The 65,515-nt window shown below is 35.7% G+C and overlaps 6 protein-coding genes across 6 annotated transcripts; 3 read left to right on the forward strand and 3 right to left on the reverse strand.

The window, feature by feature from the left end:
* Nucleotides 1-4,966: 4,966 nt before the first annotated feature.
* On the reverse strand, nt 4,967-8,573 carry LOC123865524 (sorting nexin-20). Its single transcript, XM_045906596.1, has 4 exons — nt 8,145-8,573; nt 7,594-7,815; nt 6,732-6,925; nt 4,967-5,455 (listed from the first exon to the last, which is right to left on the reverse strand). The coding sequence occupies exons 1-4, from the start codon at nt 8,367-8,369 to the stop codon at nt 5,329-5,331; spliced, it is 768 nt and encodes a 255-aa protein (XP_045762552.1). The 5' UTR covers nt 8,370-8,573; the 3' UTR covers nt 4,967-5,328.
* Nucleotides 8,574-10,105: 1,532 nt separating this feature from the next.
* LOC123869473 (large neutral amino acids transporter small subunit 2) lies at nt 10,106-33,484 on the reverse strand. Its single transcript, XM_045912400.1, has 7 exons — nt 32,842-33,484; nt 27,281-27,579; nt 22,533-22,658; nt 20,224-20,365; nt 15,342-15,465; nt 14,663-14,863; nt 10,106-13,342 (listed from the first exon to the last, which is right to left on the reverse strand). Exons 1-7 carry the CDS (start codon nt 32,979-32,981, stop codon nt 12,935-12,937), a joined length of 1,440 nt encoding a protein of 479 aa, XP_045768356.1. The 5' UTR covers nt 32,982-33,484; the 3' UTR covers nt 10,106-12,934.
* A 1,534-nt stretch (nt 33,485-35,018) lies between these two features.
* On the forward strand, nt 35,019-37,591 carry LOC123869492 (iroquois-class homeodomain protein IRX-2). The gene is made up of 4 exons (XM_045912422.1): nt 35,019-35,241; nt 35,701-35,965; nt 36,160-36,319; nt 36,671-37,591. Exons 2-4 carry the CDS (start codon nt 35,859-35,861, stop codon nt 37,241-37,243), a joined length of 840 nt encoding a protein of 279 aa, XP_045768378.1. The 5' UTR covers nt 35,019-35,241; nt 35,701-35,858; the 3' UTR covers nt 37,244-37,591.
* Nucleotides 37,592-39,152: 1,561 nt separating this feature from the next.
* Nucleotides 39,153-40,620, reverse strand: LOC123869493 (39S ribosomal protein L10, mitochondrial). Its single transcript, XM_045912438.1, has 3 exons — nt 40,420-40,620; nt 39,819-40,328; nt 39,153-39,451 (listed from the first exon to the last, which is right to left on the reverse strand). The coding sequence occupies exons 1-3, from the start codon at nt 40,436-40,438 to the stop codon at nt 39,213-39,215; spliced, it is 768 nt and encodes a 255-aa protein (XP_045768394.1). The 5' UTR covers nt 40,439-40,620; the 3' UTR covers nt 39,153-39,212.
* A 1,092-nt stretch (nt 40,621-41,712) lies between these two features.
* On the forward strand, nt 41,713-45,804 carry LOC123869484 (angio-associated migratory cell protein). Its single transcript, XM_045912408.1, has 4 exons — nt 41,713-42,570; nt 42,838-43,012; nt 43,433-43,549; nt 45,118-45,804. The coding sequence occupies exons 1-4, from the start codon at nt 41,953-41,955 to the stop codon at nt 45,432-45,434; spliced, it is 1,227 nt and encodes a 408-aa protein (XP_045768364.1). The 5' UTR covers nt 41,713-41,952; the 3' UTR covers nt 45,435-45,804.
* Nucleotides 45,805-46,789: 985 nt separating this feature from the next.
* On the forward strand, nt 46,790-60,713 carry LOC123869463 (large neutral amino acids transporter small subunit 1). The gene is made up of 5 exons (XM_045912389.1): nt 46,790-48,021; nt 50,602-50,820; nt 57,630-57,900; nt 58,725-59,049; nt 60,134-60,713. Exons 1-5 carry the CDS (start codon nt 47,739-47,741, stop codon nt 60,524-60,526), a joined length of 1,491 nt encoding a protein of 496 aa, XP_045768345.1. The 5' UTR covers nt 46,790-47,738; the 3' UTR covers nt 60,527-60,713.
* Nucleotides 60,714-65,515: the final 4,802 nt, after the last annotated feature.

Consider the following 65,515-nt stretch of genomic DNA (forward strand, 5'->3'; position numbering starts at 1 on the left):
TCACCTTATACCTAATGATTAATAGTAATAATAATTAATAATATCAATAAAATGATTAGCGATTCAAAAATAAAATGTTATTATTTACATCAACATCTAAAGTTATTTTTTCTTATTAATAAGCGTTACTGAGTGACTACAATGTGGGTTATTTAGGGGCAAAGCACACACGATACTTTTAATACTAGAAATTGACTATTTGCTTGCTTTTCAGAAGCCAGAAGCTGCGATTGAACTTCTAACAAAGCACTATAATTATTGGTCTTTAGTATCGAAACTATGCAGAGTGCAGACTGCACGTTTCACTCCACCAGTCGCAGCGAGATTTTGGTATACAACGCTCAAACGCAAACTTATTACGCCCGTAACTCATCAGGTTTCCCTAGTACGGGTGTCAAAGCACACCATCGGGTATCATAGTTATTGTGTTTACCTTTACGGTCTGCTATTTTTTAAGGAGTTCGTTTGCTGTTAAAACTGTTTTTTGCTTAATAAATATATTTATTACTATCCACAAAACAGTATCGAAGCTGTCGCTAAAATAAAACGTGCGATTTTGAAGCCGGAATCGATCACAGTTAGTTGCCAATATAATATACACTACAGCATTAATGCAGCCGCAAAATCGAAACTGACCAATACTAAAAATATCGTGTACTTTTGGCCCTTAATAATACAATACCATTTAATTTAAGTGTAAATTGTGAAAGTCTAGTTAGGTACTAAAGCTTAGCTGTGATATAATGATTTTTTGAAGAAAATTAATCACGCAACATACAGTGAGTAAAGAAAAAGGACCCGGCATATTTGCTGTGTCAACTGTTTTGTCAAAAGTACGATACAGTGCCACCAACTTATACGTTCAGATGGGCAAAATTGGAATTATAGTACGCGTCAGGTCCAGATGGCAATCGAGGTATGAGGCGGGGGTAAAGAGCCTTGAGATCCAAAATCCACACGGACGAAGTCGCGGGTAATGCAGTAATTAACCTATATATATTAAATCTTCGATATGCTGACATTATTTATTCCCATTTTTCTCGGTGAATTTAATAAAATAGCAATACAAAATTCTGCACTAGCAACTCTGTAACCTGTAGCTCGGTTCCGTAATTTAGCCAATAACAACAATTGCGTTTGAAGTAATTCAAACGCAACTGTTGTTATTGGCTTTTATGGTATTCTTGTTGCAACAATGCATTGTAACCAATAGTGAGCGAGCGTCAACCAATCACAGGTGATTGTGATCGTGACATTATAACTGTCATTCTATCGCAATCGAGCTGCATTGCATAACAGTGTAATACGCCGTATTTTTGACATGACAATTGACTTCCCTATATCTACATAGTACATTTACTTTTTGCAGTTGACACAAGACCAATATGGCGAGCCTTTTCTCAAAATTTACGCATAATAATTAATCGTTCTTTATAACAGCTCGTCGTACACTATAACTATAAGTTCATTATTATATCTTTTTAAATACTCAAAGTAATTAACATAGGTAAACAATATTGAAAACATTCATAAAATTTTTACTTTTACGGGTAGTTTGTTTAACACATTATAAAAAATACTTGATTGAGTAAACAATAATTAAAGCATAATATCATAATTAATATCTAATAATAATTTTACATTCCTCACATAAGAATGTATGTATGTTTTTATGGAATGCCATTTTAGTGTAATAATATTTCGTGTGATTTTGCCGAATAAAAGACGTGTATTATTATTAGGATTAATTACTATTTGGTCATTATTTATGAACAAAATATCACATGAGTCGCAAAAAAATATTTTTATAGACTCATTTCCTCTGAATTGATTTTATTTTTCATTCGACAACTAAACAATTTAAACCTGGGGCAATTTAAGTTCTTAATCAACCTTCGATTATTATTCATTACACATCATACAATCTCTAAACTAAAACGAAAGGTCTATATCGATTGCTATCACTTTCAAAATACTCTCTGCAGAAAGGGATAGCACTAGGTTTAGAGTAGACCTATCAATTTAGTTTAGTTTACAGATTGTGTACAGCGGAATTAGCCACTATGGTCACTATCAATCAACACGGATAAAAATAATAATTTCATCACTATGTCACGTTGTTATCTTCACATGATTTTAAACTATTTCACTATCTTCTTGCGACACTGACAAGTACCCGATAATGATAATTTTATAATCAATCTGTTTTTTGTTAGTTTTAAAACAATAATAACATTTGATATCTTTTCCTAAACATAAAATGTGTCTATGAAGGTACATATTCTGTTTCATTTTTATAAAAAAAATGTATATTTGTTATTCTAGAAAAATTAAAAAGATTTTCAGTAAAAATCAGATATTATACCGTGAAGTATTGCGAATATATAGCTGATGTTTCTTATAAAAACTATATAGTTTAATAAAAATAACTTTAAATAAATTCATACTTATAATATTTAGTTTTTAGTTAAATTTTATACTTAATTGACAAATAAAGTTTATGAAAATTATATTATGACGATTTGTTATTCAAATTGACGAATTTAGTCACAGAACAATATATTTGCTATATAATAATAATGATTTTGGCTTTTATATGTAACCATTTATTTTGCACGCACAGACTAAAAATATAGGCAATGCTTCAATTATAATATCATAGTTAACCATCAATAAGCTATAGTATTTTTGTATTGTATAATTTATACATTTAAATATAATATATTTAAAATAATAAATTATACAATTGGAATTCAGAGCATTTCAATCGACACTAGTGTTAATATCTATCACAATGTGTTATTCATTCAATGTAATTCATTAATACTATATTAGGCACACTTATTATGACATTCACGAGTCCAGTGCATCAAATCATTTGTTGCTATTTTAGGCAAATTACATTATGATATTGTTTCTATTAAAACTTTTTATTTATTATGTAAGACGTAGACTAGTTAAAATGTTATGTTATGTTATGTTATGTTAAAATAATGATGAAAAATCTTCCAAAAAGTTTAGAAGTTATAGTCATAGCTATAGCACGCGACAGGTTGAGATGGCAATCGTGGTATGAGTCAGGGGACGCTCCGCACACACGCACGATACCCGCACTAACCCGCAGCGGGTTAGCGCGAGGGGCTGTGCGAGTGTGCGGGACGTCCCCACCCCGGTTGCCATCTCAGCCTGTCGCGTACCATACCTATGATTATAACTTCTAAACTTTTTAGAAGCTTACATACAGATAGATACAGACAGTCAAATGCTGATAGCGAAATTGGTTTAATACTATTTTGAGTTTATGACGTGTAACCAGTTACATCTTTCATAATAAACTGACTGTTTGTATCAACCGTGAGTTTACTTACACTAAAAACATCTGAACGGTTGACGTGAACTTGTTTGTTGAATACGTTTGCACTGCAGAATATTGTGTGAATTCCTTGTCAAATATTTTAAAATTCTTACAAAGATTATCAATTGTCAATCAAGTTCTTCTCCAACAAATCATACGATAATAAACCAACTCGATACATTAGCAGAACACCAAGTTTTCAACATGTTCTTATGTGAATGTTCCATCAGTGCAAACTCATTTTTTTTCTTTTTATAAAAAGAATATTAGCCATGTTAAATGACTAATATTCCCCTTTCCTCTCCAAATAAGCGTCAGGCTTGTGCTAGGAGTAGGTACGACAATAGTGCAACGGGCGGGGTTTGAACCGTCGACCTTTCGGTTTTCAGTCCACTCCTTTTCCGGTTGAGCTATTGAGGCTCTGAATGTATTTTAGAGGTCTTTTAAATATTTCTATTATATTTAATAGCTACAATATTGACAAGAATTAACATTGTTACTTTACCGTTAACTACCCACATTTAGCAAATACATTTCATTTCATTTTTATAAATCGGAGCATCAATAAATCTTAATATTAATACATAATACTAATTAAATCCATTTCTAAAGCTGTCTACTTAAAACTAGTGAGAGATTGATTTAATGATTTAAAACAATGTGAAATACAAAATAAAATGATAAATCATAAAATCAATAAAATTGTACTAACATTAATTGAATATCTCATAGAAGACAGTAATAGATTCAATATCATCAGTTTAGCATAAATAATAATACTCAATAGCATAAATGCAAAAATAATATTTTGGTTTGAAAATAATAAGTAAATATATGTAGCTTGCAAAAGTGTAAAAGTTTTTTCTAAATCCCTAACAGAATATTGAATTGCTGCACTTTTTTAAAATCAAAGTCACCAAGGAGTTTTCGATTGCAAGGCAACATAAAAATATAGCAACCCATGTAAATCCATAAATTAATATAGAGCTTGTTTGTAAATACTAAAATTCGAGAAAATAGGTCCGATTTTATTTATTTGCCTATTAAAAGATTGCCTATTATAAGGAAGAGGTTCTACAAGATTCATAACATATAGTTGAAACATGATTTCCATAAAGTAAAGCTATGAATGAAACAGTAAAGATAACAAAGTAAAGAAGTAAAGGTAAAAGGTAAGTATTTTAAAAATAGAACAGCTACTTAGCTTCGTGTCACTACTTATACCTTTTTCTTAAAAAAATAATAGATACTGGTGTAACAACCTCTATATAAACACACTAGAATGGAAATTCCAAGGAAAAAAAATTTGTGTGGTGCAACTCGCTTTTGCTTAAAAATTGTTGACCAGTATCAAACTGATTTTAACAGATTCGTAGAACACTATTTTTTATAATTTTTGCTTTAGTATTTTACCCACAAGCTAATCCATACTAATATTATAAATACGAAAGTGTGTCTGTCTGTCTGTCTGCTACCTTTTCACGGCCCAACAGTTTAACCAATTCTGACGAAATTTGGTACAGGGTTAGCTTATATCCCGGGGACGGATATAGGCTACTTTTATCCCGGAAAATCAAAGAGTTCCCACGGGATTCCTAAAAACCCATCCGCTTAATCGATTTCTATAAAAGGTACCGAGGTAGCTTGCGTCCCTGTAATTGACATATCCTCTAGTATTTAAATAACTTTAAATACAATTATCAAAAACGATATATACAATTTTTGTTCGGAATAACCTATTCTAGTGTGTAGTACATAGAGGTTGTTGTATTCGTGCCTATTTTGTTAAACACATATCTCTGAACCAAATTGACAGTTCCTGGGTCCATTTAACAGAACTTGAGATAAAAGATAATATACTTTTGAACTGGTTAATTTAGTTAAAAGATTTGTTTACAGTAAAATACGCACCAGTGAGATGTTGTCTAAAAACCTCATGAATTAAAGCATGTTTCCTTTAAAAAGGAACAATATTAAATGCTTGTGTCCAATTCGTCCACGGCATCCATAAGACTAGGTACTGAGTCCACTTTCATTCCTCTTTTGCGAAGGGAGTTCAATTCCTCAACCAACCTCGACTTGTCACGACCCAATGTTTCCCTGAAATTGAGAAGACAAAAAATATAAGTTAGTAAGATAATAGAGAAAGTCTAAATATTTATACATGGCTTAGGGTCGGTATCCACTCAAGCGGAGCAGAGAGATGTGCTCCGATTAAAAAAATCAGGTTTTTAAAATATGTTGTGTCAATTTTTCACGTCATCTATTAATAAATAATCTGATTGCTCTGCTAAACACATTTCCTTTCCACTCCGCTTTGGTTGGTACTGGGCCTATCAATTTTTTTTAAAGCTGTGTCAAATTTTTTTAAACATATAAACAGCAAAAAAGACAAAAAGTAGCCGAAGTGTTAATTGTTCAGACAAGGTATAAACAATTTTTATTCCCAGCCAAATCGATTCAGTCATTACGGTGTGATGAAGTAACAAACATACACATTTACATAATTTTGCCTTCATAATATTCCTGTGATACTTTAAATATTTATAAAACTGTGAGTCAATGTATACATAAAGTGATGACTGCACTGGTGTGTAGAATAAATTGAGATAACAACCCAGATTACTCCAAAAAACCCACAGTAGGACACCCCATAACATATTTTAAAAAATATATCAATACAAAATCTTTGCATTTATCAACAATTAATAATGTACAAGATTTTGATAAAACAATATCTATCTATAATCTTATTATTTTATGTAATAAACAACAAATCAGCTGATGACTAACATAGTATGAATAATACAGTAGTAATATCAGTAGCATCAATTTCGATAAGTACCAATTTTTTATTTTTTATTTGATGTTGATGAACTACACATGGACATTTTTAAATGAAAACTTTTCGCTACTTTTACAGTATACTAAACACCAGGTAACAATAAAAATGGTCTTAGAAAATACTACATACAGTAATTGGATTTGACTACATACACATGTGAAGATGGTCAGCTGAGTTACTGTTATATAAAAAGATCTAGGGTGTTAGGTAATTTAACTAGTAATCAAATTATGTATAATAAAAAAGTGGCAATAGCCTAGTGGTTAAAACATTGGCCTCCTATTTGGGGATTCGAAACTTTAAGCCATGAAATATAATTTGCTTTAATCTGGATGGAAAACATCTTGAATAAACCTGCATGCTGAGAGCAATCTGCCTCCATAATGCTCTCAAAGGTGTACAAAGTCTGGCAATCCTCACTTAGCCAATGTGTTGGACTTGGCTTAAACCCTTCTCATTCAAAGAGGAGACCTCTACTCAATAATGGACCGACAATGGGTTGATAATGATGATTGATTGTTGTTTACTTACCATATAGAAATGCATGTGTGCAAAAGTGGTGCATAAATGATTAAAAGATCAGAGTCACTGACTGCTTCGTATCTCCTCAGTGCTAGCTGAGCCCACTTTTCCACCGGTCCGGCCAGTGCCCCACCGCTGGCGCCAGCACATGCCACTATCCTACATAGAACACTCAACACAACCCGAGATCTGTCTGTGTATACCTTCAAAAAATAACATTCATTATTATTATTGTACCTTTATAAAAATAACATCCATACTATACTAATATTATAAATGCGAAAGTGTGTCTGTCTGTCTGCTACCTTTTCACGGCCTAACAGTTTAACCGATTCTGACGAAATTTGGTACAGGGTTAGCTTATATCCGGGGACGGACATAGGCTCCTTTTTATCCTGGAAAATCAAAAAGTTCCCACAGGATTCTTAAAAACTCATCTGCTTAACTGATTTGTATGAATTTTGGTACTGAGGTAGCTTGCCCTGTAATTAACATAGGCATTTTATCCCGGAAAATCAAACAGTTACCACAGAATCTTTAAAATCCTAAATCCACGCAGACAAAATCGCGGGCATCCTCTAGTTAATAAAGTATAATAGTATAAAGGTGTTCAAGTTACTGTAAAATCTCCAACTACAGTAGTAGGATTATCCAGTAAAACCCAAGATTTACCAGCTTTATGATTAAATACGAACTGTGCTGTAAAAATTGTTAGTTTCAAACTTTTGGCAGCAATACTTCAATGGACATATTACATCTACACTATAAACTTTGTACGAATACTTATAGCATAATTAGAAATAAAGTGTATTTCCATTTATGCACTCAATTTATGTACTGTTTGATAACGAATTAGAACAAATAAATTTACCTTATTCAATAACTTAAAACTTGTCTCTAATATAGATAAAGCTTGATCAAACTTTCCCTCTTCGATTAGTCGCCTAGCATCCTTCAATTCAGCATTCTGAAAGAATGCAATAGCTGCAGGGGAATCCCTTAACCGTGACTCACTGGCTACTATATTCAGGAGTGATTCAAAAGCTGCACATCTGGTTGATATTAAGTTTGGATCAAAATTGCCGACGACTATCTGTAAAATTATGAAATTAAGTTAAGTAAGTTTACCAGTTTAAATTAACTTTTGGTTCCTTGAAGGATGTTTGATAAATCAATTAAAATGTAGTGTAAATTGGATAAATAAATATCTATTGTCATAACTTTCCCTATTTTTCATTAAGAACAAAAGCAAACTGCAAATACACTATTGTATAACATAATGAAGTAGATAGTTTTGTAACTGTTCAGTAATAAATTTTCCTTGCTCTACTTAACAATTTCTTACAAATATAGCTACAAGGAGGATAGTTACTGAGTCTAACTAACAACAAACAAAGTTTATTTACAAAAATAATGAGTCACCTTCCGCGGAAATGATACATTGTTCATCAAAGTTGGATGCTCTTTTCTTAGCCCATTGTATAAATCTAAAAAGTGGGTGTATCTTCTTTCTACATTAGCAGGATCACGATCAAATACCAGTGTATCGGCGGAGTCCTGTCTGACTTGTAGCATGTAAGCTACAAATTTTTTTTCTTTGTCGACGCCCTCCACAGTCCGCGAAGACACTATTTTGCACGTTAACATTTTACTGTTTCGTTTCTACAACTGGTCTTAATTGAATATAGATTGAGATATTTACATTTATAAATACGTAATTTGTCAAATATCACAAATATTCTTAATTAAATTGATAAATAATGATTGCACTAGTAAAAGTGTTGTTCTGATCACTGATTTTATTTTTAAAAACAAAAGATTTTGTCATTGCAGTAGTTGACACATTTGACAGTTGACACCATTGATGATTGACACTGACACTTCACAATCACACAGTGTTGCCGACTGCCAAAAGCCTACATTCCTAATGTTCGATATTTTCCCCCAAGGATTTCAAAACACTCCTCGTCATACTAACACTTAATTTATTCACATTAACAATTTAACAAAACAAAATTACGCAACATATTGTTTTCTACAAATCAAGTTGGCAGTAAGACATTATTATCATAGCAAAGGATAGATAGGGGGCAAGTTACCTACTTATGAATATAGTTCATCAGTGCAGGATTTAGAATTCAGAAAAACTGCGTAAATATGGATTATTTTGTAGGAATTAGGTGTTCCCAGGTACTCAAAAAATGCACAGTACAAAAGAAAAGATAAAAAACCTAACCGTAGATTTTTTAATTCGACAATCCTATAACAATGCTACCTCACAGTTTGAAGTTTTTTTTTTTTTTTTTGCTTTTTTTTTTTTTATTGAAAATATTACAATAAAACTTAAAGCTAGCCTTATCTAATTAATTAGTTTGAAGTAACTTTGTGAATAGAACATTTCAGGTAGACTATTATGATGTTTTCCTATAACTTTTGAAAAAATTTAAAAGGTAGGTAACTAGGTACTTAACTGTATTTTTTTCCAATATAATATTATGTTGTTTTAGGCCTATTGCTTGAATATAATATCGTCCTTTTCTTGATAGTGTTAACTTAAATTTACCCAAAAGAGTGACTTTGCTGTGATTTCCATTTGGTCCTATTATTGTTAAGCAAATTAGTGGTTTAAAAAAAGAATTATAAAGGAATTAAACAAGCCCAAACCATAATTTTTTAGATTTTAGTCAATTGATTAATTTTAAGAACTAATTTTACGAAAAAGTGTAGTAAGAAACTAATTTTAAGAAAAGGTAAGGTGATCTAGTTTAAAAAGCAATTAATTTTGATAAAATATCAATTGTTTTGATTTCTTTTGTGGAATGCATTAGTATACAGAACATTTAATTATCAAGTTTCCATGAATTATAACTATAGTGGTGTTAACTGTGCAACTGAATATCCACAGTAAAATTATGACATCAATGTGTAATGGTTGCTCGAAGATGCCTTAAGAATTGAAGATAACAATTTACTTAATCCTACAAAACCTAAAATTCAGTTTTTACCTTAAATTAAAGGAGAGATCTTTAAGCTTGCAACCTTATAATCACATGACACTAGTGCCAAACATAAACAATAAATCGTGACAGATTTTTATCAACTGGCTCTGGATTCCAGCCTTTTTCGTAATCTCAACAGTAAGTATACAAGCAGGTGACGTCACGATGATATAATAAATGAGACATAATAATTATTGTCAGGAAAAGCGTTTTCTCTTGTTTTTTCTTGCACTAAGTAGTTAGTTATAAGTAACGATGGAACATAAAATATACCTACATTTTGTATAGAGTCCTTAGACTTCAGTGATTAACGTATGTACCTATAGAACAGTTTTTAAACCCCTGTCAAATAACCTATGGACAGGAAAAATAAAACGAAGTCTCTAAGACGTATTATAATTAGTTATTTATTAAAATTAAATAATAATTTGTATAGACATTTAGTAAATACCAAGGTACTTGATATACTCTGACTCTACTACAATCACTTTTATTCATTGAGCGCAAACACAGGTGCGCTCTCTATTCCCTCACTCTCATAGCCCGATGGGACGGAAATCCGACACGACCGAAGGTGCAGGACCCGACGGCTTAACGTGCTCTTCGAGACATGGTGGTTAAACACCGCCAACTTCTATGGCTCTCTGTTAACTCTGGGCTAGTAGTGAATTAACAAAAAAAATGAGATATTTGTATAGAGATTCCAGGACCTGGTCATCTACGGTCGAATATGCTACATGTAGTACGAATATTTACTTTTAATGTACCTAATTAGGATAAGTATAATCTAACTATATAAAAGGAAAAGCGGACTGACTGATTGATCTATCAACGCGCAGCTCAAATTGCACGCTGGATGGATCTGGCTGAAATTTTGCATGCAAATAGCTATTATGGCGGACGTCGACATCCGCTAGGAAAGGATTTTCCAAGATTCAACCCCTAAGGGAGTAAAATAGGGGTATGAATTTGAAATGCATGTATTACACGCCGACAAAGTTGCGGGCATAAGCTGGTATTATAATACATATATGCATTAAGTATACAAAATTATTATTTACTTAGGTATGTATATACTTATAGTAATAATGTTATAACAATATTTTACATTCAAGAGAGCATTGGATGTTACCTTATACATAAAACATAACATTACAAAGAACAAATATTAGATCCTAGACGTCTTTTCATTGTACATGTTTTAGTTTTAAGTTATTGGTATATATATGAATAAATAAATATATTATTATATAGATAGTAACATACCATAATATTATTATCTTTAAAAACGTACGTTACCAAAATGCGCATACTTACCTCATGATTAATGATATCGTATAAAAAATTAAATACCAAATTGTAACTAATTTACAACAATTATCAAAATTTAACTAAGGAAGATTTAAGCAAGTCAAGAATGAAAAATCAGGTTCTATTTATGATACAATGAACAAACGAATCAATGTGTTACATAATAATTTAATTTTATATTATACTTAACGTATAGTACGCACATGTATCATAAAACAGAAAATCAAAATTACACAAAAATGACAAAAATGAGCCGTGATATTGGTCAATGATGAGGCTTAGGTACCTAAAAATACAAAAATATTTAATATACCTACTATATGTAAAATAATAAAACATACTTATTTATATCTCATTATAGCCGACATTTAATAAAAATGCATTAAAAAGTAAAAAAATAGGATACCTATTGTTCACAATTCACAATAATTATACTTTTATCTAAATTAAGTAAGTAATTTGCAGTTACTTCCTAAAAATATTTGTTAAAAGGTATAATATAATTAGCTAAAATGTTATGAATCTGTAAGATAATTCATTTTTCCAACAAATATGGTCGGTTGAAAGCAACAGCCAATATTCTTTACCTAGTCACAACATCAAATACGATCAGTACATTCAATAAATAGTCTTAAAGCTATAACATAGTCACACGCAATCGCGGTTCAATAGAGTACAATATGTATATTGGTCCTATATCCACTGAAGCTCTTAACATTTTGGTGCTAAAGACGCCAATAAGTAAATAAGTGCAAATCATGATCCACACTCTCGGAAATGCGCCTTAAGCGAAATATAAAACATTACCCAATCCACATTCTTTATTTTCCCAACTATTACGATGTGTGGTACATCGTGCCTCTCTTTCTTTTACAAGGATCGCAAAACAAGTACCTAGTCCAATCTGAAGTTGCAACTACTGATTGCAATCTGGATCCGGCGGATCCTGAATCTGGCAGATCCGACTCATTTTGGTACCTACCGGATCCAGCAACTTTTAGCGAATCTGGTAAACCCTAATAAAAGATGGATCTGGCTGAAATTTTTCAGGCAGATAGCTATTAAGACGTAAATCGCAAATTCAACCCGTAAGAGCGTGCAATAGGGGTTTGAAAAGGGTTTGAACATTATCGTCAAGTTACAAGTCGCCATTTTTTTGTTGTTGAAAAAACCTCGTTTCGGCAGCCAGTGATAAAACGTGTCAATCGACGCAGTAAAAAAGCACTCATTCAGAATACTCAAAAAGTACAATCAAAAGGCATTCGATGATGAAATATCGTAAGTGATAAAGGTACTTTCTTAGATGTTATAGTTTAAAGCCGTAAAAAATTAAGCATTTATTTATTTCCGTACGATTTTGAATTCAAATATTTCATAAAGTATGAGTATCACTTACAACATTTCGTCACTGAACACTTTTTGATTGTAATCACTAATTAGTCTATCGGTTGACACAAATATTTTATTATTGGTCGTCGAAACGAGGTTTTTTCAAAATGGCGGAATGTAGGTAGGTTCAATGCCCTTTGTGTAGTCCACGCGGACGAAGTCGGTTATTAAACATGGCGGCGCGGCGGTCGGCGAAGATCACAGACTAAATATTAAATACCTACACACACCCAGCTGAAATCTCTTTTGTACAATACGTAGTCATAGGCCTCGCGGTCAGATAGAACTACATATTTGTTTTGCGCACACTAATACTTCAGAAAAATACCAACTCCCATCTCATCACGTCACAGACCAAAAGCGAGACGAGGCACCCATACGACCACAGTCCCGCACGTCTTGCACTGCCTCGCACTGTCTCGGGAGAGTGTGGATCCGATGTTACAACTTACAATCAAAATCAGTTACGCGTACATATTATAATATGTTCATATATCAAATACTTAGATATTCTTATTTTACTTCAGATAACTTTTCCGGCGAGTCGACATAAATACAAGAGCACAGTTTTTGGAGGAACCTTAAAATAGACCCTGAGAAAGTGTCATAGCAATCAGGCTTTGTCTTCCATTTGACACAGACGTAGTATACTGGTATCCCAGATAACAGTATAGCTAAGCCAATGGCGGTGTCTTTAGGATTAGTGATGGCTGGAATGAGGACCAAGCAGGCGATGGCTATGAGAAAGACGTACGGTATCGCGAGATTGACTCTGATTGGCCGTGACATGTCGGGCTTGGTCCGACGTAGCCACAACATGCCGACCACCGATGCTCCGACAGACAGCCACAAGGTTTGTGAAAAGTAGTTGATGAGATCGAACACGTTGCTATTGGTCAGCATTAGCAATGAAAAGAAGCACTGTGAACAAAAAAAACATGCTTAGGTATTTATTTATTTAATTTTATAAATGTAAAAGTGTGTCAGTTCGTTCTCTTTTTACGGCTCACTCTCTAAACTAAAATTAACGAAATTGATAAATTGTATCGAAAAATCCACGTCGTGGCGTGGACCAATATTAGGGAAAACCTAATAAGCAAGTACATTAAAAACTCTGGTATAAAAATACACAATCACTTTATCATATTTTTCTTTTTCTGTCATTTCGATGTAGCGATGTCCGGTACTATAAAAGCAGTTTTTTAGTAACTCGTTCAGTAGGAATTGATTTTATGGTCCGCTGCAGGCATTGTTCATTTTTCTATTCAAAATACATAAACGTAAACTCTGATTGAGGTAAAAGCAAAAAATTAACCAGTTTTGTTTTTTCGAATACCACTTTAGATACTTACTTTCAAAACTTTAGGTAAGTACTTATTTGCAAAATTCTGGTAAGAGTTTATGAATTTTTTGAAAATTATGTACCTATTGGTATGTCCTCATAAAAGTAAGTAATGAATAATGATATATGAGAATACGTGGAGAAACAGTGAAAAAGGAGTTCGGCATATGAATAAGTAGTGAACAAAGCCACAAATACTGGCTGGAATCACCAAATACATCCTCCGAATAAAGATCGCCGAATTGACTGATACTAGAGCTAGAGGTCATAGCGAAGATCATTCTATTCACTTATATGTGCAGAAGAAATTCGGCTAGCGAGCTGAGCGTGGAGCCTCACAAATACTGACTTTGATTCGGGAATAGACGATTCCCGGATATAATGATACCATTATTTAAATTTTAAGTTTTGGAAAACCGGTTTCTCCGCGGCTTTCTATGTATCCACCGGCCTGAGAAGGGACATCGGTTTTATGCGATGCTGCAGGGAATCACCAATAGACGGGCAGATCAAAACTCGCAATTCCATACTAGCACGATGGACCCACGATATAAAGAGGTTGGCGGGAAGTGGCTGGATGAGGAAGGCTAAGAGCCAGGTGTGGTGGTGCTCTTTAGAGGAGGCCTATGTCCAACAGTGGACATCCACAGGCTGATGATGATGATGATGATGATAGCCTCGTGATCCGCGAGACAAGCTCTCAACTAGAACCGTCAGACCAGGAGAACGCAAAGCTGGTCCAAAAAAACTTGGCGGCGTAGGATTTTGGAGAAAATCACGAGGATAGGAAGCGAGTAAAGGCTAAACCCCAAGACTGTAAACGACCTCTGCCCCACTGGATATGAAAAGCAAATGAAAAAACAGGGCTAATGATTGGAATAGTATGGAAAAACTCTTACAGTGAACATAAGCGAAGGGATCGGCGTCTGCTTGTCGATGTGGAAGAGCGTGAAGAAGCCCGGCATGTGGCCCTCCTGTGCGCCGGTCGCGAACAGGCGAGCGGACGTGAACAACACGCCGTTCACGCCTCCGAAAGTAGACAAAGCCACGAACACTGGAATCATCCAGCTCCAACCGCCGAAGAGTCGATCACCGAATATCTGGAATAGTAAAAGAAAGAATTTGAAAATTTTTTATAGTCGTATGTGACCTTTTTGTGACCTCTAATGGTAGGAGTTCTCTTGGGATAATAATGCGGTGGATTCACAGATCCTTTCACATATCTATTTATTCATAAATATACATTATACGTCAATCACAATACATATTTCGTTTTTAAATAACAACATGTTATAAAAATAAAGATCCAAAAGTTCTTAAAAAGCCAAACTAATACCTATTATAAATGCGAAAGTGTGTCTGTTTGTCTGTCTGTCTGCTAGTTTTACAACTCGACTAACGAGATTTCGGCTCTTAGATTAATTTAGTTATTAATTTAGTTATTATATGTTAGTATTAATAACGGGCTTAATGGACCTCCAAAATTGGAGGCCCAAAAGTGTACTTACTTAACCATAAGTAAAACTATTTGAATGACACTTTTGAATGCACTTCGTCTAACAATAAAAACACACATACCACGGCCACAGCTGGATTCGACATCATTTCCATCTTCGAGACGACAGCGAAGTAGGCCAAGTTTGCCATCACGTAGATAATGGTCACCATTGGCATTGCGATCCATATCGCGCGCGGGAGATTCCTGAAACGGACGGAGAATTTCATTAAGAGCTCATTATTTAGACGTGCTTTTATTGAATCTCACAGGAATCTCAACGAAGAAAATCGCTGGATAAAATAAATTAAAAATGCCATTAATTAATATCTATTCATCCCACATAGTTCAAAAATGATGTTAGTTTTGTTAGTAGGTATACAGTTTATTTTAATAAAATAAAATGTAAAATGTATGTTAATGAGCTATGGGAATAAATGGTTTTTTTATTTTATTTTATCTATCTTCATTGACATTCCTGTCGGTTCCTTCCTTTCTGTCCGTGACGTTCTGTTCCTTTTATTCAATCGGACAGAATCAGGTATTTATTAAAAAAAATTTGAAGTAAAATAGTTATGAATAAAGGAATAGCTATGAATAAAACATCCGATCCGTGGGATGGGTGCGTAAGTTCCAAAAAAAATATTCTGTTTGCAGTGTGTAGATTTAAGTAAAGTACAAGTTATACCTGCTATTTTTAATTTTCAAAATATTCATTGCATGAAAGCTTCTGTTACAAATAAAAAGTTATGTCGTGACTCATGAGTGGGCTCTGTGAAAATTTTAACTCTCTACCTATTACATTACGGCTCATGAGATACAGTTCACTGACAGACAGACGAACAGATGGACGGACAGCAAACCTATTTACGAATACCTACCTAGATAAAGTCTAAGTTTAATTATATCATTCTCTGCAATAATGTAGAAACCTTCTCCCACCTGTAGACTGTTTGTTCATTATTGAAGTGATTTAAAAGCTAGGTAATAATAATAGACTCAATAGACTAGAGAAGAGAGTCAAGAGAATCTATTTAAACATATCTAGCTATTTCAAGCATAGCAAGGATAATCAAGGCGTATAATTTTACCATTCAGCGAAGAAAAGAACTGCCGATCTATACGATTTCCATGAATAATGCATTCAATAAGACAAGTGCGAAGCTGAGAGATACGGTACGGTAGGTAGGTAGGAATTCCCAAAGTAACTTAATTTCTTATTACTCTATAACTAGTTACTCTATAAAGCTACAATTTTGAAAAAACATCAATCAATCAAACATGAAAAATAAAAATAATAGAAAAAAATGTTTCTCGTAAAACCAAAATATTATATTATCTAAACTAGCCGACTTGATCGCACCGTTTTGCTTATCAACTATTTCCTTTATTTCTAAACTACAACTTTTTATAAGGACAAGTGTGTCCAGACTCCAGTGTCGAGTGTCCACTTGCAATAAAACCAGCTCTTCGCTTTTCCTGTGGTTCACGTTGTTATCTAGGTACCTAATCAAGTTTAACAGGCTGCGAATTGATATCTATAATCTACTCTCGCCTTAATTATTATTATTATCGAACTTGCAGCTTGTTCTCAATTAAAAGGAACTGCTATCCTTGAACAACTTGATTTCAAACTAGTTAGTGCAAAGCTTGGAATGATTCAGTTAAGTTTGAAATCAAAGTTACCTACAACTTTTACTCTGGCCCACCCACGGACTTGGGAGTAGCGTCCATTTGCATTACAGGCTGTTAACGTTACGTTACCATTAATTTGACCACCAATATAACAAAGTAAGCCGCATAAGTTAGTATTCATATCACCATGGTCCATGATTAAGGTTGAAGGTAAAATTTTGATCCAAAGTTAACGAACCTCGACTTGGGCCTTTATTGACATTCAAAGTTTAAAGGTAAACGTAACGTAACTTAACAGGGCTCTCTCCGTCACTCGTTTCATACAATCGTAGTTCCAATTTTCATTTGAATATTAAGCAACCAAAGTCCATGAAATTTTGCAGACATATTCTAGAAACTAATATCTGTGTTTGTGGTGTTTTAGATTTTTCTAAAAATATGTAGTTTTAAAATTACAGGGGCTCAAAGATTTGTATGTAAACTTTTAAGACCGCGTAACTTTAAAACCGAATATTTTAACAGCAATCTGGAAAACCACAGACATAGATATTAGTTTCTAGAATATGTCTGCAAAATTTCATGGACTTTGGTTGCTTAATATTCAAATGAAATTGGAACTACGTTTGTATGAAACGAGTGATGGAGAGAGCCCTCTTAACCGCCTGTTATGCAACTTACCCTTACTAGTTAGATGTTTGACCTATGTAGGTATACTACGCGACAGGCCGAGATGGCAATCGAGGTGGGGACGCCCCGCACGCACGCACAGCCCCTGTGCTAACCCTATGCAAAAATAGTGGTTTGTATCTCTTGTGGGAAAAGGAAAAGCCGTATATTTCAATTTCAATAGTAAGTGGGTACCTCTATAGCTCCTATATACAGTTTACCTAAATTATATTTTCAGTATCGATAAAACAGATAAACTTTATGATTAGAGAGCATGCAAGACACATTTACAAATCTATACTTACATTTAATAAAATTGTAGAAAAGTGGTGTCTCTACAATGGAAATATATAAAAAAAAAGTAGCAGGGGTTGTTATTATATCGATGCCGAACCCGAAATTGTAATTAATTTTTTTCTGTCTGTTTGTCTGTGTGTTTGTGCACGCTAATATCAGAAACGGCTTATTCGATTTAGATACGGTTTTCACAAATATATTGTAGTAAGCTTCACTTAACATTTAGTGTTTATTTCATGTCAATCGGTTCATAAATAAAAAAGTTATGTCAATTTAAAGAATCACGGCGAACATAAGTCACTATTCCACGCGAACGAAGTCGCGGGCACAGCTAGTTGGAAATAAATAAACCGCAAGGTCTCACAGCAATTTTACTCGGCATTGCTTAGGATCTTTTAAATAAAATGCTACCTCAAATAAATCTTCTCGATAAAGGACTGTTTGACGTGCTCTCGAGAGAGCTCCTCACTTAAGTAAGTACCTTCTTTGTGAGATTTAAGTCTGTCTTTATTTACTTCGTCAAGAACCTACTCTATAGCCATTAATGATGATACGATAAACAGCTGGGATGAAATCAAAACGTCTACATAACAAAATTTCTGGTGAAAGGCTACGGTCGTGGCTAGTTACCACCCTACTGACAAAGCGTACCGCTAAGCGATTTAGCGTTCAGGTACGATGCCATTTAGAAACCGATAAGAGGTATGGGTTTAATAACAACTGCCATACCTCTTCCACGTTAGTTCGCTTCCACCTTAGACTGCATCACCACCACCACACACACCACACCACCAGGTGAGACCGCTGTCAAGGGCTAACTTATAACGTAGTATGAAAAAATCGTTTTAATATTATGGTAACTTATTTTTATTTTTTTATTATTCTTTTCAGGGTTCCGTACCAGAAGTGCGGACGGGATCCTATTAGTAAGCCTTCGCTATCCGTCCGTCTGTCTGTCAGCGGGCTGTATCTCTTGAAACGTAATAGGTAGAGTTGAAATTTCAGAGTGTGCATTTCTATAGCTGCTAGGTATAACAACAAATAATAAAAAACCAAGATGGCTAATTTCAAAATGGCCGCTATGCAAATTTAAAATAAAATAAAAAGTACAGTTATATTGCCTATATCGTGTACGATTGTACGGAACCCATCGTGTGCGAGTCCAATTCGCACTTGACCGGTTTTTTATATAATATGTCTATAGATCGGATAGGAACTTACACGAACAGCGAAAAATATAGCCTACTCTTTCAGAACTTGCACAGGTAGGTACCTATTATACGTGGTACGTGTTTTTACCCAACGATACTTATTATAAGAAATGCTAACAGGTAAATGCTACATTCCTTTTATTTTTCTATTTTTGGAACTTTCTGGGAATTCGTACATTATGCGCTCTGACAACTTTTATACAGGCAACAGCTTATTGTAAATTACAAATTGTAAGTTACAGTTAGAGAGATTTATTTTTATAAATAAAGTGATTCCCGGTTCCACGGAATAGTTTAGTAACTTATTTATTTCTGTTCTATCTACTATACTTATAATGATTTATTATTATTATATCTATGTGGTTATTAAGAATGGCATGTATCTACAAAAGGCAAAAAATTAGTGTTTTTACTATATTATATTGTTATGAGTTATCAGTTAGGTATGAGTTATGTTTTATAATAATAGGTATGTCATAAATCATTCACTTGGTAGGCATGCATCTACCTCGTAATAATCATGAATATTTATATTTAAGTTAATAATGCCTGGCTTACCTATTAACCGGTGTTCAACAATAAACCCGCAGTTTTTATTATTATGTACCTTGAGTAAGTATATTATGTAACATTAGATATTTATTACAAATTGGCTCAATCAAAATAGAACTGAAGATTTTTTGCATGTTTTGGCTTTGTCTTGTTTTAGAGTTTTCTATGTTTATTACGCTGCTGGAGTGCACCACACTCTCCAGTTAAACACACACCTACCTAACTCAACACGAATCTGTGGTCTTCAAATCTGAGTGTATTGATTTTAGCCCAAGGGTTATTCATGAACTTTCTACAAGTCGGACTGCTCGAGTTTGTGACCCAACCCCTAGCTTGTCCGAGCCTTGGTCTCGCTTATTGGCCCCGAGACTCGGGATCTCTTGTGGGGACAAACGAGCCGAAACAGTCTGGTTGTTTATCTTCCGAAATAAATGCATGAATGAATGAATGAATATACTTAGGAAAACACAAACAAAGCACAACAAAATATAAGCAGGTATGTTCAATTTGGCGGCCTTATCGCTACCTAGCGATCTCTACCAGGCAACCAAAATAGTGCAAAGGGCATAGCTATAGATATTAGAGCAAGGTGGCATGTACCTACTTGTACGGATCTTGGAGTTCTTCAGTGACGAAGTTAAGGTAGTTCCAGCCCCCGAAAGCGAAGAGGCCCGAGTAGAAAGCTAACGCAATGCTTCCTGCACTGTACTGCCCTTCGAATGGATCGACGAAGTTTTCCGTGTGACCTGTCAAAATGAAATGACAGTAAGTATTGATAAAATTCAGTCGGTCTTGATACTTTTTTAAAATTAAAATTACACTAGCGCTTGGTAGATCAGACCTGATGGCAAGTAATGATGCAGCCTAATGGAGTGTCGCGTAGCCTAGCAACGTCTTCGGTTTTTTTTAGAACTCGTATGTTCCCCGGCTAATGCCACTTCAGTTTTGCAACTGGTTCCTTCACGGATCTCATTTCTGATTTCACCACGAACAGAAACTCCAAGCGCTGCAGCCCACTCCATTCTCCGTAATACAGTACGACCACTGAATACTTACCAAAATTCTACACAACTCTGAATTCTGTGCGTAATTATTGAGACCTGGGCCCTGACCTCAGTTTTCTATCGTAATCCTTATCATTTACTGATTACTCGGTAACTAGTTTGTTATGTAAACAACCTAATCTATAATTCCAACGTTCTCCGGAACAATCTGTTGCCAACAGATAAATAAAATCAAAAACGGCGCGATGAGTAAGCATATGGAGTAAAGATAAGTAGACCGTGTCAAAATCTTCAAAAGCATGAACCGATCAATGTATTTTCTGATTTCTCTGAGCTGTGTGGTACTGTATTAACCCAACAAAAATTGTGGCTTTTTACACTTTGACTTTTTGACTTTTTTGGCGAAGATAAATAATCTTTATTTGATTCTGCCGTGATATAAATTAAATGTGTGATGGGTAGGTTTTACTTCGGTATAAAGGTAACAGCACAAAACTCTAATAGAAAAAGAGCCCGGATGGGCCAGAGCTTCGTTATTTTATAAAAGCTGAAACTTCCTCTGCGCATTGTCCCCAACACAGGCAGGAACGATCTGCGACTATGACTTATGATATGGTGACTGTGGCAGATAACAGATAATAAAGACGTATAAAATTTTTCGTCAAAGTGTAAAGTCAGTTTTTTTTATATTTTCTTCTGAATTGTATTAGGAATCACGTCAAGCACTGCCAGACACCTAGTATCATGGCAACCCCCTTCCAGATGGCAGAAAGATACCTGTTCCTCACTATGTTGGGGACAATGCGCAATGAAACTTTCAGCTTTTATAAAATAACGAAGGTCTGGTCCTTCCGTGCTCTTATTCCAAGAAAGTAGCAAAAACGTAGATGTTAGGAAACAATTGTAAATTGTCTGTTTATAAACGATGAGCGTCGTAAATTGTACGGTAATTGATCGGGCACTAAATAGCCCAGTCTTAGACGAGGTAGACCGAATGATCAATACTGACCCAATTGCAATAATGTTCTAACAGAGTCTAAGATAGCAAAATGAACTTACTGGACGATAATGTTCGATATTGGAATACATACCTACTTATTGTAACGGTGTGCCTACTTACTCAATGTAGGTTATCTATCGAGGCAGACTTAACAAAGTAGAGGCCACCAGAACACGACCCTAAGTCAGGGTCTAATAGTGACTGACAGCCATAAAGCTTATTTGACGTTGGTTGATTCTACATTGCCGCTTCTCTGAGTGACATTAAAATAATTTTTCATAGAAAACCTTCAATGGATGACAAATAAACAAATGAGCTTGATGGCTTTCAGTTAGTATTAGACACTGAGTTAGCGAATCAGTAGGCTGGAAGCATTCCTGTTTGTGATGGACTTTTGAATGGAGACTCGTATGTATATCTATTAGTCTCGTTCACCCTACCATGTTTCCGTTAGTTACCGGCACAGCGTTACGTTGACTGTTCTTTCATATAGCACACGAAACTGATGAACTAATTGCCAATCACTCCGGCCTTTGCCCATAACTTCCTACAACCAAATAGAACAGAACGAGACAGATAACAATAAATTCACCCCCTACATATGCTTAAATCTTTTTGCTTTCTTGTTTGGTGGCTGTTTTAAAGTGCTAGACCAGCATAATGCACTATCTACAAATCACGTGGCTTACCGACGCAGTTTGACCGTTAATCATTGTGACGATCGCAATCGCTTATATGATCGGGCGACATCTTACTTACTATTAGTTAAAATTCATTGTTATAGCAAAGATATCATAAAAGCCAATCACAACAATTGAGATTATAGCAATTATTAATAGAGCTTTTTCGCAATCGACTAGCCGACGATGTACATCTAGGAAAACAGAATTGCTTGCTTAAGTAACTCACCAACACAAATGTAGTAGATCCCAGATATGATGATGACGATCAACGCGAGTAGCTTGGAGCTGGTGAACACGTCCTGTATGCGCATCGTCCATCGCACGCTGATGCAGTTGATCGCAGTCAACACGCCTAATAACAAGAAAAATATCATTTAGGTAGGTACTTAGGTAGGTAAAACTACCCAAATTACCTACCTATACCTACCTACCTAATTGATCTAGTGCAAGTCTACCTACTAACTCCTGGTGCTGTAAAATTCGTTAAGAATCCGACATGACCTCCGTACCTCCCCGGGCGCGGTGGTATCCATGAGGATTTTCCCAAAAAAAAAAGATAGGTAGGTATACCACATAACACATACATTTAGAAGATAAAAACTAGAAGTTACAATCTAGTGGTTAACTAAAATGCAACTAGGTAGGTGTACTTCAGTATTTATTTAGAAACTGTTTATGTGTCAAGGTAACTGTGCTAATGAGATTTCAACGATCGAAAGAAAGCAAGAAAACTCAATAATAACAAGCTTTCTCGTGCTCAAACTCTCCAACTTTCGATTTTATACAATTATTAAATAGGTAAATGTAAATTGCACTTTGCGACGTGCTCACTGCTCGTTTTGCTACGACCTAATATGCGTAGAAAAGGCTTTCACAAATACGTTCTATAATAATTATTTCAAATAAGTAGATCGACGACGCGACGCGACGGTTACCTACATTTTTTCTTGGTGTAAAAATTACATCCATCCGTTTCGTTCTACTTTTGGTAAATTCTTCTGAATTACGAATTCTGTGGCATATAGAAATTGAATGAAGGGCGTCTTGTTTGTTGCGGCTGAGCTTGTGGTTTCATAGTATTTTCATGTATTTTCATCACGCCGTAAAATTTCTCAGTGCGGTCTTACCCTGAAGCCTGCTCTTCAATCCCGTGCGAATCGCAGCGCGGAACAATTTGGTGAAAGTGGGTGATTGTTTCGCGTAGTTCACATAATGTCACGGACACGGGCTTTCGCGCTATTTCAGAACGGAACTCTAAAAACAGCCAATTAAAAGGCTAAGATAAGATTAAGCTATTTTATGAAAGTTGAGAAGTCCAGTATAACCTACTTACTTATCAACACAAAGAAACAAAAAACCTCTCTTTTAAAATTGGGCATCTCATTTCTCAACTCCCATGTTGGGAATGAGTTGAAACTCGATTTATCCGTTACTGTATCAAGTATGTACCTACAATGCACGGTTCAATACCAGTTCCTCTTACAATGAGATCCATTATGGCAAGTACAGGTTTTCCAAAACAACATCACATACACGGGGAATAGGTATACGTGTAGGTACATTCCGCTACTTCATGCAAAGATATAATATAATTATTAAACTCGTTTAAGGTCTTTAACTTCATGCTATAAATATAAATAGATAACCAAGGTAAGGTAAGTAGATATTATTGTAGCAAAAGTAGAGCTGTTCAAGACAGTTGCTTATGAAATAGTTTTTCTAAGGCTGGGCTCGCACTAGTTCCTATTGCCTGAGAGCATCTAGCCACGCTAGCATCCATAACGTGAGTCTTAAAAATAAACTCAAGGACTCGAGCGTCTTTATGGAATGCTTTCCATTGGGACGAGCGAGCAGCCTCCGAGCGTCTAGATTCTAGAATCTAAGGCCTTAAGAGGGCTCTCTCCGTTACTCGTTTCATACAATCGTAGTTCCAATTTCATTTGAATATTAAGCAACCAAAGTCCATGAAATTTTGCAGACATGTTCTAGAAACTAATATGTATGTCTGTGGTTTTCCAGATTTCTGTTAAAATATTCGGTTTCAAAGTTACGCGGTCTTAAAAATTTTCATACAAATCTTTGAGCCCCTGTAATTTTAAAACTAATATTTTTAGAAAAATCTAAAACACCACAGACACGATTGTATGAAACGAGTGACGGAGAGAGCCCTGTTAAAGCGGTAGTTTGACTGTTTGACATCTACAGGTGTGGCGATTGCAATCGCCTCTGGATTGGCCGCACTCGCTCACTATTGGATACAAATTACAATGTGACTAGTGTACCTAGACCTAGCAATAAGAATACCATATATTCAGCCAATCACAACTATTGAGATTTTGATGCAGCTTTTCCGGAATCGACCTGCTCGATGCAAAAAACCAGGAACTTCAATTGCTAAAATATAAAAGCGATCACTCAAGCGATATAGCCAACGACCTAACTACCTAGTAACTAAATGTGCGCGAAGTGTATGACATTGACTTCGTATGGGAACGTATATTTTTATATTTGTCTGAGAAGCAAATCATAAATATCTCTCTCTTCCTATGTCTCAAAAAATCATTTTTGCGAAACACTTATTGACGTAGATAATAATAAAAATACCGCTACGCTTCCAATGGAAAGCAGACCTTACAGGACCAGATGAGCTCAGTAAACAGATTAATTATGTTACCATTTGATAGTCTATACTAATAAATAAAATTGGAGTGTCTGTCTGTAATTTCGAAATAACTACCTCATATTAAGCTCATATGGTTATATTAAATATGCGAAGAGGAATGCCAGGCAAGTATTTTGATAAGGAGCTGATGTTGCTATTATAAAGTAGATACATATTATTTATTGTAAACAAGTAAGTGCATAACAATACATATAAATAGTGATTGCTTATTTCATCAGAACCTATAACCCTCCGGTTTCATCGGTACCACATGGTTTGTCTAACCGGTAAATAATAAAAAATAACAACCGAATTTTAGATTATATAATTTGAATACCAGCACTACCTACCTAATAGATAAGTAAAATAACTTTTAAAAATATTATCAGCGAAAGTTTTTCCTACTTTGCGTAAAAACTTTTACTTCTAATTTTTTAAGTTCGCCGAGAACAACTAATATTTTGAACACTTGTACCAACTAACATAATATGTAATCACTTATAATCACCACCCATACCTATTATAAAGGCGATAGTCGCGAAAATGTTTGTTGGTTTATTGGTATGTTCTTCAATAACGTCGCAACGGAGCAACGGATCGACGTGATTTTTGTATGGGTGGGTAAAGAGAGTGACATAAGTTTATTTTTTATCCCGGAAAATCAAAGTTTCCCACGGAATTTTTAAAAACCTAGATCCACGCGGGCGAATTTGCGGGCATCAGCTAGAAATACCACAAATTGTCTAGATAATTAAGTACGATGATGGATTATCTTAACGACAATGCTGTCAGCTTGTTCGTCGTCGTCGGTCCGGCGCCACCATATGATTTGAAGCCCCAATCTATGACTCATTTACTAAAGAATGAGGTACCTATATCTAATTATGTATACATGTATGTATAGAGACGAAATCCGTTAAGTATGTAGGTACCTACTAGGTACGTTTATGTATTTTAGCATGTCCGATTAGGATGTCGTTTTTATCATTGCACATGCATAGGTAAGTATAACCATGATCAAAGTAAAGTAAAAGTAAAATACTCTTTACTGTACTCCAACACAAAGAAATATACAACATGTATGTTTTACGACAAAAAATTATGCAGTAACAAGGAAAACCACATTTATTGAACCACAGTTCTTAAGTATTTCTGTTATTTTCCATTGACGAAATAACATAATAAAGTTAAACAGTAACGAGTAACAACCTCGTAAGTGACCTCGAGCTATATACGACCTCGAAATCGTGGCAATGCCTGGATCGGATCCGGAATTTCTTGACTGACGATGCATGTCGTTCTAAAAGATAGCGCCACGAAAGAAACTGATACAAAATACCTATTTACGCAAATTCAGATCAAGGATATACAAAGAAAATAATATTTTATCTAATAACATGACCCCATGCGGTATCTATAGATGTATCATGTCAAGTAGGTACCTACGATTAGACTAAACGATTGTACTAAAACCAGTTTTTCTCGTTTCTGCCTTATGGACTAAGAGCCAGCGCGTGCCACACCTTCGTTATTTTATAAAAGCTAGAAGTTTCTCTGCGTATTTTAATCAGCATAGGGAGCAACGATCAGCGACTATGTAGTTTGGATCATGGTGGCTTTAGGAGATAACAGGTAGTACAGGTGTGAAAAATTTTACGTCAAAGTATAAAGTCTAATTTTTTTATGTACTCGCTGATGTAGCCCCTATTTTGGGGGCAATAAGCAGAGAAACTTTCAGCTTTTATAAAATAACGAAGGTCTGGCACGCGGTGGCTCTCTCTCTATTACAACTTACGAGTATCGTGTTTAAAACGTGGAATGTGTATGAGTATGCGAATAACCTTTTTTGTAAATCACATTAATTACAAATGCGATTTCCTAACTTTTTAAGGTTGAATAAGGCCAAAGACCTTTTTTTCGGTCGATGTTTTAATTTAAAACAATCGTTTTGTGCTCTACAATTTATAGTTAAGCTATTTGCAATAAAATTAGATGTTAAATAAATCAGGTTTTTAACTTTTTAATTAACACAATAATTATTATAAATCCAATAAAAGTTTGTCACTTTATTTTTATATGTTTGAATGCGTGTTTCAAAAAATCATTGACCTGAATACACGAAATTTTACAGTTCGTATAAATATCAGAGAAATTAAGTAAATGGCCTGCGCTGCTGTTGAGTACAGTAAGGCTTAATACATTTTGATAAGTGTAAGAACTGCAAGTACCTTAGTTAAAAAAAAATGTAAGTTATTGTAGGTATAATTTCAGTAAAAAGCTGTAAGTAAAAGTTCAAAAAAAAAAATACTTACATAGGCACACGGCCGCGAGCAGTTTCACAGCATTTTGCGGAGGTTCACAGTCGGGGAAGAAAGGTTTCACCACATACTGGCCAAATGTGAGCGCCACGATCGCCTGCGTCGTTGGCCTGATGATCAGCAGTGCTATCCACATCCTCAGGAAAGCAGGAAGAGGTCCAAAGGCAGTGTAGATGTAGGCATAGTCACCGCCCGATCTTGAGATCGAGGTGCCGAGTTCTGCATAACAAAGTGCGCCTAGTGTCGACAACAAGCCGCAGACTAGCCATATTATCAGCGATACCGCTACTGATCTGAAACAAACAAATGATTTTAGGCTTATTCCTTGGTTTGACGACATATTTTAAGATATTTTTTTTGAATACCTATATAAATACGAGTAAGTAATATATAATTTTTGAAGCTGGAACTTGGAAGTAACCTCTTGCTTCAATAACTTCTAGTTAAAATAAACGTAGCGACATAATGAATAAAGTATTCGGGTAAAACCACAATGTAACAGGATCCTGTTCATATAGGTAACATTGTCCATTAGTGATTTTGGAGTGGTTTCACTAATAAAAGCTGTTTAATTTCATTTTGTAGATATATTTGCTATAAACCTTATCATCCATTACAGTATTATTTATTAGATAAATATATAACTACAGGTAGGTATATGTATCATGTTACAAAATGCTACATCTTTTATTCTACGTACTTATTAGAGAGATAACTGCTATAATTAATGGTCTTGCTCATGACCACCAAACAAGAGAAAAAATATATTATCGCTCGACCTTCGCTCGACGTAGAGTTCGACCGCCTAATAGGTATATTACCTAATGGCTCATCAAAATGTACAGCCATGGTCGCAAATCGTATAAAAAGATTAGAGACTCCTTTAGGCAGGTATGTAAGAATGATATTCAGTATAGGTAAATAATTACAGTCTCACACTCCTCACACTACTTATATTATGTATTAGGTTTAAAGCAGGTCATATAAGTTCTAAGCGTTACCACACCTCGGAACAGCCTTGGCCCTGTTGCTAAGTCATGTCAAGTGCATTCACACAGTTCACAATAAAATTATGGCAAGTTCGATTGACTTAGGGTAGTTTCGCATTACAGGGACTGATTCAATGATATTTAGGGGTATAGATTTTTTTAGTGTCGATATCGCTTGTTGAATATTAACTGGTACCGGAATGAAAATAGTTGAATAGGTGTTGAAGAAAAGTTGGCATCTTTTGATTTGATCGCAAAAGGGTCACTAGCCAATGTAGTTAACAACGAACCTTATAGGTAATTATAGCATAGGCGTGGGGACAAAATAAGAACATAGATAACGCTATCTTTTGAATGGGTGTCAATGAATATGGAAAGACCTTCTGAATAAGGAAAGACCTTAGCACTAATGTTCAGTAGCAGTACGTGCTGTTTCACGAATAAGAACGTAATGCCATGCCGTAAAAATCACACTAATATTATAAAGGCGAAAGTTTGTATGTGTGTGTGTGTGTGTGTGTATGTTTGTTACTCCTTCACGCAAAAACTACTGGACGGATTTGGCTGAAATTTGGAATGGAGATAAATAATATCCTGGATTAGCACATAGGCTACTTTTTATCCCGGAAAATCAAAGAGTTCCCACGGGATTTAAAAAAACCTAAATCCACGCGGGCGAAGTCGCGGGCATCGGCTAGTGTAAAATAATATTTAATGTAAAAAGAAGTAGATACTACAGATCGTTCTGTCAGCATTGTAAGTACTAGACTGTAATATGTTGAGAGATTTCTAAGTCCAAAGTTCTGCATTGCATGTTCACTTTAGCGAATAGCTTTATTCCTATTGGCTAGAGATCCACGCACAAGGTAGTGACCGCGGAACTCTGAGCTCAGAACTCTAAGCGGTGTTGGCAGTGAGATCGATTGCCGATGTCCAGTAAGATATTAATTAATTAATTATTAAAATAATTAAATAAGTAATTAATTTAAATAGACAAGATACCTATCTATAAAATTAATATAAAAACAATTAAAGGTACCTAGGTATATCTATACTAATAAATAAAATTGGAGTGTCTGTCTGTAATTTCGAAATAACTACCTCATATTAAGCTCATAGGGTTATTTGAACGATACCTTAACTGAATTACACGTTTTTAAAATTTTTGTCTGTCTGTTTGTCTGTCTGTCTGTTTGAAAAGGCTAATCTTTGGAACGGCTGAACCGATTTTGACGGGATTTTCACAGGCAAGTGAGGATTGACCAGGGTGTAACATAGGCTACTTTTTTAACCGACTTTCAAAAAGGGAGTTGTGTTTTTCTACCTATGTACACCGAAATCTCTGAGATTTCTGAACCGATTTGCGTAATTTTTTTTTAATCGATAGAGGAACTTTGCGACATTGTTTCATAAAAAATTTGGATTCCAACTCCTGAATCCTGATGCTGCAGGGGATCTGACCAATCCACGCGGGCGAAGCTGCGGGCATCAGCTAGTAAAATATACGAGTACAAGTATAAATTAAGATTTTGACACTGAGTCATGCGCATAATATTTGGGTAAGTAGGTAGTAGGTTACACATACATATCTATGGTTACACAGCGCTGTAAGAAGCTGTAATTGAAGATGAAGCTGTAAGATGACACCTTGTTAACACCCATTTTGTGCAGTTGACTTGTAGGCTAATCTCTATTTTTATAAAACCAAATACAAAACAGTAACTAACAGTAAAATATACTTAGTTAGTCAAAAGTAGAACCACTGAATCCATTACCCATTTTAAATGTTATTTATAAAGAGAAAGGATTTAGTTTGTTTGTTTGTTTTAATGCATACACTTTGTAACCACATTAATTAATTCTGTAATTAGCAACCGAAATAGAGAAAGAGTTACCTATTAGTCTTTCTCTATTATACAACTATTTTACCCAGAAGTAACATAGGTTTTGTATAACGTAGGTACATATAATTATGTTTAAAAGGCGGATCGGCTAGTTAAAAATACGAAACTTTTATAGGTAGATACATAGTTTGTTGGCAAAAGATCGAAATTAAACCCAAGGTTGACCCGATTTTCATACCAAAATCCCTATACCTAATAAGGTATCTATAGGAAGGAGGACCTACTCGTATTATATGAATATTTCATGTGAAAACGTATGTAAAAAAAATATGTAGGTAGAATGTAGATGAACTATTTTGGCTTTGGCACATCAGAATGTCTCTCGCTCTCGGTATAAGAGACCCGAGCTTGGTTGCCGGAGTTAATTGAGGAAACGATATCCTTTAAATTGATCCCGAAACAGATGTTTATTGATATTAGCTCAGTGCCAATTACAACCAATTCTTTTCTGTTTACTCTTTTTTCCAGCTAGTCCAAACTATTGCTAAATTCGTAGATCGAGAATATCGTTCCACATTTAATAGCTGCGATTCTTCTGGGCAAGTTGACGAAGTGGTCAATTCGAATGTCCGATGACATCATAAAGCTTGCGAGAAAATCTTAAAGGAAACTCGCCCAACACCATACCGGGAAGAATGTCGTGCGCATGAAGAGGCCTATGTTCAACAATGGAAAGCTAAAGGCTGATAATGAAGTCAATTCCAATATCTATATTCTAAGCGAAAATGCATCGATGCAAATATAAGTAGTCCACCATAAAATTGCTTTATTATCTTAATAACTTACTTCCAGTGAACCAAAATTTTACATGACGTAATGTCTTGGTAAGCGAATAGTAAATATTTCTCAGCTTAAAAGGGCTCTCTCCGTCACTCGTTTCATACAATCGTAGTTCCAATTTCATTTGAATATTAAGCAACCAAAGTCTATCTGTGTCTGTGGTGTTTTAGATTTTTCTGAAAATATGTAGTTTTAAAATTACAGGGACTCAAAGATTTGTTTGAAAATTTTTAAGACCGCGTAACTTTGAAACCGAATATATTAACAGAAATCTGGAAAACCACAGACGTAGATATTAGTTTCTAGAATATGTCTGCAAAATTTCATGGACTTTGGTTGCTTAATATTCAAATGAAATTGGAACTACGATTGTATGAAACGAGTGACGGAGAGAGCCTTGTTAAGTACAGTATTCTATCGTTATTTTCTTTGCAAACAATGCACATTACCTAATGTAAGTCCCTATTGACGTAAAATTTGCATTGATAGTAAGTAGGTACCGACTTAATCTAATGTTCAGGCCACATTAAGATTAATGTCAATGCCCGAAGCCATAATTATCACAATAATTAACGCGTTAAAATATTAAAATATTATTATAAATTTGTTTGATTAACACTTTCATTTATAAATAACAAATTACCTACTTGCCTAACATGACATCCACATTTTAGAATTCATAAACGATTAACTAGGTACCTAGCCACACGAATATTGATTTCATGGGATTTTCATTTGTCTAATTCTTTATTAATTTATGATTGGCATTTATATAATAAAATCAATTAGGCAAATGAAAATTCCATAAATCAATATTCATCTGACTGTTCCTAATTGAGTGTGAAACTTGTAATTTTTATTTCTTAATTTGCGGTGCAACCATTGTTATCTTGGACTCAAATGCCAAACCGTGTCAAGGCTATATTCATGTTATCTACATTCTTATTTCTTACTTAATGGTAAGGGGAAATATCAAGAGGTATATGGTAAGTTACCATATACCTTGATATTTCCCCTTATAACACTGTTTTCTATAAAAAAAATCTTTCTCCGTAGAAGCTACTCACTTCCGGAACCAATAATAATTTGAGACAGCTAATCAGTAGGCCACGTGTAAACACGATTTAAAGTCAGTGAAACAGCATTATCAGTTTTGTTCATTTACTTCATTTTAATGTAGCAAAATAACGAAAATTAAAAAAAAAATCTTTTTAGGCCTTAAAAAGAAGCCTTTTAAAGATTTTAAAATACCAATTTAACGAGGTCCCATTCCAGAGAGGAGGGGAAAAAAAATTTTTTACCGATATTTTTCATGTTTACGATTTTTTTGTGTATGTACTTCTTTAATTTAACCAAGACAAGACTAACGATACCGCACTGATCAAAATCGATTAACCTGTTTAGGCTACAGGTTGTAAAAATTTCAACTCTACCTATTACGGTTCACGAGCTACAGCCCGCCCACAGACAGACATACAGACAGACGGACAGGACAGCGGAGGCTTAGTAATAGGGTCCTGTTGCAGTTCGAGTACAGAACCCTAAAAACGAGTACCTTGACTGGTTATTCAGATCCCATTAAATGACCTGTAACATAAAATTCAAATCAAGTCTCAACAGTTTAACGGACAACGGTAAAAAACTTGAATCAAAACCCGTAAGGCCTCAAGTTCGACCTAACTCGTAAAGATTGTTATCTTATCTGCAATCTCTACCAAGTACCAAGTATACGCTTTAGACTTTATTAAAGGGAGCAAAGGAAGAGAAAGAAAATTTCAAAGAAAAAAATAACTAATGAAAACTGAAATTGCACCCACAATCTAGATGAATGAAAGCGGGAAATGTTGACTTTACTAATTAATAATAATAGGTAGGTACTCACTTCGTCTCACGGAAAACCCCAGTCGGAGATATAAAAATTCCAGAGCCAATAATCGTCCCTATAATTATTCCGACACCATTAAACAGTGTAATTTTACGTTTCAGCGTTACTTTTCCATCGGCTTGAGTTTCTTCACCCATGCCGCAAAAATCAATCACAAACACTGATAATAAACCTCACGTGGCTTTGAGATTCGTGTAAAGCTACAGTGCAATACGAAAGCTTCTTATTCTTGTACGTTCGTTATAAGCCTGAGTCACTTTCAGTTAACATTTTTACGATATCCGAAACTAGACACGAGGATTTGACGTCAAAGTACGAATATTTGTGACGCGTAAAACGCGAGCGGTCGACTCGGCGCATGTGTAAATTGTGGGGCTTGCGATTCTCATGAATGTGATTACGGAGCACCCCGGTTGTAACCACCGCGCTACAAGTAGAGAAAAGGATGGCAAGCGGAAAACTTCTGATGGATGAAAGAGAGAGGAACAAGGTCCAACAAATGGATTCAGCCGGCAGTTGACATCATTGATGAGGATAAGCCGATAGGGGAATTTACGGAGAGATCGTTTTTCATCTTAGCAAAATATCTAAGTTTATAATGATATTTTTCATGATATACCACAATAACTACGTACAGCTATCAATATAATATCTTACATTTATTATTTGAATTTTATAAGAATAATAATATAATAAAAATATTATTTCTAATACCTATTTGATTTTTGTTTAATACGATTCGATTTACAAGCTCTATCAGCTCTACACGAATACAATTAAATTATGATGTCAATGAAGGAACTTGTTGCGTCATTTCCACCTCTCAACTGGCTCTTTAGACCGGTAGGAACCTATCTACCTTTACAAAGTATTTATTCTGACACATTCAATTGCAACGACCCAGCAAATAACTTTATTAACAAAATTGATTACAAGAAAAATAAAGTAAATATTTATTTTAGTTTACCTTAAAAACGGCACATAAATGCAAATATCACAAACAACAACGATAGACTCCAGCCCGCTGGATCGATGACCTGAAGAAGATAGCAAGAAGCGGGTGAATAAGGAAGGCGGAGGACCGTGTTTGGAGGCGCTCTCTTGGAAAGGCCTATGTCCAGCCGTGGATGCTTACAGGCTGATGGAATGGAATGGAAAACACAACTATAACACAATAACCACTCGTAATTAACCATTAAAATTTCCCAAAAGCAATGCTGAAAAAATAACTTTTAGTGAAAATGGGCAGATCATAATATGATAAGAGAAAAGATAAACGGATTAAACTGGTAACGCTTTGGTAACCTTGGCAGTTCAACGTGTTAAGTAATTTTGGTATAGATACAATAAATATAGAAAAAGACGACAAAGATTTAGAAGGGATGATGTGAATAGAAATCGCCGGGCACAATCTAGATAAAGAAACAAAAGCCATAGTGGAAAATATGTATTGTATTTGTAGGGTTGGAGAAGATTTTCAATAGGGCAAACTGATACCAGCAGGGAACGGATATTGTAGAACGTAATTGCTGAAAGTCGCAACACCTAATCGCGAGAGTTTTCTTGGAACAGTGGTTGAATATCATCAACCTTATTAAATTAATTGTTTTTTAACCCGTTTAATGTTTATCGCTTGCTCAGGAAAGTCCAAAAGTCATTTGTGGGTATCGTTAATCTTATAACAAAATTACGCAATCAATTTTGGACTTGCCTTTACACGCGTTTAAAAAGTCTATTATAATTATGTTTTTGAAAAAAGCATAATATTATACAATCGAAGATTATGTAGGTCATTGATAAAAGAACGTGGATTTGACCTGTAGCTCCAGCAATGCGCGAGACTTTAATTACTTTTATACATGGAAATATTGTATATCAAATCTTATAAAAGAGCAACCGTCGAGTTTCTTGCTGGTCCTTCTCGGTAGGAAAGGCATTCCGAACTAGTGGTAGATGCATTTGACGATTTGAAACTACTTGTAAAAGTTTATATGAATAAAAGTATTTTGAATTTAAATTTGAATTTATCTAACAAGAAACTTAACAATTAGAAAAAAAAATGCAATTAATCATACATAGGTACAAGAACCACTCTACATACTTACAAATTACTCTACGGCTAAGCTCATTATAACTATAAAGATTAACTAGCTACTCGTATTAAGGACTAGGTAGTAAGAGTAACACTTTAATCAACAAGAATTTATTTGACAGCAAAGATTAATGTCATTTGTATAGCAACAACACTTGAAATCAAGTTTAAAGACGTCGCGGGAGACGTCCTGAAATAACATGAATTTGCAGCAGGGCGGTGCGCGCGCGCCGCGGCGCTGGCGTCGCACGCTCGCCCGCCGCCATTTTCACACTGCCCACGAGCTTTCCCGCACTCGCATACAGGTATGTTATATTATTTTCCTAACGTACGTAAAACAAATGAAAAGCTTTAAATCGATCGTTAGACTCATAATTTAAAACTGCAATTTTACACGAAACAAACGAGTGGTTAATTGTTTCTTTGAAAAAGGAACAATGACCTCGACCGTACACGTAATAGTTAACATGTTTTTTGTTTTTTATGTAAATTACTGAATACAAATCTGAATCCGAGTCACCTCAAACACAAGTATAGTTTCTATGTATAAGTTAGAGTTATCATAATACAAATTTAACAGTGCTACAATCCTCAGGAGATAATAACATCTAGAAGTGGACGACGGAATGTGGTCGTCATGTTTCGGTTACATCAACGCATAGATTGAATACCAGCAATACGGTCCTCACACGTTCGATGTAATCGGACAGTATTCTGTTTGTAAGACAATCTATTTATGTCATGATGTCCTTATTTTTTAATAGATTAACAAGCATCCCCCGCAGCGTCAAAGTTTCGAAGAACGAGTAGTGTCGCAAGCTGCGGTGCCCTTCGCACGTGCTCTACTAAAGCACGCGTTTTGGAATATACAAGTTTCCGTGACAATTTGATATCGAAGGTCACTCGGAAGAAGTGTATTCCGATGACACTAATCCAAAGGCCCAGTGAGGCAAAAGTGGACAAAATGGACGATTCAAAGATGGACAATGGAAAATCTGTGAGACCTGTGAGGAACAGGCGGTACACAAGGTTAGTGAAAATGAGTCACAATTTTCAGTTTTCAGTTGATAATGTCTTTGTGCGTCACTTTCGAATCAAGGAACATTGACATTCTTTTGTCGTAATTTGTAAAATAACCATCGTGTTTTGTTAATCAAGAATGAAAACAATGTTTTAGTCATGTTATAGATATGTGGATAAAACTAAACACTAACAATTTTCAGGAGATGTTTAGTAGCGGGCCAGCGGCCACAGAAGAGGCTCTTCACTCCAGAAATAAAACGCTATTTGAAAGACTGGCTCGTGCGACGAAGAGAAAATCCTTATCCAAACCGCGAAGAAAAAAAGCACCTGTCCCGTGAAACAGGGCTCACGTACATACAAGTAAGAATAAATTACCATATCTTATAATTAAAACAATTCAATAACTTTTTCTTAAGTGTCTCTTTACACGTAGTAACACAATCGTACCTATAGTCAACCCAATTGGAATAATGCCAAGACTTGCTATTTGTACATAAATAGGCACTATTTTTGTCACTGCTTGGTTAAACACAGTTCTGCTTTGTTTTACCTAACGACAGCAAACGTCTTGTTAAAAACGACATTTTAAAACGTCTCCGATTTCAGAGACCACGACTTGTGTCTATTTTATTTACCGATGTTAGATTTCTAAAAAAATTAAGTAGGTACCTGCCTACGTAGAGATTGATTATTATATGCATTTTATTTTAGATATGCAACTGGTTTGCTAACTGGCGTCGGAAATTAAAAAACGTAAACGCAGACCGAAACCAGCTGACATGGGGGCATCTCATTCGTACCTATAACGATCGAGCTCAAGGAAATGTGGAACAATTCAGCATTTGCTCCGACGACAGCATCTGGAGTGAGCCAGAACTTACCAGCCCTGAAACCGAACCTCTAGACCCAGATGAAAGATTCGAACAGAGTCCAGACTCGGCGATCATTTACAAGCAGGACGATACGGACGGATCCTCTACATCACAAGACAAATATGAAAATTTCAACAACAATTCCAATGAAATAGAGCCATGTGAAAAGGCCAACTGCAATAGCAATACCATTACTAGCCCTGTACTTCTAAGCAAATGGCTAGAAAGTGCAGCTCGATTTCAGCCAAGTGAAGCTAACTACTCCTGGTGGGCGGAAGGAAGACGACGAAAGCAAGAAACTAAAATACAACGTACAGGACTTAATGCAATAAGGCACGACAGAGATGAAGTAGAAGCGGCCGTAGCACTCACGACGCTCGCAACAGCTACCAGCCGCCTTACTGCACCGTAATTTTTAGTTTTGTATTTTGCCCTAAACAGTTCTGTCTAATTTCTATGTGTTAAGCTAAACAATGGTTGTCACATCGTTCATTTCCCATATAGGTACCTATTATTTCGAAATTCCAAAAGTTACGAAGAGTTACCTACCTTGTTAGTAATAAAATATCTCATTGAGGTCAGTAAAACCTTGCTCAAAACTGTTTTTGTACTCTTATGTTTAAAGTCCAATAATTTAATATTAATGATAGTATTGATCTCTTTATAATACATGTATTTAGTCATACCAAATACCTACCAAAGATTGTGTTTTTGAAATACAAGAAAACTTAATATTAATTATAAATATTAAAAATTGTATTAAAAAGAACTTGAGGTTTCATTTATTCAATGAATAGGACGAAATCTCATACAGGTGCTTCCACACAGCAACTATAAAATAATAGTAAACATTTTATCGCAAAACTGTTTATAGCAAAAGTTATTAAATGTGTTCTGTTATTATTATTAAATGTTTTCTAACATTTCCCAATAAAACTAATCTGGAATGGTGATTATAAATGTTAGGAAATAACAGGTTTTACCAGTGTGGAAGCTTCGAAAACATCTCAACAGAGCCTATCTAATATTTTTAACCCCCGACCTAAAAAGAGGGATGTCATAAGTTTGACATGTGTATCTGTATATCTGTGTATCTGTCTGTGGCATCGTAGCTCCTAAACTAATGAACCGATTTTAATTTAGTTTTTTTTTTGTTCTAAAGGTGGCGAGAGTGTTCTTAGCTATAATCCAAGAAAATCGGTTCAGCCGTTTGAAAGTTATCCGCTCTTTTCTAGTTACTGTAACCTTCACTTGTAGGGGTGTTATAAATTTTTAATTTACACTTGTAGTTAACATGTAACTGAATGATGAAACATGAAATGTTAGGCAATGTTATCTACATTTTCAACTGCTGTGTGGAATCTCCTGTAAGATGAAAACTGGAAGGAAAGGTATCAGTTAGTATTACGTAAAAAGATTGCTGGAATATGGACATCAGTGAAGAGGAAGCGCAGGGGCATATGGTACTGTAAAGCAACTAAACACACGAAACGAAAGATTGACTGTCAATGCACTACGGGAGGCTCCCCGCCGTCCAAAAAGACGCTCACCAACAGATCGATAAATCACCCACTGTGCAAGCTCAAGATAAGAGCCCTTTTTAGGTAACACTGTATCTGAAGATATCGTAAATTCGTAACTAAAATGTAAAGACTTAAGTTGCGAGGCGTACCTACGCCACACATACACATGCTTTAAGTATACCTATTCGGCATGTGAGTCGCTAATTTCAGCGCGAGTTTAAGGTCACCCATGCCTTACGCGACTTCAAAGATGCAAATTGTTCAAAAGGTTCATGGTATCACTAAATAAGCAATACAGCAACAAAATTTAAAACTTTTACTCACATACTCAAAAACTCCTTTCCATTTGTCTATAGCAAAAGTGAGAATCCAGTTCTTGCAACATTTTCATGGATCAACCAGAGATTTTCAATTAGGACTTCAATTAGCATCAAACATTGTGGTGGATCCAACAGTGTACACAGATAGATTCTGAAACATACTACTGAATAAAAATGGACATAAGGTTGATGTTAATTCACAGGTTGTTTGACCTAAAGAAACAAGCTTACCTATAAAAGAATTTGTTTTAACCACTACCTTGTTAATTTTTATAAAATGAAAATAATAAGAATCTTAGTACATGTATGATATAAAAATGACGATAATGTACAGAAGACTTTCAAAATAGAAATCAATTAAGGTTGATTTTTTTGAGAATCTTTTCCCAAATCAGAGCGAATATCTCTAGCCAAAAAAATATGTCATTGAGGGGTAAATTAATACAGAGTGGGTTAACATTGTTTCTAGGAAAAAACCAACATTAATATGTATATTTCTCTTAATAGCCCTAAATACATCAATATTACAATCTACATCTTAACTCTCTACTTTTATATCTGTCTTGTTATCTTCTGGAGTTGGGCTGCTTTGTATTTCTATATGTTTGTCAAGATGTGACACAAGCATCTGTTGGTTTTGGTTGAGTTGCCCCACAAGACAGGAGCCAGCACTTTGGAGAACAGAACACAGTTGACTCCGAGCCACATCCAGACTTGGGAGTTTACTGAACTCTACCAAATCATTTTTAGATAGTAACTTATCTTGAATTATGCCAGCTGAAACAGAAAACTATTATTAGTTTTAAAAAGATTATCCATTTAATCAATTTTGACGAAATTTGGTAGAGATATAGCTTGCATCCTGAAAAAGATAATTTTTTTTGTCAGAATAAGAACCCATATGGATGAAGTCATGAGCTTATTTGGGGTACAAAGATAGCTTCAATCCTGGAGATGGGCATAAGATACTTTTTATCCCAGAAGTCAAAAAGTCCCCACAGGATATGATTTAATAAAAATTAAGTATGTTCATGATTTATTTCATACACACAACAGACAGAAACGTTTAAGTGTGGAAACCAGTCCAGAGTGTAGAAAGAAGATATATTTCATTTAAAAGCTAATTAGTATATACTGTACTAACCCATGACAATCAGCTGTGGTGTTTTTTTAAGAATTTTAAACATTTTTGCAGCATTTTCTGGCTGACCAAATATAATGTTTTGATGTGAAGTAAATAGTTGATTGACAGCATCATAACGAGTTCCTTTAGTTGCCATACTGACAATTTTCTTTCCATATGTTCTTAGATGCATGTCATTTTTCTTCAACGCTGCAAAGACTGGGGTTTTATCCTCCATACTTATGGAGTTTACGTGTAAAAATACAACCATTTTTGAGGTGTTGAACCAATCGAGACATTCATTGGCCAAGATTCTTTCAAAAGGATTGTCTATCTCCTTCTTTGCCATGGTATCTTTGACTTTCTCACATGTCATAATATCAGGCAACATTGACTTAGGTGGACCAAAATATGGTTTTGAGATATCAATTAAAATTTGCCTTCCAAAGTGAGGCTTGCGAGGCTTCTGGACATTTATTTTGCCACGAAATCGTCTGCTTAATAGTAACGGAGCAGTGGTCTGCAATAAAGCTGGAAAAAATATTCAGTAAGTACCTATTAATACTTTCACATCCCGAATAAAAACAATAATATTATAAATCTAGAATTTATAAAGTTTTACCTCTATTTGCTAGAGCCATAGCAATTACTTATTAGATAGGTATAACAGTTGATAACGCCTTTGCAATACTTAATTTAGTGTAATTACATGAAAATTTAAATATAATTTCTTCCTTTTATTACCCTTAAATTGAATAAAAATTAAAATCTAAAAATTTTATCCATGGATTAATTACAAAATATAACCTTAATTTTAAATTTGAGTGTCACTGTCAAGTGTCATGTGTCAACGTCATAGGTGTCAACTATAGGCTGTGGGCCATGCTAAGGGCCATGCTACAACTACTAGCACGGGCTATACACGATCAATTTTTTCGTCAAGTTTGTAGCGGATTTGAAGCGGCGTCTAGTTCGGTCTTAACGGTGTATGGCTAACAGTTTACTGTACGTTGCACCGCTTCAAGTCCGCTGCGAACTTGATAGTAAACTTGGTCACTTATGGCCGGCGTTAAGAAACTACGAGGTCCCATGGAGATATAATTGAGGTCCAGTTTCAAGTCATTGTCAACTGTAGTTTTTTGACTTAATGGGCATGAAAGGGCCATGAGCTTATGGCATAGTTTACGACAGTTAGGAAACTTGTAACAAAACTTCTTCTTCTCTCAAGGCTTCGACGTCCCTAGCAAGCGTCAAAAATGCTAATAAATTTAATATAGGAAATTCTAATGTAGCCCCATTTTTATGATTTCACGTCACCATAGTCATATTTGATTATCGTCGATTTAGTGGTAGATTATTTTGACAATTCAAAAGCACTTGTAAAAAGTTTATTTGAATAAAAATCTATTCTATTCTATTTTATTCAGGATCAAATCGAGAGTTCCTTCACTTTAGTTCCCTCTACCAAGAATCATAGAAGGCTGGCTTGTGGCCAAAGAGTATTTAAGTAATTACTACGTTTTGTCTAGCTAAGTAACTAATAGAGTAATAACTAATTTGTTCCGTGCGGCGTGCCTAACTAACGCTGGCCCTAGAGTAAATAATATGTTCCTTGCCATACAAAGTCAAGTTTACCGTCAAGTTTGTGGCGGACTTCAAGTGGCGTCTAGTAAATTGATTGCCATACGACGTCAAGTGCGCATGACATCGTGCACACTGATAGCCCTCACACTGATACATCGTCAAGTTTACTGCACACCGCTTCAAGTTGGCTACAAACTTATTCGGTAAACTTGATTGTGTATAACCGGCTTTACATTTTTTTGTTCCATGTTCCATGCAATTTGCGGCTTGACTCTAGAGTTTTTTTTCTGAAATTGACAGATCACAGAGTATTGGCTATGGATGAAGAATGAGACAATGTCAATATTATGTCAATGAGATTTTAAGAAAAACAAAAACATGTGTTTTCAACTTTCTTAAAACTTTATAACCTTTTAGTAAAGTTTATTAAAAGTGCATAATAATACCAGCCCCCTGTTACCAACGCTCATTGTTTAGTGATTGCAAGTGCTGAGTCTGAACTGAAAGCCGATAAGTATTGAATACCTAATTATAATAGCTACAAAAAGAGGCAGTTAACAACGTAAGAAAAATGATAGAACGCCAGGAGAACACACCACCATCATCCATTAATGGTGACGAAATAGTGGGCATGGACGACGACGGTATAATATTCGAGGAAATGGAGGAGGTGGATTTTACGGATGAAATATTTGAAGAAGTCGACGATCAAGAGGAAGAAGACGAAGAAATGGAGAAGCCAGAGGATCTCGCCGCACTGGTGTTCGATAAGCACAATGGCTCAGTGTTCTGCTGCGATCTTCACCCTAATGGAAAACTTGCAGCGACAGGCGGCGAAGACGACAAAGCTTATGTGTGGTCAACTGAACACGGGCAGACCATAATGAACTGCACTGGCCATAAAGACTCCGTATTTTTCGTTGGTTTTAGTTATGATGGCGCATGTTTAGCAACTGTTGATATGTCAGGGGTCATTAAAGTTTGGAAATGCAGATTGGATGACGACCATCAAGTACCTTGGCCAATTGCGTTTGAGTATGAGGCTGATGACCTCAGCTGGGCTCTCTGGCACTTTGGCTCTAGAGTTCTGATATGTGGTGCAATGACTGGAGACATATACATCTTTAAAATACCTTCCGGTGAGGCTAAAGTATTGAAGGGGCACACTATAAGGACTGAATGTGGAAAGGTACATAAATTTATAAGTATCGATTAATACAGCTATACTAAGGTATTTAGTCGACGTAAGCCCAACTAGTTTCTTAACTAAATATTCATTAAAAAGATACAGTAGAGACTACAAAAATGTCAATGAAAGCTGATATCTGCAAATAATATTGTTAATAGATACTTCACTTTAGGTGACTTTCAAAATTAATTAATCTTTAACTATTCAGTCATTATAATTTTAAATATGTGTTCAACTTAGGTTAGATTTCCCTATTTTATTTCTCAGATTTTCCATGATGGAGTGCGGCTTGCATCAGGTTATAAGGATGGATCATTAAAAATCTGGGATCTTAAAAGTGGAACAGTTCTACAGCACATACCCCCTGGGACACATGATATTTGGATTAATGCTATTGATGTACATCCAGAAAACAGTCTCTTAGCATCCATATCAACAGATGGTAATAATCACATATTATAACTGGGAACATACCACAATTAATATAATGGTTTTGAATTACTGATATTTTGACCCAGTAGCCACATAACCACAACTCATGCAACTGGATCAAAATATTGATAATTCAAAAGCATCATTTTACTACACTATGAATAAGCGACTAGAGCCCTGTGCTCTAGAATGTTAGAAAAATCTTTATTGAATTAAGAATCTTGTTTACATTGGCCTATCACGCTTGTCCAATGCACACAGAAACTTAGTAAAACATTGTGTGGAGCCATCGACCAATTATGTTTTTTGAAATAATAAATCAAACACTTGAGTTCCTCATTAGAAATGTATTGATTATATAGTTTTGACACAAAATACACATGATTAGATGTTAAACCGTTTGTAACAATTGTAAATTTTTTAATTACAGGTAAAATTGCTCTAATAACACCAAGTAATGGTAAAGTAGTGGAACAGATGGACACAGAGATTGACTTGGAAACTATAGCCTTTTCCCCAGACCCACAGCTAGGATATTTTGCTGTAGGTAAGTAATAAATTAAAACTTTACAATGTGCTACAATTATTATTTATATTAGAAATAATACACACTATTTCTTTTGCGCTCTGCAGTGTAACCATGCTTCATACATCCCTTAGTTTGCCTTTTTAACCCTTGACCTAAAAAGAGGGGTGTTATAAGTTTGAAGTGTGTATCTGTGTATCTGTCTGTGGCATCGTAGCTCCTAAACGAACCGATTTTAATTTAGTTTTTTTTTTTTTTGTTTGAAAGGTGGCTTGATCGAAAGTGTTCTTAGCTATAATTCAAGAAAATCGGTTCACCCATTTGAAAGTTATCAGCTCTTTTCTAGTTATTACTGTAACCTTCACTTGTCGGGAGTGTTATAAATTTTTAATTTACACTTCTAATCATTCAACAATCTAATACATTATTGTACAGCTCCCTCTGTTAATATCACCTATAGTTTGCGACGGATCGAGTTAACAATTGGGGAGGGGATGTCCCGCGCTACCCGGTGCGAGATAGCACGGCTGAAGTGCGGAGTGTCCCCCCGCCTCATATCCTTACCATCTCGACCTGTCGCGTACAGTCAGCAACAAAGCCAGGTTTGCATCCGCCCATAGCCGCTTGTACTGGCGGCTGCAAACCTAGCTTTGTTGCTGACTGTACTATATAGATGTATAAGCTTTGAACTTAGTGTGTCACAAAATAGAAAAGGTCAATTGCCTAGTTCACCTTTGGTCTACTGTCTAAGCCAGACAATATCAGATTGACAGTATTGTTCAGGCCTTTGGATTCATTTGCAATTCAGATATAACCTTGATATAACTTAAAATGCTGTCTGTAGCAAAAATATTGTTAAATGTCTCATCCTTCATCCTAAGGAACATCAAAAAAATTTGTTTCCAGATTTACATATTTCATGCGTGACTAATTTTACTTTCGTTCATTACCTACTGTTTTTCTGTGATATCTGTGAAAATAAACCGGTTGAAATTCAAATGAGTATGACGAAATTGTGTGAAAGATTACCAAAATTAAAATAATAGTAAAATAGGCACTTCACATCCTTGGATTCCTTTGTAGTTTTTCTTTTAGGCTAGTGCCGCTAGTGCATTCAAAATACGATTTAAAATATTAATAGTATTATTTTTTAAACGACTCAAAATTATTATTTAATAAAAAATAGGGTTACAGATCTGTCCTAGGTATTTTACGGGTTACCCAGGTCATCGGGTAAATTTTAAAATAGAAACCCGTAGTTTCGAAAATAAAAATACTCAGTGAAAAAATCTCAGGTATTCCCAGTCGGAATATTTTTATCATCCATTTAATTGGGTATATATTTATTAGATGATGCCTGCGACTTCGCCCACATAGATTTAGATTACACCTGTACCAAATTTCGTCAGAATTGGTTAAACGAGTAGGCCGTGAAAAGCTAGCAAACAGACAGAGAGACACGCTTTTGCATTTATATTAGTATGGAATAAGTTTAGATTGTTTGTATGGACCACCTACGTAACATTAAATAATGGATTCTAAGTCTATAGAATTAATAAGAAAATATTTTCACTTTTTTCGATTTCCAGGAGCATTGAATGGGTCTACAACAATATGGGATACAGGGAAGAAAATGATCCGCCATCACTGCGCCAAAGCTGATGACGAAAGTAGCTCCGGCGTAACGAAGATCATTTGGATAAAAGACCAAATAGTTGCCGGGTGTTTGGATGGTTCCCTGCGTGTTTACGACGCGAAGTCGGGTGAACGAAAGTTTGTGCTGACTGGACATTGTTCCCAAGTACTAGATTTGTGCTACAATGCAAAGGAAAACATTATACTATCAACATCGAACGATGGTACTGCTAGAATATTTAAGTATACAGAGAAAAGTGAAAATGACTAACTTTATTGTTGCTATTAAATGTACCTATATATTTTTATGGACAATATTTATATACTTAAGTCTATTACCTATAATATCGATATAAAGTACAGATTGATTAACCTGAGCAGGTTCACAGTACTCACACAAACGCAACTTTATTATATTACAGCATGTTTAAAAAAATCGATTTATTATTATTTTAATAAGGTTATGCCCACGCTGTTGGTGCGCTGCGTGCCGCGATTTTAGAGATCAATGGTACCGATTCTGTTGTCTATCTCTAAACTAAATTTAGAGTATCTGCGTCCTCCTCCTTTTAATATTGTTGGAAAGGGACAGAACATGAATTTTACATTTAAAGACTCTAAATTTTAGTGCACGCTATAAATTTAAACTATAGGCTCGCGACTGGCAGCTAAAGTCACGAGGTTTGACAGCTCTAAATTAAATTTAAATCTGTCAAACTGTGTCTGTCCTCTTCATATTACCTATCACTCTAAAATTTAGTTATCAACAGAATCAGTACCAATATTATATTTTCTACGCTATTGATAATGTATCTTTCTGTATGCACCTATAAATGTTTAATTAATACCTAATCTAAATTATTTTAAATCCTTCATGAAAATATTACTACCATCACTATTTTTACTATGATGAATTAAATAGAAAAAAATACTTTTTTTTTACAAGATTATCTTCTTGTTTTGCCAGATCAAAACAAAGGTAGGTAGCAAGCGTGAAATTAACCGAACTGAGGTCTGAGACTTCTAATTGTGATTGATAAATTACTTTGAAGTGGTTAAATAAATCATAATTTACAAAATTTCGAAGTGTTATTAATATTATTTATGATAAGTTCAACTTAGTATAACTTTTGAAAAACATTATATTCACTTATAGCAATCTTGGACAGAATATCTTAGAAATCTTCAACATGGCCGATGGTAAGTGGCGATAGCCGGTCCATCGGCTTCAGCTTCAGTTAGAAATCGATGTTTGGTCGCATACAAGATTTTTAAGAGTAAGTAATTGTTGATTTTTAGTTTTTCAATTTTAACATAATATTTATAATTATTTTAATAATGTAAAGTTGAAAATATTTTCGCTATACCCCTTCCTGCCTCCCTCATGTAAATCATAAACAATTTTGTACCTCGGAGTGTGATGACTGACTTACATATTAATCGAAAATAATTAACTAGGTATATTACATTTTTGTTGTCTGTGTATATAATATAATGTATATTATTTGTATAATTTATATTGCCTACCTTATGTGTACTGAATGTATAAAATATATCCATGTATTTATAAGTTTATAACGACTTTCTTTTTTAAAGCTTCATTAGTTTACAACACATTAATATATTTGAAATAAGATTGATCTTATAGAACTATCACTAACATATGGCCCAGAATAGCGTCTGTCATTGACCCCAGCAGGGATTTAAACGAATTGCTCATATCCTGGGCATGTCAACAAGTCTATTCTTTTTTAGTCTCGTAGGCTTATCACTCGGAGGATGTGTTATCAAGATTTAGAGGTTTGTTATCAAAAGTATGCCATCCATACACGTGGTCGAGAGGCGCGAGAGAGACAACTAAAACCCGTTGTTCAAACTTGGCAATGAATAGTTGAGTAACGTTTGAACTGAAATAAACTGTACATTAAGAGTGATAAAGCTGATAATAGTTTGCGCGTCGCAATGCTGTACGTCGTTTCTGCTGTTGAGTCACGCTCAGGCGGTAGACTGTCGGACTCGTGGTTAACTTGGAGGTAAAATGAATAGTAAAGTGGGGACAGGGAGCGTTGAACGTGTCCGTCTGTCGCGCCGTGCCGCATTTTCGATCGTAACCGGCATAATAAATTCGTGATAGTTTAAAACAATACAGTTGTATTTAATACTTTATGAAATCATAGAATAGTCTATATTTAAAAGTTTAGCCGCGTCAGACGTGATAAATATAATTTTCTTGAATTTAAATTAACCTATTTGAACGGAAGCATCAAATATATGAATAAAATATCGCGTGCAATAAGTGTATATTAACTCGCACGTTATCAGCAGCTGTTTCGCGGTGAACCGACTTCACAATTTATCAGGGCAAGGCTGGTTATGGTGTTTTTCGCCGCACGTGGTGTTTGCCGCGGTGGCCTAAAGCAGTGTGATGCAATGTTTGCGTGAATGAAGAGCAGACTTTCCGCTACAGTACATTATGCATGGACTAAAGTTTAAGGATACCGAACTGAATATTTTATGTAAAGGTTGAAACTCATTCAGTATTGATTATTTCGGAGGATCATTTAATTAATTAAAAATGACGAAAGTATCAGCAGCAGAGGGGTTGACGCCGAAGGCCATGGATTGCGGTGAAAGCGGCGTAAGCGTGGAACGGGAATCGACTGAAGGGGTACGATTGAAAAAAGAATTGAGCTTATTGAATGGAGTTGCGATCATTGTGGGAGTGATCGTGGGGTCCGGAATCTTTGTGTCCCCCAGTCTGGCCTTGAAGTATTCTGGCTCAAAAGGCATGGCCCTTATTGTGTGGGTGCTCAGCGGATTCCTTTCCATGATTGGAGCTCTGTGCTATGCAGAGTTAGGTGAGTTGTGAATTATACTCATTTGCTAATTTGTCAAAAGTACACCACGTGTGCTTAGTGGTTACGTAGATACACGTGCAATAAAATACTACTCTGGCAATGCACGTAGATATTATCTATGATGCACAATGCAACGAAAACGGTAGTTAGTTGCATCTATTCTTTATTGAATTTTCGCACTATGAAATATTTAATAAATCCTTACCTACCTACGGTTATTTTAAGCAATATGATATTGCTTAAAATAAACGTAGTAGGTAGGTATAGCCGGTAGATCTACGTGACGAAAATAAATATTTATCTATGTACTTTTATTGATTTGATATTATTGATTTAAAGTGGGTCTAAATGTAATTAAAGCTTATTTTTTTATCATTAACGTATTTATCAAATATAGGTACATACATATTATAACTACCTAATGGATTAATAGCTATCGCGTCGGGGCGGAGATCGTGAAATAATGAGGTAAAAAGTTTGCAGCTTTTCCTATTAATATTTTTTTGTTGCCGAGCGGCATGATCATTAAACTCGCTATGAACTTGACCCATATTGTAGGTAGGTGGATCTACCTACTTAATATGTAGTTAAAAATAAATAACGGCAGTCATCGGCCTCTACGTCGCTACTGATACAATAGACGCAGTTCCTATTAGAGAGAGAGCCAGCGCGTACCAGACCTTCGTTATTTTATAAAAGCTGAAGGTTTCTTTGCATATTGTCCCCAACACAGGGGAAAACGATCAGCGACTATGAAGTTTGGATCATGGTGGCTTTGGGAGATAAAAAAGGTGTAAAAAAAGTCTTACGTCAAAGTATAAAGACTATTTTTTTTTAATATTTTCTTCAGAATCGTATTAGAAATTACGTCATGCATTGCCAGACACCTTGTGTCCTGGCAACGTCCTGCCACCACACCCTTAAAGTTTGTGTCTGGTAGGGGGGTGGTAAAAAATGGCAAATGTTTACATTGCTAGGCTAGTAAATTGAAAAAGATATAAGTTACCTTTTTTCATTAAGTATAGGCATTAAGTATAGAACGTTAGGCAAATTAGTTGTGTTAGGGACAATGCACAGAAACTTTCAGCTTTTATAAAATAATGAAGGTCTGGCGCGCGCTGGCTCTTAGTCCATATCTTATAGATGCTTTAAAAGAGTATTATTTTGGTGTATCGGAAGCTCATTTAGATGAGATTTAGAACGTAATTCACTTTCCAAGTTTAGATTAAAGAATATAGGTAGGTTCTTTCTCGGTAACGGCTCTAACAATTTGCATAGTATTCCGATAGTGTTTTACTTTCCTTCCTTAGGTTTCTCAGAATGGCTCAATAATATGTGCCTAGGTAATAGGTACCTACCTATATTGTCAGCTAAGTCACAATATGGCGGAGAGTCACTCCTATTCTTATTTTGACCCTGTTTTGACCGCATAGACATTGATCTATAATATAGGTACCTATAAATAGGTTAATAGGTCATTATGCTAAGTAGGTTCATTTTGACAACTACCTAGTTCCTACTCGACCTGTTTAAGCGTTCTCATGGACTTTGGAGACATAGTTATTATAGGATTTGACGATTTTGACAAAAATTCTAGTAGATAGGTGCCTGATAAATATACTTTTCAGTTTAGTATCAGTCGGTATGTATGAGAATCATAGATAAGTATAGTACTATTTGGATTTCTCTGATGAGAATAAAACTCAAACGGAATTTATCGACACAGACTTGTTACTTACTTATTTTTTTCATCGGGTTATTTCTTAGTTATCTTCACCTTATTCGGAAATCGAGTCTATCAGCTATTGATACATTCCACGAACCAACTGCATTGTGGAATGTAGTGCATTGTCGCATGGTAATAGGAAAGTAGGTATATAGATGTCTAGCGTAAAACTGTACCTATTATTTACCTGATCAATAACATATTATCAACTTATAACCTAGGTAGGTATCTACTGATAACAAAAGATTGATTTCAAATTGAGGCTTGAAAATTACCCGAAACTTGGTTTGCGTTTTACAAAACCGGCAAAGTGCTAGTCAGACTCGCGCACCGAGGGTTCCGTACTCGGGTATTTTTCCGACATTTTGCACGACAAATCAAAAACTTATCCATAAGAATAAATAAAAACCTGTTTTAGAATGTACACGTACCCAAAGCCCTTTCAAACCCCACCTGGTAAAGTTATCATAATTTGAATTTTAAAACACTTTTTTTTCGTGATGTAGCCACAAATTCGCGGTTTTTGGATTTTTCTTTTACTTTTGCTATAAAATCTACCTACCTGCCAAATTTCATAATTCAGGTCACCGGGAAGTACCCTATAAGTTTTCTTGACAAACACGACAGACGGACAGACAACAAAGTGATCCTATAAGGGTTCCGTTTTTCCTTTTGGTGTACGGAACCTTAAAAACCCCGTGGAAACTGTTTGATGACCCATATAAGTACCCTTAAACCTATTGCAGGGGTTATATAAAGAATTTACGTGCACAAGTTTCTACATGCATTGGTTTGAGTTGCACGTTGATAAGTCAATCAGTTTCCCCTTGTATAAACATAGACAACAATTTCAGGTACAATGATCCCTAAGTCCGGCGGTGACTACGCTTACATCGGCGAGGCTTTTGGGGACCTGCCCGCATTCCTCTACCTCTGGGTAGCACTGTTCATCCTGGTCCCTACGGGGAACGCCATCACAGCGCTCACCTTCGCCCAGAACATCCTCAAGCCGCTGTGGCCTGCCTGTGAGCCGCCCAAAGACGCCGTGAGCCTCATCGCAGCTAGTATAACATGTAAGTGAATAGCATCGTAAATCGCAATTGTCTGTACTGAGGGTCATCCCCTCTATCCACTTGAAACTTTCTTGCAAACAACGTCGCTTCATTGTAATGTGCCTCGATTTTTTGCGACCTGTAGAGCGTCGTGGATTAGGTTAGTATCGAGAGCACAATGTTAATTTTTCAGACCAAAGCATCTATGTCTACGTTATCAACGTATCTTACCTTCCACTTTGCCACTATGTATGCCTATACTATTATTCTATCTAATGTCTGAATCTAAAATCTATCTAATATCTAAAAAACCTCAATAATGCCATCATTATACCTAACTAACAAACTGAGATCGATCTCAGTCAGATTCTCAGTTTAAGGTCGCAGATATCCTCAGACCACTATTCGCCACTTTCATATAAACCGTGCCTTAGATAGATACTATTTAGTTACCAGAATTAAATTCAAACTTGTAAACAATAGTTTCAGTCGTGATTTTATCATAATGTTCAAAAGTAGAATTTCTGAATCTTACCTTTCCTTTGATTGCGTGTGACATAACTTCATAAGACACAACTTAGGTAGGTATACTTAGTCATTTTTAATTTTTACTTAGGTATGGGTACTCAATAAATAAAATTTGAATGTTCGCATAAAAATAAGTATTGTTGTTTTTGAATACTTACATTGCGTGCTTCTCTAAAAAAACTCTGAAAGCCTTGTCTTGAAGAAATAAATCTTGTTCATTAAATACGCATTACTTGCCAAGTTCCCAGAATGGATTCCGTCGTCCATACTACATACTGCAGAAACATGTTTTAATAATTTTATTTTTCGTCTCCAACTCAACTCACCAAGTAGGTACTAGGTAGGTACCTACCTACTTGCGACTTCACCATAGTCCACACGTCAATGGCAATCTATTTTTAAAAATATCCTTTTATAAAAAAATGTATTGTGAATGCTGATACTTGCTGTATCTCGCGAAATATAAAGTTTTCAATGCTTTTATTTTCAATCATATACTTGCAAAATCTTTGCTTTTTTACTAGAACAAGCTCTAGTGAAAATGATGAGCAGACCTAGAAACAACAATTAAGTATTATTACCTACTTCACTACTTCATTGATAATTTTGGCAGACATTACCAGCAATAAAAACCCCGACCGAACGCGTCAGATTAGGTATTCATCCCAAATCTATGGAAACGCAAACTGATAAGACCAGGAAAACCAACAAAAAATAATTACAAGACAAGCGGCCTAAAACTGTACTAAATTGAATCCAAAATTCATGATTTAAAGTATACTGAATAAAAACTTGAACTCATTTCTATTCAAAACAGCCTAAGACTGTGCTAAATTTGAATCCAAAGGATTTCGATCCAAACGGTATTATAAATTACAGTAAAATTTCAACAGCTTTCATTGAGTTTTTTGCTTCTCGTAAAATTTTATTTCATGTAATTACACCGTTTTATTCACCAACTTCCCAAATAATTTAGATATATTATCATATAATATTAATAGAGACTATAATGACACTATATTATTTAGATCAGTCCTTCGAATATCCTAATATGCTACTAATATTATAAATGTGAAAGTGTGGATGTTTCGATGTTTGTTACTCAATCACGCAAAAACTACTGGACGGATTTGGCTGTTTGGAATGGAGATAGATTATACCCTGGATTAAGAAATAGGCTACTTTTTATCCCGGAAAATCAAAGAGTTCCCTCGGGATTTTGAAAAACGTAAATTCACGCGGACGAAGTCGCGGGCATCAGCTAGTGTATAATAATAGTAAAATGGAACCCTCTGGTACTACACTGTACCTACTCTTTGTCTTTTCTTCCAGTAAAGGGTTAACTAAAATATTTCCAACACAGACTGCACTATCGACAAAGATCAGTGTTTTGATAGAGCGGATTAAAAAAAGTTGACCAACTATCCTGTTAATGATGTAGGTACCCAATAAAAACTTAATTTTAAGTCAACATTAAAAACGTGTTGCGTAAAATAATTTGATCCATAAGAAACAGCTACGGCCGGCCTACGCGCTACGGTGTCTATTTATCAAGACAACATTCTAATACCTAGAAAAATACGTACCTACTTTCTTTTCGAGCTAGACGCAATTCGAAGTTACATACCTACCGATACCTACCTACTTAATAATAAGTAATTAATAATATTTTTTGGTGTTTCTGTTACTTTATTGTTTGTAAACTTTTTTTAAATAGGGTAATAATGAGATAATAAATAAATAAATGAGAGAAAAGAGTAATTAAAAAAATATAGATGACAAAACTATAAAGAAACGAACCTTACGAAAAAGTAGCGGCAGGAAAACGAAATTATGTAAATTGTAAGGTATAGTAAGTATACCTACTATCGCATCTCGTAGCCGATTTTGGAGGTTGTTAATTGTACGTATGATGCAATAACAATCGCGAAAAGGTATCAGGTATTTCGTCAGATTTTAACGGTTAAAAAGGTGAATGCCCATTTTGAGCAGCATAAATTTTTTATCTCTTTACGTTTCGTCTTCGTATATTACTTTTTGCGAATTACTTACTGCGAAAAGAAGATAATAATTATAATTATTTTATGTTTAAAGTGCAGTTACCCCTCGCAGAGACACGCTGGCATTTTTCGGTTATTTTGATCCTTCCTGGTAAGGTACACCGGTCGATTCGAAGAACTTGAATACAATGCCTAACTGGTAAATGCAGTTTTTGATTAATGGATGATGAAAGTTACAACTTTTTGTCTTCATACATCAAGTCGAATATTCGATAGGTACAAGCAAGCGAGCAACTTTAAATTCCATTCCATTTTTGAACAACCATTTTTTTTTAGAGAGACAGGCGTTACTTGGCGGAAGTCCATTCCGCTAAAACACACAAATCTGTATGGTGCAACATGCAGTATGCGATATGTACCGCCCGCCCTTCCACTGCTAGACATGCAAGAAAAGCCAGCCACCAAGAAAGTATATGCGCCGCCACCACGCAACACATGACAAATCCCAAAACACACTCAACGCAAGTTTCGCCCCGACACCGGAGCATCCTCAGGAGATGTTACAAGTTACAATGTAGACTTGCATATTGCACCATACTGATTTGTATGTTTCAGCGGATTAAAGCAAATTAAGCTTTTGGTTCATTGTAAACCATTGTTTCGATAAAGACGGTATTTTACAATGTAACCTTGAATTTAGCCTGTACTTTAGTCTCATTTTACTGCATCTGTAGCTAACAATCTACATACATTTCAATGAACCGAATGCCTTCTCGAAAATTTTGTTAATTGGTTCGTGAAAATTCTTTCAGCCTTTATTATGGAAACGATGTACTCTAATTCTAACTTGATTTTAACATCATCTAATTGCTACACCTATCTTACGCATATCTCATTTATGTTTACCAGATACTCATAGGTAGACAGGTACAACAGACGGGGCACAGACTCATATTATGTTGCGTTATGTATGGCGTTATTTCAGGGGTTACATAAATTCTTGTAACGATGTGGACACCATCACGGTCTTTGGAGAAAATGTGCCCGCGCCACATCACCGCGTCTAACCATTTATACACAATGGTTCTTTTCCAATACATACTTGAATATATAAAATTACGCGCATTCTAGTGGGTGCCTCCTAAAATAAACAAGGAACTGTTTCACATCACATACTCGTAAGTCAAAGGATTTTATGCCACGCCTTTATTATACGAAATGGGCATCGCAATAAAAAAATCTTGATCGCAATTGTAAAGATGTCTGCCTCTGCGATAACAATGAATGAACGCCTCAATCCAGGCTACCACTATATCCTCGTCTTTATATTCCGCTGCGATGGCGCGCTACTGATTGCGCCTGACAGGATAATGACGGCTTCCTCTCGCATGACACGTTGGTACTTGCGCGAATTATCCGATCGTACACCTAACATAAGGGCACATAATTGTTATTATTATGTTAGAATAACAGCTTTGTGGTTACATTTTGTATGTATTATAGAAGCAGGCGTTATTTTGCGGAAGTCCATGATATACAAGGAACCAAAAGCTTAATTTGCTATAATAATTGTAAGGTCTACATCTGCTGAGGATGCTCCGGTGTCGGGGCGAAACGCGCGTCGAGTGGTGTTGGAATTTGTGTGGTGCTGCGTACCTACCATACAGATTTCGTTGGTTTGGCGATTGTAGCAAATTAAGCTTTTGATTCCTTGTTACATTTTGTATCCATCCACAACATTAAGCTGAGTTTCGGGTCCTTTAGTTGGCATGACACATTTTAGACGGTGACAATTTTTTTGAAAATTGTAAGGTAGGCTTGTGCTTGACCACAGTCATGCTTGACGAGGTAATGATGGTTTCATCTCGCATGACACGTTGGTATAACTACTACTTTATACTTGCGCGAATTATCCGATCGTACACCTAACATAAGGGCACATACCTAATTGTTATTCGTACCTACGTTGGAGGGTGAAAGGTCCGAACAGAACAACAGAGCGTTGTGATTTTACATTTTGTATGATCCACAACATTTAGCTGAGTTTAAGGTCCTTTAGTTGGCACAAAAAGGTTTAAAGAGTTTTTATTTCTCAGAAGAACAATGTTCACTTATATGAGAATAATTCTAAATATAAATATAGAAAAAACATAATTTTTAAAGGTACTTACATATTTTTATTTTATTTTATTTATTAGTTCGTAATCAACAGCGTACAAAATTATTTTTACAATCTTAATTTAGGTTTAACATAAAGCCACAAAAGATTACTTATTTAAGTTATAAAAAATATTGTATATCAACAGAATAGACTTAGACAGTATTTTATTATTATCTAACAAATAAAAGATAACAACAGCGTGCGCGCGTGTGTGTGTGTGTGTGTGTGTATGTGTGTGTCTTATATGCCTATAAGATAAGCTTGTCAAATGCACAAGTTATAAGTAATGACAGTCGTCTAATAGGTACTTTTATATTTACTTACTAACATTATAAATACCTAGGTAAAGTTTGTAAGTTGTGTGTAGGAAGTAATCTCTCGAACTACGAGTATATTGAACAATTTTGAAAATTCTTTCACCAGTAGAAAGCTACATTATTCCTGAGTGACATAGGTCATATTTAATTTTCAAAAAAAAATTGAGATCCCTTCGAAAACTGTAATAAGCTACCCGTGCGAAGCCGGGGTTGGTCGCTAGTGCTTAATAAAAGGCAATGATGAGGTCTAAGTTGGAGCGCGCTTGCTTAGATGATGCGTATTCAGTATTCACTTCTTGCCTTGAAAGTATTAGATTTAAGTTAGACTAGATGATGCCCGCGGCTTCGTCCGCGTGGATTTAGGTTTTCCGAAATCCCGTGGGAACTCTTTGATTTTCCGGGACAAAAAGTAGCCTATGCGTATATGCCTAGTGTACCTATGTAATCCTGGATGTTATCAGCCAGTCCAGTAGTTTTTGCGCGAAGGAGTAACAAACATACACACACATACACACAAACTTTCGCCTTTATAATATTAGTGTGATTTTAAGCACTATCTCTTATACTTATGTTGTAATGTATTGGATCAACAAATAAAAACAAATTCATTCATCAAATGAAAACTGATCTATGATAACGAGTATGATATATTAGGTACCTATTTATATTGATGTTCATTAGGTAAATGAACTCGGCTCCTTAAAGGTTATCAAAAAGCATATACACTTACTTAACATAAAACTTTCCAATTAAGTACCTACTGTTATGTTATCTACGAGTATGTTGTTATTTATACTTAATACTATAAATGCGAAAGTGTTTTTGTTTGTTAGTTTGTCACGCCGCAATAGAGCAACGGATAGGCGTGATTTTTTGCATGGATTGACATAGTCTACTTTCATCCCGAAAAATTTAAAATTCCTAGGGGATTTTAAAAACTTGAATCCTCGTGGACGAAGATGCGGGCAGTTTGGAATATAAAGAACCAGTGAAAATAACTTGTTGGATGGTCAACACTTTATTTACTGGATTGGACAGGTTTTAAGTTTTTAACAGGGATCCAGTGTTCTCTCCTGACCTCTGCGAAGTGTAAGAGGGGAAGCTAATAGCAAACATGAACTCGTATAAGAGCGCAACTACTCGTATAGTCGTAATATCGACTTTGAACTGGCGATCTCAATTGGGATATATGATAAAAATAAAGTAATTCATTATTCAATAAAGGGTTTTCCAAAAATACCGTAAAATCCACGTTAGTTTTAGGTTGGTTAACCATTTTAAATTATGATTTAACTACATAAATATGACGAAAAGAAGATGAAGTTATAAGTCGTATCGTGGGAACTCGTCAATTTTCCAGGAGAAAAAGTAGCCTATGTTCGATGCAGAAACGCAAGCTATTTCTGTGCGTCAAAATCGGTTGAACGGATGGGCGTAAAAAGAGCTAGCAGACAGACAGACACTTTCGCATTTATAATATTACTAGCTGATGCCCGCGACTTCGTCCGCGTGGATTTACATTTTTCAAAATCCCGCGGGAACTCTTTGATTTTTCGGGATAAAAAGTAGCTTATGTGTTAATCCAGGGTATAAACTATCTCCATTCCAAATTTCAGCCAAATCCGTCCAGGAGTTTTTGCGTGTTTGAGTAACAAACATCCATACATCCAAACATCCACACTTTCACATACATTTATAATATTAAGTAGGATTATGGGTTATGATATTAAGCATAGGATCATACCTAAGGCTTGGCCCATAGTTGCATTTGCATACTGCAGGCCGTTACACCCTCATCAACAGAAGTTTGTTTCATTTTTGCAGGTTTCCTCACAGCCCTAAACTGCTACAACGTGAAATGGGTGACTCGAGTTCAAGACTCCTTCACAGCAGCAAAAATATTGGCCTTGCTGGTCACCTTCTTCGCAAGTTTGGGTTATTTATTCTCGGGGCATACAGAAAACTTGGAGAACATAATGGAAGGCACGATAACAGATCCAGGGAAAATTGCCATCGCATTCTACACAGGACTATTTTCGTATTCTGGCTGGAACTACCTCAACTTCGTTACGGAAGAACTGAAGGACCCTTATAAGTAAGTTGCTGATTGCTTATCAATTCTTGTTTTATGTCACTAAGTACGTAATGAATAGGGCTATCTAAAAAGCAAACCTAAATGGTTTACTTTTGAATTGTTTTGTGATTTGATAATCGTCTATCGAGGGTTGAACATGACAATAATTTTAATGTAATTGAAAATATTTCTAGAATAATTGGTATGTTAATTAACGGAAACAGGAAGCTTAAAATAAAGTATAAATGTAGTACCTATGTACTACATTTATACTCGGCCAATATCTAGGTATATTTTCCTCCTTTGCTTCCGTTGTTTGCTTAAATCGTATGAGAATTGTATTTCATACCTCACTACTTTTAGCTTTTTTAGCTAAGTAGAAAGGCTCTTGTAGATCGATCCAAATTCGCCTCTTTAACAATTTTTTTTCGTAATCACTTTTATAAATCTACCAATTATTATTTTTTTGTTTTGATTTATTAGGTACTAGGGGATGCCCGCGGCTTCGCCCGCGTGGATTTCGATTTTTTAAATCCCTTAGGAACTCTTTGATTTTCCGGGATAAAAAGTAGCCTATGTCCTTCCCCGGGATGTATCCCAACTCTGTACCAAATTTCATTAAAATCGGTTCAGCGGTTGGGCCGTGAAAACGTAGCAGACAGACAGACAGACACACTTTCGCATTTATAATATTAGTATGGATTTCTTTAGCTTCTTAACCATCGCGTACCAAATTCAGTTCCGAAAATCATATTTCACAGTTCTTCATTTGAACTCTCTGAGAAGAGAGAGAAAATAGTCTCTGTAAAGCCAAAATTTAAACTGTTGTTTTTTTAACATTTCAGAAACCTTCCACGAGCCATCTGCATCTCGATGCCCGTAGTAACGCTCGTATATGCGCTAACTAACGTGGCATACTTCGCCGTACTCACCAAAAACGAGATAATGGCCTCAGAAGCTGTCGCCGTGGCGTTCAGCGACAAGATCCTGGATTTCATGTCCTGGATCATGCCTCTGTTTGTGGCCTTGTGCACGTTTGGATCCCTCAATGGCGCTATCTACACCTCGTCCAGGCTCTTCTTCGTTGGCGCTAGGAATGGACATTTACCGATGGCTATTTCTCTGATCGATATAAAGCGATTGACGCCTGTACCTTCTCTTATTTTTATGGTAAGTTTTTGTTATACGCAGGTCTCTTTAGATTACAGCTTCAATCGAGCTGGCGAATTTCCGCGTGGAATGCGCCTATCGCAAATGTATGTAAGCCAGTACCCGCGCCAATTTGAACACAGCTCATAAAAATCTAGTGAGGCAAACCGCTTCACCCATCGTCTCAGGTGGAATTCGCCGTACTTTGAGCGAAGCTTGAAAACTTTTATGCATATACCGAGTGCTTTAGAAATTCGGGTAGTGCTGATTTGCGTTCGAATGAGTCGTATTGAAATGTAAGAAGCGAACCATATTACCCTGTCATATGAAAATGTAAGAAACAAAAATAAATGTGGTTCGTTTGTTACATTTCCATACGAAATATTCGACGGAGGAAAGAAGAGAAATGTTGCACTTGTTTTTCGGCTAGATAATGTCTGGGCTTTAGCGTGCGTATAAACAATCGACACCTTGCAGACAGTAAGAACAACTACAAGACGACGACGGCAAGTGTCAGCCTAGTCTTGCAGTTGACGCGTGGACGTAGGAGAAGTATGCATTCGATCTCTGGCAATTTGCAGTTTGATTTACGCACGCTATAGAAAACAATGTAATTACATATTTACACGTGAGCGTGCGTAGTTCTTCATTAAAGTGTGCATTCCACTTTCTGTTTAGATTAACTGATTTGATCCAGCGTACTATTCAACATTTGATTAGGAATATTAACTCTTAAAATATGGTAGGCGCAAAACATGTTTTGTATTCCATTGGTTCGAGTATGTTATCGATTCTGAACCACCCCTCAAAATATTGCAGATGGTCGCAAAATAACTCTGCATAAATGTTTGTTTTGTAACCCCCGATCCAAAAAGAAGGGTGTTATAAGTTTGACGTGCGTATCTATCTGGGGCATCGTAGCTCCTAAACTAATGAACCGATTTTAATGTAGTTTTTTTTAAAGGTGGCTTGCTTGATCGACAGTGCTCTTAGTAATCCAAAAAAATCGGTTCCGCCGTTCGAAAGTTATCAGCTCTTTTCTAGTTACTGTGATCTTCATTTGTCGGGGGTGTTATAAATTTTTAATTTACACTTGTTATTTCAGTGCTTGGTGACGCTAGTGCTGCTAATGTCCAACGACGTGGAGGCACTGATGGTGTACGTCACAGCAGTTGAAGCCATATTCATATTTTGCTCCGTAGCCGGACTGCTGTGGATGCGGTACACTCGCCCGGAGCTGATGCGACCAATCCGAGTCAATTTACTCTTACCAATTACATTCCTAATCGTCTGCACATTCCTTGTAGTGTTCTCGTGTTTCACGCGTCCAAAGGAAGTAGGAATCGGTGTTGCCTTCATAGCTCTAGGCGTTCCGATCTTTTACGTGTTCATTATGTGGAAGCATAAGCCGAGTTGGATGACTAAGTTCTGTGACAATTTCAACCTCGCTTGCTCAAAAATGTTTTTAAGCTTACCGGAAAACTCGAAAGAATTATGATTGATAAAGTACTGGAGTTTGACTTGTGTAAAGTTTTCGCTATTTATGTTATTTATTGTGCGCTTGTGAGCGTGATAAGCTTTAGATCTGCCTGTCAATTATTATTATGATAAAAGCTTTTTTTTTCTTTACTATAAGATTAAGTTTGTATTAGACTTTGAAATTATATAAAATTTCGTATACAGAACGTTGTTATTTATTTAAACAAGGGTACGTCTAAAGTAAGTCCCAGTGGACAATATCACTGATTCAGATATACATAACTACATACACTTTATTAGGATGTTATTTTGGCAGCAGTCGAGAAGAAAGCTACATATTTCGTCTAAGAAATCCAGAAATCGTAGCATCTTAAAAAAACAAATTATGTAAAGATTTTCAAAGAACCTCATATACCTAGAGCTTTCTACAAGAATTGTGGAAGCTATACTTTTCGTGGTTCAGTGTCATTTAACAGGTAGATATCTACGAGCTTTATATCACACTATGTGATTGTCATACATACAAAGTATAAGGTCCATTGCAAATCTAAGTCTAAAAGTGAGACTTCAATTTTCGCAGTAAGATTTTTCAGATATTTTTGGGATTCTGAGTAGAAAATGGTCCATAATAATATATAGCGACAGGTTGAGATGGCAATCGGGGTATGACGCGGGGACGCCCCGCACATCACCCGCACTAGGTTAGCGGGGGCCTGTGCGGGTGGTTTCTACCACGATTACCATCTCGACCTGTCGCGTACTATACTTACTTACTCCATAAGTCCATACTGATCTATAGGTACGAAATACCAATGACCGGTACCCGATAGTCCCAACGAGTAATTTACAAGATAGTACGAATTCGATTCGCTATATTCTCGTTAAGCGCTGTTGCAATACGTTTTTAGTAGGCGTAATCAATAATGTCCTGCTTAAATAGAAAAGAAGATGTATACCTTTATAAACTGATCAGAATCTATGGAATACATTAGTCTACTATTGAGCATGTGCTTCGTCTCATACTGAAAGGGATTTATGCCATAATCTGCCACGCTGGTTCAGTATGGATCGGCATACTTTTCACCTCGTGGAGATCTCAGGCATACAATGTTTTCCTTCATCATTAAAGCAAGTAAATTATTGCTTAAAAAGCTCAAAACTGTTAAGTTAGAGATGCGTGCCCGGGAGAAGGCCACTAGGCTATCCCCCCCGCTCCATAGTAGGTAGATATAATATACTTACCGATATCCCTACCTGAGCGTCTCCTCCGACCCTGATGGTTCTTTGGACTCTGGTTTTTGGTTTTTATAGCATTTCAGATTAGTACCCAGCCATTGAACGCATTTCATGCCAGTGGTCATTTTAAATTGTATTTCATACAAGTGGTCATTTAGACCACCTATCATCTCGTGTTGTGTTAAGCGATTTGCAAGGCCTGTACCTATAAGGAATAAAACGGCAACGATTTCGCGAATTCAATAGAGCGTGTAACAAACACGTAAGAATGACCCGAGTCGTTATAAAGCACCTCGAGCTTGACAACGACGTCTCTATTGTGTTCCAACAGAGGAAATTAAGGTTTCATAACCATTACGGAACTGAAAAACGTGTCCGGCGTTACCGTGTAAAAAAATCACTTGAACAAACATAATGACCAAGGATACCTAACTACCGTTAAACTTGAATAGCAGGTTCCAAACTGATCGCAGCAGTCCCGTTGGATTACGCGTTTCGCTGGACGATTTTGGTCACATTTACCCTGCTGACCGCTTCTATTAGCAGTGTACAGCATCCATAGATTGAGAAAAGCCTTCATAGCGTGCTATCAATGCTGAAACGTATCTACCTATAGCGTCAAAGTCGTTAGATTGGTAAAAGTCGTCGTAGTGTGCGAACTCTGCCGAAACAAATTGTAGGTAAGTATAAAATAAAATGTACCTAACTACTAACTTTTTTTATAGCTACTAGATATTTCATACCACGCGGCGGCACAGCGCTGAAAGCGTTAGGACAGCACTATACACTGTAGTTAGCTTACGGAAGCCTGCCAATGGTAAAACATACTTAGTTTTCCCTTATTTTATGCCTGTTTGCCGCGAAAGCTGGATAGACAGGCAAGGCTGAACGAGTGCGTATGCATCTTCTGAAGCTGAGCTGAGCTGAATTGAACTGAAAAAGTGTAATAATTATTATTTAGTCCCTTGCCCCATAGCTGGCAGCGCAGTTGGTGCAAATGGTCCACCGCGCCTCGCACTGCCTCGACTGATGAATATGCTTTTGCCTCGAGCGTAAAATATATATGTACTGGTAGTGCTGCCTCGCGCGGCAATGGTTCACGTGGCTGCTGCGCTTAGTGGGAACCCTGCTAATAACGTATTTACACCAACTCATCTGTGTCAGGAACTTCGCTCGTTAAGTGGCGATCGAATAAATAATTGTCAAGTTGAACATTCCAATAAGATACTTATTTTACTTACCTAAGTGTTAGTAAAATATTTATTGTCATCGTCATTTAAATGCCTACTGGAAGATTATCTAACACTACGCTTTGAGGTGCGTAGTAGTCATTGGGCGAGCAAGAATCCAGCCTTGGGCAAAACATTAATAGATTTATATCTAGGTACCTACTAAATATGTTATTAATTATTATTATATCATACACAAAATTTAATCATCTTAGATGACCGTAGTAGGTTGAATGATTTCTATTTCTAGATAATTATGCAGATATAAACAATTATAGCCATTCCTTTGTCTTTCTATAAAAGCTGAAAGTTTCTCTGCGTATTGCCCCCAACATAGGGAGGAACGATCAGCGACTGTGAAGTTTTGAATCATGGTCGCTAATGGGAGATAACAGGTAACAAAGATATAAAAAATCTTACAATATTACAATCATGCTTCAGGTTCAAGTGTAACGACCTCTTGTTATCTAGGACTAACGAAATAACGACTTAAACTTCAGTTTGGTAGGTAGATATAAAATAATTCTTGTACAAGTAGGTAAATTCCTGATAAAATCAGCAAAGCAGGTAAAAAAACCACATGAGCCGGGAGAAACATATTTTGTCGGCAAAATATTTGTACTAGATAAGTTATAGATAGGCACCTACCTAAGTAGGTGCTTAACACTACAAAATAACTTTTTGGACTGAATTTATTTGAACATCAATATCACACAGTTTCCCAAAGGGTGCCTTATCACATAATATTATCAATTTAGTATTATCACGTTATTTACTACGTACATAGATCTACCTATCTGAAATTATGAAAATATTTATTTGTCGAACAGGAAAAAGTTCCATTTAAATAGATATCCCTACATCCGTTTAAAAAATTAAACGCAGGAACCTAGGAATTGAGTAGGAATAGTTAGAAGGAGTTGAGGCAATTCAATAGCCTGGATAGTTCATAGAGTCACCTACCTAGATGAATTTTTTTTTTGTCGACGCAAGCCCGATAGATAAAAGGGCGCCTAAAATTCAGTGTGGTCAGTTAGTTTAAGGTCACTCTTTAGTCATGATAAGGGAGGGCGGGCTTAAAACCCTAAGATTATCGAGTTCAATCCTAAAAGTCATCATTTCAATTCCTATAAATACTTGTGGTACTCCTATAAAAAAGGTATTCATGACAATAATCACGAATACCTTTTTACACCTTCTAAGCTCAATTCGTCCACGGGGGATTTAAGTTTTTAAAATCCCATGAAATTTCTTTAATTCCGGTCTTTCAGGTCGAATCACGTTACCAATCCGTAACCGTTACTCCATTGCGGCGTGATTGGAACAAACTTGGAACTTCTAACCAACTTTGAACAACAAAAAAAAATTGTGCCCTATATAAAAAGAAATACGCAAAACTTCCCGCCCGCCCAAAATGATTAGGAAGGTACTTAGTTATGTCAAATAGCTTTTTAAACCCCGACCCAAAAAGAGGAGTGTTATAAGTTTGACGTGTGTATCTGTCTGTGGCTTCGTTCCGCTCCTAAGCTAATGAACCGATTTTAATTTCTTTCGTTTTTGCTTGAAAGGTGGCGTGATCGAGATTGTTCTTAGCTATAATCCAAAAAAATCGGTTCAGCCGTTTGAAAGTTATCAGCTCTTTTCTAGTTACTGTAACCTTCACTTGTCGGGGGTGTTATAAATTTTTAATTTACACTTGTTGTTCAGTTAATAAGAAAACCCTATGTATTTTTTTAGAGTTTGAACTAAGTACTTACTTCACTCTATGACTGAATCATGCTTAAAAGTATGAAACTCTATTTATCTGCGTATTTTATCAGAAATCAAATGCTAAGCAGAATAAAGTGGTTTTCTCCTTCAGGCATATAGTTACAGCTGAATACCCTGAAAGAGCACACCGCGATTGTACCTACTTCGTATATAAACTAGAAAGGCAATTTTCTCCCGCGCGGAAAATGTCGGGGCTATCGAGTAGTCAATTAAAATATTGACTCTCGCTATCTGTTGCGACGGTAGCGGTGGGGAATGTTTGTTGCAGATAGTAAATAAATAATAATATACGTAGTTACAACATTGATCGAGTAATATGATTGGAAATTAAATAAAACATATTTTTTAGTGTCGTCAAAGTAACATTTAACATTATTTTAATTAGTAAAGCTCATTTTTCACTATGAGACATTCTAGGATATAATAATTCGCATAGAGCTATATTACGAGTATGTCCGACATGCCAGGAGCGGATCTGGTGTTGTTGCCTGAGTGATGATGTGGTCAGATTGTAGATGATTGCTGGTGGAATACTTCATCACTGTTTCTCGCTAGTACGGATTGGTGACGGGTGCAGGGCGAGCAGTGCTAGCCGAAGATTTTTTTTTGTTTGAAAAGAGCAACCGCCGAGTTTCTTGCTGGTTCTTCTCGGTAGGAAAGGCGTTCCGAACCAGTGGTAGATGCTTTTGACGATTCAAAAGTACTTTGAAAAGTCTAATTTAATAAAAACATTTTAATTTGAATTTGAATTGAGGTTGAAGTTTGACTTGAAA

Source organism: Maniola jurtina, chromosome 1 (assembly GCF_905333055.1).
Source record: "Maniola jurtina chromosome 1, ilManJurt1.1, whole genome shotgun sequence".
In the NCBI taxonomy this organism is placed as follows: Eukaryota; Metazoa; Arthropoda; class Insecta; order Lepidoptera; family Nymphalidae; genus Maniola; species Maniola jurtina.

Excerpts from the sequence above, each read along its gene's own strand:
- LOC123865524 (XM_045906596.1), bottom strand. The coding sequence starts at position 8,369 with ATGTTAACGTGCAAAATAGTGTCTTCGCGGACTGTGGAGGGCGTCGAC. Across the intron at positions 7,816-8,144 it reads ATGTATCATTTCCGCGGAAG|ATAGTCGTCGGCAATTTTGA; the intron begins GTGACTCATTAT and ends ATAATTTTACAG. Across the intron at positions 5,456-6,731 it reads CACACATGCATTTCTATATG|GGAAACATTGGGTCGTGACA; the intron begins GTAAGTAAACAA and ends TCTCAATTTCAG.
- LOC123869473 (XM_045912400.1), bottom strand. The coding sequence starts at position 32,981 with ATGGGTGAAGAAACTCAAGCCGATGGAAAAGTAACGCTGAAACGTAAA. Across the intron at positions 27,580-32,841 it reads GGGGTTTTCCGTGAGACGAA|ATCAGTAGCGGTATCGCTGA; the intron begins GTGAGTACCTAC and ends TGTTTGTTTCAG. Across the intron at positions 13,343-14,662 it reads TCCCTTCGCTTATGTTCACT|TGCTTCTTTTCATTGCTAAT; the intron begins GTAAGAGTTTTT and ends TTTTGTTCACAG.
- LOC123869492 (XM_045912422.1), top strand. The coding sequence starts at position 35,859 with ATGACACTAATCCAAAGGCCCAGTGAGGCAAAAGTGGACAAAATGGAC. Across the intron at positions 35,966-36,159 it reads AGGAACAGGCGGTACACAAG|GAGATGTTTAGTAGCGGGCC; the intron begins GTTAGTGAAAAT and ends AACAATTTTCAG. Across the intron at positions 36,320-36,670 it reads CAGGGCTCACGTACATACAA|ATATGCAACTGGTTTGCTAA; the intron begins GTAAGAATAAAT and ends ATTTTATTTTAG.
- LOC123869493 (XM_045912438.1), bottom strand. Across the intron at positions 39,452-39,818 it reads ACCACAGCTGATTGTCATGG|CTGGCATAATTCAAGATAAG; the intron begins GTTAGTACAGTA and ends TTTCTGTTTCAG.
- LOC123869484 (XM_045912408.1), top strand. The coding sequence starts at position 41,953 with ATGATAGAACGCCAGGAGAACACACCACCATCATCCATTAATGGTGAC. Across the intron at positions 43,013-43,432 it reads AGCATCCATATCAACAGATG|GTAAAATTGCTCTAATAACA; the intron begins GTAATAATCACA and ends TTTTAATTACAG. Across the intron at positions 43,550-45,117 it reads GCTAGGATATTTTGCTGTAG|GAGCATTGAATGGGTCTACA; the intron begins GTAAGTAATAAA and ends TTCGATTTCCAG.
- LOC123869463 (XM_045912389.1), top strand. The coding sequence starts at position 47,739 with ATGACGAAAGTATCAGCAGCAGAGGGGTTGACGCCGAAGGCCATGGAT. Across the intron at positions 50,821-57,629 it reads CATCGCAGCTAGTATAACAT|GTTTCCTCACAGCCCTAAAC; the intron begins GTAAGTGAATAG and ends TCATTTTTGCAG. Across the intron at positions 59,050-60,133 it reads TACCTTCTCTTATTTTTATG|TGCTTGGTGACGCTAGTGCT; the intron begins GTAAGTTTTTGT and ends TTGTTATTTCAG.